Below are 64,309 nucleotides of genomic sequence, written 5' to 3' on the forward strand. Positions count from 1 at the left end.
ATCTAGATTTAGTGATGGTCATGGATATAGTTTAGCACAGCATAATGTGACGGTCCGGCCTTACAGCCTAGCCAGTAGAAAGCGGGTCGTTGCAGAAGATACTAGGGAAGGAATCCCTAAAGGGTCTTTTGGCAAGACCAATATGACCAAGACTTCTAAAAAGTCTAACAAAGTCACAAAAAAGGTCACAAGGGAGGTCATCCCTAAAGTTAATCTAGTAAAGGTGACTAAGGCTCCAAAAAGGCCTAATAAAGTCACAAAAAAGGTTACAAGGGAAGCAATCCCTAGAGTTGACCTAGTAGAAGTGACCAAGGCTTCTAAGAAGCCTAGAAAGGTCCTTAGGAAGGTATCTAGGGAAGTCATCCCTAGTGAGTACCTAGAGCATCCAAGGAGCACCAATAGATTTTGGGTTCCTAGGAGCATATTCTCTACACCCTAGATGGGTTTAGAGAGTGTCAACTCCTTTTTGGAAAGGTAGTTAACCCAACCTTGGGAAAGTTGACACTTGAGAGCATTTTCAAGGATGTTGTTAACCTTCGAAAATGAAAAGGATTATAGGGTTACTCTTTGAAAGAGTGATATATGTGCCAAAATTTGAAGAGTTGAACTCAATATAAATTGGCGTACTGTTACGTTCCGCAAGTGTACGGAAATGTCGCAAGTAATATAAAAGATTATCGTATCCACAGGGATTGTTGATTAAACACTAGTTAACTTCGCACGGCGAATTATCTAGACAATCTAAAGTTGTTAACAAACTCTAAAGAGAATGAAAAGAGAAATGAGAGAAAGAAAAGAGCGTAAATGAATGAAAGGGGAATAGATACTAGGATTTCGGTTTCTTTGTGATGTTATTCAATGTAAATGATCTACCAAATCTTATTCCTCAATTGTCTAACATTTGTAGAAGGTTGTCGGTTCTCTCTTACAATAGACAACCAACTTAGAACTGAAATGTGCACCTAAATGTGATCAATTGAATATGAATCTACGTTGTTCTTACACAGAATTGCACCTATTACTATGCTTCCCTCGGATATCAACATAGGAATTCATAACTTCTCAACCCATTAAGATACAAAGATTAAACAAACAATCTATCCTACCCTCTTGAATAATCCATTTCCCCTTTTCAAGATCTATAGACATTCAAACATTCAATCAAGCATGGTCATTAAGCTAAATCACAACATTCCACACAAGATCAAATAGATACAAACAAGATAATATCATAGAAATAGGAAATTGGCAAATCCACAAGAGTTTTACATCATCATCACATCACAAATACTTCCTACATCCTAGATCTAGAGATCTACTCCATTGAAATATAATTACAATCAAGAGACAAGAAATAAAACAATCTACAACTCAAAACATAAGGAGAAGAGAAGAGAAAGCTTATCCATGTAGCACCGGTCTTATTGGATGCAATCCTTGCTCCGGAGGTGGACGAATCGGCGAAGGATGGAAGATCTAGGGTTCCCCCAAGGGGGAGAACCCTTCCCCAAGCAATGGGGAAGAAGCCCCAAGCCAAAGACCAACCAAAGATGTGAGAAAAGGGGAAGAAAACCCCTTTTATAGGCTTAGCACGGGCGCCACACGACCCCGTGGCACAGCCATGTGAGGCTCACATGGCCTGCACCACTTCCTTCTCTGCCAACCTCACACGGTCGTGTGAGGTTGGCACGGTCGTGGCCTGCTCTGCCACTGCCCCCTTGCATAGCCGTGTAGATCTACACGGCCTGCACTGCCTCCAGTTCTAGTACCCTTACACGGCCGTGTCTGGGACATGACCATATTCTTCTCCTTCTCTGTCAAAGTTACATGGTCGTGTGGATTCACACCACCATGCCATTCTTCTCCTCTGGAAACCTTACACGGCCGTGTGGCTCACACGGCCATGGGCCATGTGCCTCACACGTCCATGTGCAGGTCACACCCCCTTGCATGGCCCTTGCACACCCCCTTGCATGACCCTTGTCATAGCTCTAAATTGCAATGCTTCATTTCAGCGTCTTTTACACCATCAGGATGGGGTTTTAGCTGGTTTAAGTCTTCATCAAAGTTGTAGATCTTGAAGTTATCTACAAATCAGTATAAAGAATAGCCCAAAACTCCAACCGGACACAAAGTTATAGCCATTTTACTTTTGGTCTGCTGTGTAGGAAATCTCACACGGCCTTCACACAGCCGTGTGAGGTTCACACGGCCCCAACATTACCCCTACACGGCCTTGACATGCCCATGTGGTCTCTACACGGCCAGAACTTAGAAGAACTTAGTTTTTGCATGCCCGTGACACTCTGGAAGCTCTAGACTTCATTTAAGCTCCGTTTTTACTCCAAATCACGTCCTATCAATCAAAACAAGCAAAGAGTAGATCTCCGAACAAAATATAATGGAAGTATGACATTACAATGAAATAGGGTGCAATAAACATAGATTATGCTAATGAAATACAAGTAGATGTGCGTTAAAGCATGCATAAAAGTGTATATAATTTACGCACAACACACCCCAGACTTAAACCTTTGCTTGTCCTCAAGCAAAACCTGCAATCTAGATTCATGTGGTTAGATAGTGCATCATAATATCTAGCAAGTCAAACTAATCCTATAAAATGATTTCATTGGTGAGCAAGATACAAAAGTAGTTTGAGTATGACCTAAATAGTAGTCCTCCGTGCTCAGTGCGAAAGTGGCCTAAATTTATCAAGTTTCAATCCCTAAGTCTAGTCAAGTCGTCATAAAATTGTGTTCCTTATGCTTCCGGCGATAGGCACTTGCCTGCCACACGTAAGGTTCGTTCCCCATAAAAATGCATACTATGCATTGTCTACACAAGGTCTCAAAGGAATACTCAGTATCAAGATAAACATAGCATTCATTTCCCCACTAACCTAACTTGGTCTCAAAGGGGTGAATTACTAGCTTCCACTCACGACAACTATTTTTTTATCCCTTATTTTTTTTCTTTTTTATTAATGTTTGCAAAGTATTAAACTTGAACAAACTTTCATTTTTTGGGGATTGATTTTTCCAAATGAGCTTATATGATCTGAGTTTATCCAGTAACCAAAATGTAGTTGAGAGGTCACCATAGAAGCTCAAGTACTAGTCCAATTCTATGAATCATGACTATCTTAGAGTTATCAACCATCAAAAATAGGCATAGTGTATAGAGGTCCTAAAACAAGGCCAATACTTAAACTCTTATAGTAAAACATTGCTCACTTCATGCTATCATAGATAGAAAAAGATAGATCACTAAACATACTAGCACCATAAGTAACCCATAAACCACATAAAATCTAGAATAAACATGCTAGTATTTTACATTAAGGACAAACAATCATGATATGATGAATGATACAACTAGCAAAAATAAAAATTTATTATGCTAAAACTAAACTAAATCAAATGCATCTAATGCATCCCCCCAGACTTAAACTTTTCATTGTCCCAATGAAAACTAAAAATAATGTGGAGAAAATTTATGAAATTTACAGAAGTTACCAAGTGATGAGCTCTAAATGATTGGCATTCATGTTTTAAAAATACTCCTCTATCCAATGCTCACATTCCTCCACAACTTTGAATTCTACAAAAATAAGATAGACAAGAAAATTAAGTAGAGGGTGCATGTTTATTATAAAGAAAGAAATAAAACTAAAAAGAAATAAAAGTAAAATGAAAGCAAGATTGAACTTGGGTTGCCTCCCAAAAAGTGCTTGTTTAAGGTCATTAGCTCGACCACCTCATTATATTCATTTAAATCTCGCTCTTGGAGGGGTAAGATATTTTAGAACCTTCTTACCAAGGGTTCTTATTATAGAGGGAGCTTTCAATAAAGGAGTTAAAAATTTAAGTATCACTCTCTCCATCTTCGTCTTCTTTGAAGTTCTTTCGGGTGGTCGAAAATGGTTCAGTATGAGCTTCCAATTATTGGCCTCTTGAAAACCTACACACCCAAAAGAAAAGCAAACCTCCCACAAGAATGTAATATAAGAAGGAACTAGAACCATATTAATATGAATTGAGTATGTATCAAAAAATGAATCACATCCAATAAAATCAATTATAGGTACCTCTATGAAATTTTCTAAAAGATCACTAAGAATACTAACCTTGCATTGTTGAGAAATACCTGAAAGTTCTAAACAAGTGGATGTGACCTCTTCAGAATTTTGCAATGGTTCTAGCTCTGGTTCGAGTGGTGGTGCCTCTAAAAGTGGTGATTCTTGGGGCTTTACTTCCATTACATAAGTCCCTACACATTTATCATCATCAACCAGTTGTGCAACCAAAGGAAGTGATCCTTGGGACATTTCCTCCATAGTACATGTCCCTACACTTTTATCTACCACATCATCATCATAAGTAGTGAAGAGTCCACTAACATCAATATCATCAATAGAAGAATCAACAACTTTATTAGAAATTTGTAGTAAAAGTTGTAAAGCTAGGATCCCCCGTTGTACCATTATCTCTTCAGAAACTTGTGTTGTGGTCTCCATCTGACTTGGAGCAGGAATATTTGTGTCTTGGGAGTCCTCCAAGTCAATCGGCTCATCTAGTTGTGAATGATGTGGTCTATACAATAAAAAATCATCCTAAAACTCTAAGAAACTTTGATTTACTTGGGAAGTATACTTGTAGTTATAGTCCAAATTTTGTTGATTCATCCAAAAGTGATTATAATGTTGAGGAGGGTCAAAGATCTACTGCTGGAATAATAACTGCTCACTCTGCTCTGAAATTAGCTGGGGTTGAAGGTACTGAATTTGATGATCTTCCCAGTCATAGCCATAAGTATCAGGAACTTGCTCATATGTATCTTGATGTTGAGGTTGAACCAAACACTGAAGTTCCGGAGTTATAGCAGCCTTTTGGAAAAAATGGCAAATAGCAGCTAGATGAGATGTGCTACCACAAACTCTACAAAGAAACTCAAATTGATCATCTTCTGAATCATAATATTCATCAGTGGAAGATCTTGCGCTCATGGGTGTGAAAAATTCTCTTGAAGCCCTGCTTGACATGTTAGTGCTCAAGATATCTAAAAAAATTACAAGAAAAACTAAAAATGCAGAATTAAAGACAAGAAATAAAATGCATAATGAAAAGCAAGAAAGAAAATGCAAAAAGAAAAAAAAAATGTCTAGAGTAACTCATATGCTAATCAACTAATGTTAATCGAAAACAATCCCCGGCAACGGCGCCAAAAACTTGTTACGTTCCGCAAGTATACGGAAATGTCGCAAGTAATTTAAAAGATTATCGTATCCACAGGGACTGTTGATTAAGTACTAGTTAACTTCGCACGGCGAATTATCTAGACAATCTAAAGTTGTTAACAAATTCTAAAGAGAATGAAAAGAGAAATGAGAGAAAGAAAAGAGCGTAAATGAATGAAAGGGGAATAGATACTAGGATTTTGGTTTCTTTGTGATGGTATTCAATGTAAATGATCTACCAAATCTTATTCCTCAATTGTCTAACATTTGTAGAAGGTTGCCGGTTCTCTCTTGCAATAGACAACCGACTTAGGATTGAAATGTACACCTAAATGTGATCAATTGAATATGAATCTACGTTGTCCTTACACAGGATTGCACCTATTACTATGCTTCCCTCGGATATCAACATAGGAATTCATAACTTCTCAACCCATTAAGATACAAAGATTAAACAAACAAACTATCCTACCCTCTTGAATAATCCATTTCCCCTTTTCAAGGTTATCCCTCAAACGTCCTTACACGGGCTTGCACCTGTCACGTGGATCCCTCGAAAAATCGAGTGAGAAATAATCTCTACGAGATCTATAGACATTCAAACATTCAATCAAGCATGGTCATTAAGCCAAATCACAACATTCCACACAAGATCAAATAGGTACAAACAAGACATTATCATAGAAATAGGAAATTGACAAATCCATAAGAGTTTTACATCATCATCACATCACAAATACTTCCTACTTCCTAGATCTAGAGATCTACTCCATTGCAAGATAATTACAATCAAGAGACAAGAAATAAAGCAATCTACAACTCAAAACATAAGGAGAAGAGAAGAGAAAGCTTATCCATGTAGCACCGGTCTTCTTGGATACAATCCTTGCTCCGGAGGTAGACGGATCGGCGAAGGATGGAAGATCTAGGGTTTCCCCAAGGGGGATAACCCTTCCCCAAGCAATAGGGAAGAAGCCCCAATCCAAAGACCAACCAAAGATGTGAGAAAAGGGGAAGAAAACCCCTTTTATAGGCTTGGCACGGGTGCCACACGGTCCCGTGGCACGGTCGTGTGAGTCTCACACGGCCTGCACCACTTCCTTCTCTGCCAACCTCACACGGCCGTGTGAGGTTGGCATGGCCATGGCCTGCTCTGCCACTGCCCCCTTGCATGGCCGTGTAGATCTACACGGCCTGCACTGCCTCCAGTTCTGGTACCCTTACACGCCCATGTCTGGGACATGGCCATAGTCTTCTCCTTCTCTGTCAAAGTTACATGGCCGTGTTGATTTACACGGCCATGCCATTCTTTTCCTCTGGAAATCTTACACGACCGTATGGCTCACACGTCCATGGGCCATGTGCCTCACACGGCCGTGTGCAGGTCACACCCCCTTGCATGGCCCTTGCACACCCCCTTGCATGACCCTTGTCATAGCTCTAAATTGTAATGCTTCATTTCAGCATCTTTTACACCATCAAGATAGGGTTTTCTCTGGTTTAAGTCTTCATCAAAGTTGTAGATCTTGAAGTTATATACAAATCGGTATAAAGAACAGCCCAAAACTCCAACCGAGCACAAAGTTATGGTCATTTTACTTTTGGCCTGCTGTGTAGGAAATCTCACACGGCCTTCACACGGCCGTGTGAGGTTCACACGGCCCCAACATTACCCCTACACGGCCTTGACATGCCCATGTGGTCTCTACACGGCCAAAACTTGGAAGAACTTAGTTTTTGCATGCCCGTGACACTCTGGAAGCTCTAGACTTCATTTAAGTTCCGTTTTTACTCCAAATCATGTCCTATCAATCAAAACAAGCAAAGAGTAGATCTCCGAACAAAATATAATGGAAGTATGACATTACAATGAAATAGGGTGCAATAAACATAGATTATGCTAATGAAATACAAGTAGATGTGCGTCAAAGCATGCATAAAAGTGTATATAATCTAGGCACATCACGTACTTAACAAAAGTATAAGAAAAATTGAGTTAGAATTTTGATACTTTCTTAAGGAATTAAGAGAAAACTCATGCTTTAATCAAATGTGATTAAGCCTTGAAGGGAAAAAAGGTGTCAAGTGTGAGGATTTGAAATTAGGTTAAATTGACACACTTGAAAGAAGCAAAAGAAATGCCAAATTGAGAATTCGGCATTTTCTTATGGATTTAAGGGAAATGTAAACCTTAATCTAAATTGTTACTCTTGGAAAGAGGAACATGTGCCAAAACCTAAGAAAATTGGATTTAATTTAACTTGGCACAATTGGTAAAGCCTTAGGATAATTAAAGGAAAAACTAAGTCCTAATGTAAGATGTTTACTCTTTAGAAGAGTAAAATGTGTCAAACCTTGAGGAATTGGACTTAAATTTAAATTGGCACAAATGCAAAAAGAAATACCAAGTTGGAAATTTGGTATTCTATTGAGGGATTAAGGGAAATTTTAAACCTTAATCAAATTAATTACTCTTTGGAGGAATAAGTTGTGCTAAACCTTGAGGAATCACACCAAAGGTAAGTTGGCACACTTGGAGAAAGGATAAGAAATGTCTAGTTGAGATATTAGTATGTTCTTAAGGAACTAAGAGAAAATTTAAATCTTAAGTCTCAACGTTTAATCCTTAAGAGGAGTAATTTGTGTCAAACAAAAAATTTGAGGATTGAATTTTTAATCTCAATTGGCACAAATAAAAAAGGGTAAAAGAAATGTCAAGTTGGGTTTTGGCATTTCTTCAAGAAATGGGCAATTTAGGATTAAATTTTAAGGTTTAGCATAGGATTAAGGATGCTTAGATAGCCTATCTAGATATAGTTTATTTATGCTAAAATGTCATGTTTGATTGCCTATCATATGTCATGACATCATGCGTTGCATTCATTTTTGTTATGAAAAACATAAAAATACCATGTCATGTCATACATACATCATGTAGCTATAGCATGCTTTTCTTTTGAAAATTGCTTATTTTGATGTATGTCATTAATCATCATACATTATGTCAATTTCCTTGTAATTAAGGACAAAAGGCATTTATTATGAATGAAAGTGCCCCCAACAAGTGGGAACATGTCAAGTGATATCCTAGATGGATAATCATGATTTTCACAATGCCTAGATAGAGATGCATGTTCCCTTAGTTTAGTGCAAAGCCAAATATACATCTCACAAAGAACCATAAGGTGACTTGTATATGTTTTGGTATACATTAGATACAAGTGAGATGTTAGGATGGTGAACAAAACTCAAGATGTTGATTTAGTGCATCTTGTTGAGTTTTAGGTTCATTAAAACACATAGTTATGTGTCTTCCAATCATTGGGAAAGCTAATGTACAAGTAATGTGCATTGAGCCCAAAGAACATGGTTGGATATTGGTTTTGAAAATGATTTTAAAATGCTTTTGGAAAACCTTGGTGAAGACTATCTTTTGATAGTAATCATCATTGGAAAGTTAGTCACAAACTAGAAGAAAACATTGAAATTTTCAAGGGTTTTCAAGTTTATGTCAATTTTTGAAAATAGGAAGTATTTTCATAGAAAACTATTTTTCCTTGATAGTATATACCCTAAGTAGTGTCTACATGAATTTTCGTGATTTTTCAAACTTTGTAGAATTTTTGAGGAGTTTCTGAATTTCGCTGAAATTGGATTTCAGAGAAATCAGAAACTCAATCGATCAGCCGATCGATTGGATTAGATTCAATCGATCAGTCGATCGATTGGGAAGTCAATTCCTACGAACAGAAGGGTATTGAATCGATCAGCCGATCGATTGACCCAGTTTGGATCGATCAGTCGATCGATTCAGAGGGAATTTCTGCGAGCAATAGCTTGCGGAATCGATCAATGGATCAATTGAAGTGATTTCAATCGATTGAGTCCCAACTTCAATCGATTGAGAAATCTGATTTTGGCTGGAAAAGCCTGATTTCAGCACTTCAAGTCACTTTGAGTCCCGTTAACCATTCTAAACCCCTTGGAATATATTTAGGGGGAGTTTTCTTGATGAAAACAAGTATAGATTAGTTAAGATAAATCAAAATGAAGTTTAGGATGGAGTTAGTTTTAATTTCGAATTTTGGAACCTCAAAACTTCAAGTTTTGGTTTTCAAAGGTCATTAATCATTCCTAACCCCTTGGAATACATTTGTATACATTTAGGGGGAGTTTTCATGATGAAAACAAGCATGGTTTGGTTAATGTCGACTTAGGTGAAGTTTAGGTTAAGATTAGTTTCATTATTGAATTTTGAACCTCAAAACTTCAAATTTTGGGTTTCCTAATTATTTAGGAACCCCAAGTCATTGTTGGTGCAATGATGGAAGTTGGACCATGTTTTTAGGGGGAGTTACTCTTTGAAAACATAAAAATCTTTTCAAAGACCTTGGAAGGGGGGTAAACCTTCGTGATGAATTAATACTCAGGGTCAAGTATTGGGGAGCAATGGAAGATTGGTTATCTTCATTGCTGGGATGATAAATGCTCTCTGATGAGCACTATAGAGTAGATTACTGCTCAAGGGGGAGCATTGGATTAATGAAGGGGATCAGACATTCATTGGTAAAGTGAAAAATACTCTTGGATGAACATTAAGAAGAAGATTACTACTCAAGGGGAGCATTGAATCCAATGAATAGGAGTTTCATTGGGAAGTTGATACATGCTCTAGGATGAGCATTGTAAAGTGAAGTAGAGCTCAAGGGGGAGCTTTGGAGACAATGGAGGCTATGAGATCTTCATTGTGGGGTTGTTAATGACATATGAGGTTGTAAACAACGTAGAGGTAACTCTTATGGAGAAGAGTTTGTTTCAATTTTTTATGTGTGACAAAGGGGGAGAATGGAAGGGTAAGTTAGGCCTCCATCCCAAGCAGGAGGAGTTTGCCCTCTAGGAAAGGGAGAGAATGAAGGAAACCTTCATTCATGCTTTGTCATGAAAGGGTTAAGGCTATGGGATTTAGCCTTGGTATAAAGAAGAGATTAAGGTTATGGGATTTAGCCTTAGTGTAAAGAAGAAGTTAAGACTATGGGATTTAGCCTAACTTAGTGGTATTGTCAAACATCAAAAAGAGGGAGATTGTTGGGGCAATTTCCCTAGGGTATGTTTGACCAGTTTGACTAAGCTTGAGCTGAGTCAAACTTGAGTCGGGTTTTGAGTTTTGATGTTTGACAATATATGCAGATTGCTAGAGCAATCATCCGGTTATGGAGATGGTTAAAGGGTTAACCAGGCTAATGAGAATACAAGTCAAGTAGGTCAAAGTTGACAAGAGACTTGACTGGGAAAGTCCTAACTGGAGGTTAGGCGTATGGAAGTCCTAACTAGAGTTTAAGCAGTGGTGGAAGTCCTAACTGGAAGCCAGGCAATTGGAAAGTCCAAGTGTGATCTTGGCAAAGGATGGAAAGTCCAAGTGTGATCTTGGCAAGTGAAAAAGTCCTGGTGAGGAGCCAAGCAATTGGAAAGTCCAAGTGTGATCTTGGCATAGGTTGTAAGTCTAAGCATGTGATCTTGGCAAGGTAAGTCCTAGTGTGACTTGGCGAGGAGAACCTGACAACTAGGATGAGGCTGATAGAAGCTCCAGAAGACAAGATGTGAAGGATAGGGAGGTATCCGAGGGGTGCAAGGCTGATGGAGGAGGTTAGAAGGATAGTTCGAGGTTGGTCAGGAGTAGCCAAATGCTAGGCGTGCAAACCCAATAGGTCACGGTTGACCAAGAGTTGGGTTTGGGAAGCTGGACTTGAGTTTGAGTCAAGTCCAGGGTGTTCAATCGATTGGGCGATCGATTGAACAGGCTCCAATCGATCAGCCGATCGATTGGAGTGTACTGCGATTGTTGGAATAACCCAATCGATCAACTGATCGATTGGGGTCAGGAAATCGCAAGCACAGAAGCTCTCCTAATCGATCGGGCGATCGATTGGGAGCTGCCAATCGATCAGTCGATCGATTGGGCAGCAGAAGCTCTCGCGCGGACGCGAGAGCACAGAAAGGCTCTGAATCAATCGTCCAATCGATTCAGCCAGTCCCAATCGATCGGTCGATCGATTGGGAAGTGACTGTTGCGCAGGTTGCAGGCGATGGACGGCTGGGATTGTTGGGTGCTGATGTGGCAATCGATTGGGGATGGATTGGATCGATTGGGAGCACTATTTAAAGCCTTGGCGGAGCGTTTTCTCCGCAGTTCTTTGCGAGCTTTCTCGTGCGAATTGTGTGCGATTCACCGGCGATTTTCTCCGAGCTTCTCCGCCAGTTCTTGAAGGCTCTTGGGGTGTATTCCCAATGTTCAAGAGACAACAACAAGCAACAAGTAAGCAAGAAGAGAGTGTTTCTATTTGTATTTGTATTTCTTCTTCTTGTGTGAGTTGTTTGTGTGTGTGTGAGTTTGTACAAGGCTTCTTCGCCTTCGGCTGCGACCGAGAAGGAGGGTTTTCATAGTGGAGATAGCGTCGTGTGTGGATCTTTGGATTAGTCACCTCTTCTTGAGGTTGATACCAAGTAAATCCGAGTGTTAGCGTTGTCGTTGTTTTTGTCTTTGTATTCCACTGCATATCATCAAGACACAACCGACGAACGCGCGACGAGCCGCTATTCACCCCCCCCCCCTTCCCTCTAGCGGGCACAAAGGTTCCTATAGGTGTTATATTGGCAGTCTCATATATATATTTGAGTAACGAATATATTTCAATTCTCTATTTGTGAATATATAGCTTGTATCATAACTGTAAGCACATCATCCGAAATTTGATCTTCCCTATATTGATACAATCAAAAATCAATCATATCGTGAACAAAAATTCTATTAATATTATGAATATTTTAAAAAATATAATGGCCGAGTAGAGGAAGTCAATAGATATTAAAATGTGTATCTTCCTAAAATTATACTATAACCTTTTAGGATTTATCCTTTTAGAAACAATTAACTTTTAGATAAAAACACAATTAGGGTTTTGATTTAAAGAGTTAACACTGATAAGATAAAGACATCTAAAAATTGAAAATGTTAATCTTTCTACAAATTGATAATGTTAATCTATAAAAAAAACATCGGTAGAAGAAAACATGCATGTTTGGATTGATCCAAGTGAAAAGCTTCGTTCTTAGTAGGATTTTAGATATCGTCGGTGCTTTGGATTTTTTATGGAATGCTTGGAATTTTGGAGTAGTTTTGTGTCGAGAAGGTTTGGAGCTGCCAAAATAGTGATTTACACTAAATCAAAGAGCAACACTTTAATTTTAAGGATGTTTCGTCCTACTAGAAGATTTGAGCACTGACCCAAAAAAGAGAACAGTATTGAGTTTCACTCGAGCAGTGTAGTCGGAGCTAGCCTGAGGAACATTGCATTTCGTCATTAGGAATTCGATGGTCGGGAGGGGAGGGGAGGGGAGAGGAGTGGAGGGGAAGGTCGTTTGTCTTCGTTGCGTTGTCACGACATATTGCAAATCGTCAGAAACTCATAGTTAGCCATTTGGAAATAGCATTGTGTTTAGGTTTAGGTTTTCGTATTCTCCTTGACAAAGAAGGTGCACCGTTGTTGGCCGTCGAGTTTGGTTTGGATGCATGTCGCAAAGAAAATTTGAAAATGGTTCAGATTTTTCTTTTAGTTCGGATGCTCGCAACGGCCACAAAGGATAATGTAGAGGGTAAAAAAGGCATTAAATACATGATTCGATAATTTACAAAGTCATGTACGAGATTTGGATAATAAACAAATTTACCTATGCAATTCGATAATTGGTTGAATTAAAATTTTACTGAATGATATACTTTGTCCAGGTAAAATGACAAAATTATCCTTCATGGTCCATCCCTTAAGTAAATGCTCAAAACCTAAACACTCTTTTCCTTCTGCGAGTCTTAAATCTCTTGTCCAATGAGTTAAACAAAGTTTATATATATATAGGGATTTGATATCTGCATGCTCATGCTGAGCGACCAGCATGGATGCTTCTCATGTGGGAGGCGCCTCCGCGCATTAGGGTCTCCCACACTGGTCACATATATATATATATATACACACACACACGCCTAGCATGGGCACCCCTCACATGTCGATGCACCTCTGATGATCCGAGACGTCTCGACCAGGTTATGTCAATAAAATTTTACCTTTAAGATTTAGGAATTAGAATATAGTATTAAGCGTAAAAACAATTTGTGTGTGTGTGTGTATAGAGTTTTGATACCTTGAGTGATGTCATGTACACAATGCTCATGTGCGACTAAGTACACAAGGCGTCCGAAAGTGATCCCGGCATGCATATAAGACAATTTCTAAAGTCGTCAATTTGGATTGGGTCTGTCGGGTTGGCCCGTCACGCCAAACATTCTAATCGGGTTTAGTTGAATTTTATCAACCCAAGCTCACCGCAGACCAACCCGCTTAGGCCCGCGACCCGCACGAGTCAGCCCGTGACGTGCTTGAGTTGGCCCTCGAGTTGAGAAACATATGTAAGTCAAGTTTTATGTTAATTTATTATCTTTCTTTATTATAATTTTAAAATAAAAACAGTACTTTTCATCAAGCACGAGTACTCATTTATATCTATTTCTAAATACAAACTTTTTTTCAAATAAAATATTGAAGATATAAAAAAAATTTAATTTTTTATGGGTCTGTGAGTTGGTCCGCCTAACTCGTAACCTATTTAGAATTAGGTTAAGTTTGGGATTTTCTAATCCGTCAAGATGATGAGTCAACCTGTCCTATTAAATAAATAGTCCCCCCATGGGTTGGGGCTGACCTGCCCGACACAAATCAACCTGTATGACAACTCTCATGATTTTTCAATGAGTCACAAACACCAACACATACAAGATGGTGCGAAGCATAACACCTCTCATATAGTTTCTTAAGTTGTGTTTGGTTTAGAGGTTTGGGAATGAGAGAATGGATTTATTCTCAAACCTTTTGTTTGGTTGATGGGAATGGAATCAAAATTTTGGAATGAAATCCAAAAATTTGGGTATGAATGAAACTCACCCTCTCCCTTGGGTTTTGATAGAATGGAAATGAGAATTAAGTTTTGGATGAAAATACTCTTAGTATATTTATTCAATTTTTCTTTCATTTCACTCTCTTCTTATTCTTTATCATCATACTTTCTCTCTCATTATATTTTCTCTCTCCTCATCCTATCATCACATTTCCTTTCTCAATATACTTTCTTTCTCCTCATTCTCTCTCATCACATATTCTCTACCATTTTTTCTCTGTATTCTCTCTCATTACACACATTCTCTCATCATTTTCTCTCTCTCTTCATTCTCTCCTCATTTTTTCATCATATTTTCTCTCTCATCATACTTTCTCTCTCAATATACTTTCTCTCCTCTCATTCTCTCTCATCACATATTCTTTACCATTTTCTCTCTACACTCTCTCTCATCATTTTATCTCTCTTCATTCTCTCCTCATTTTTTTCATCATATTTTCTCTCCCCTCAATCTCTCTTACCATACTCTCTCTATATTTTCTTTCATCACACTTTCTCTCTCTTCATTCTCTTCCATCACACTCTCTCCTTATTTTCTCTCATCACACTTTCCTTCTCTTTATTTTTTCCCATCACACTTTCTCTCTCATCACATTTTCTTATCATACTTTCTCTCCTCAATCTCGTATTTTCTCTCGTCACACTCTCTCTCTTTATTTCTTTCTCATCACTCTTTCTCTCTCAACACACTTTCTCTCTCATCATACTTTTTCTCTTTTCAATCTCTCCTATCACGTTCTCTCTCCTCATTTTCTTTCATCATACTTTCTCTCTCTTCATTTTTTCTCATCACACTTTCTCTCTCATCATATGTTTCTCTCACGTTCAAGTTTCTCTTCCATCTAATTTTTCTCTTATTTTCCTCTAAAGGTAAAAAAAATTAAATTCATTCCGATTGAAAATATTCAACTAACCAAAAATTATTTTTAAGAATGATACCCAAGCTCATACTCATTCCCATTCCACAATATTATGATACCCATTCTCATTTCGATATTTCTAGGAGAGAACCAAACGTCACCTTAATATATTGTCCGACTCATCGTTTGTTACTATCGTGCCCCACCTAGTGAGGCTAGGGATCCAAAATTGATCTGGATACCCTGATTTCTCGGAGCACATATGATGGCGTTTAGTAGGGATGACAATTTTTCCCACGGGTTCGGGGCCCCGAAAGGAAAATCCGAAATGGCGACGGGGATCCCCGATTTATTCAGGGATGAGGACGGGTTCGGGGATTTTTTTCGGGAATGGGGCGGGTATGGGGATATTGCCCTCATCCCCGAATTCACCCCGAAAATAATAATAATAATATTATTATTATTAATATAATAATATTATTTTTAAAAATATTAATAATAATATTGATAATAATATTAATATTAAAAAAATTTAAAATATTAATAATAAAATTATTATTAATACTGATATTAATATTAATATTAATATTAATATTAATAGTAAAATAATAATAATATTAAATTAATTTGGGGATGAAAGCGGAAATGGGGTCGGGGATGGAGATTTGATTCCCGATGATTCGAGTTCAAGGAATCGGGGATTCTTCGAGTCTGAAAAAGTAGGGATGAGGATGACGATGAGGATGAAATTCAGAAACAGAAATGAAAATGACAAATCCATCTCGCTCCGTCTCATTATCATCCCTTTAGTGTAACACATCTCTAGATATATTTATATGAACTAAATTAAAATTAAAAAGGCTACTTTGGGGTGAAATGGTTCGTCCATTTCTGTGCTCTTCCAACTTCCTCCGCCGTGCCTTCTCCGCCGCACCCACCGCTTCCTTCGGCCATCCACCGATGCCCTCGATCGGATCACCGGCGAGGATCCACAGACTAATCTCTGCACAGGCGGATCCCCTACTCGCCAAGGAGATCTTCGACGTCGCCTCCTCCCTCCGGCCCGACCTCCCGCTCCGCCCATCCTCCCTCCACTCCCTCATCCTCAAGCTTGCCAGCGGCGGCCACTTTTCTGCCTCCTCCTCCCTCCTCCGCCGCCTTCCTTCCCCCTCCCCCGCGCTCCTCTCCTCCCTCTTCCTCACATTTTCCCGCCTCGGCCGCCCTGATCTCGCCCTCTACACCTTCCGCCGCCTCGTCTCCTCCCCCTCTCCCTCAACCCCTCCGCGTCCCAAGCTCTTCCGCCGCCTCCTCTCCGCTCTCGCTGCCCACCCGTCCTCACTCCCCTCCGCCCTCTCCCTCCTCAAATCCTCCCCTTCCTTCGGCGTCCCACACTCCGTCCGCGCCCACAATGTCCTCATCCACGCCTTCGCCCGCACCGGCAACGTCGCCGTCGCCTACTCCCTCTTCAACCGCCTCTTCGCCCTCGACCTCGCCCCCGATACCTCCACCTACCGGATCCTGATGCAGGCGCTGTGCCGGAAGAGCCAGGTCAGCACCGCCTGCAACCTGCTCGACGATATGCTCAACAAAGGCTACACCCCCGATGCCCTCACCTACACCACCCTCCTCAACAGCCTCTGCCGCAAGAAGCGCCTCCGTGAGGCCTACAAACTTCTCTGCCGTATGAAGGTCCGTGGCTGCAACCCCGACATCGTCCACTACAACACCCTCATCGTCGGTCTTTGTCGCCAAGGAAGACCACTCGACGCATGCAAGGTGCTCGAGGATATGCCTGACAAGGGATGCTTTCCGAATCTCGTATCCTATTCGACTCTGATCCACGGATTGTGCGCCCAGGGGCAGTACGATCAAGGCCTCGCATACTTGGAGCTCATGCTGAGCAAGGAGCTCGTGCCCCATTTCTCGGTGGCCCATGCGTTGGTCAAGGGGCTCTGCAGCGTGGGGAAGGTGGAGGAGGCTTGCAGGGTCATGGAAGCAACGCTGCGGCATGGAGTGGCTCCCCACGTGGATACATGGGACTTGGTCGTGGCTGGAGTTTGCGACGATGACATGGAGCAGCCGATGGATTATATCAGGAAGGTGGCGAATGAGGAAGAGTGGAGGAAGAACACAAGGATCGTTCAGGTTGGCCGCGGATTGAACGAATACATGGTCAACAAATCAAGCAAAAGTACTAGACACGGAAGTCAAACGAAATAGAGGATCTTTTGATCCAAATAGAGCATGCAAGGCTTCATTCGATGGTGCTGCAACATACAATGTGGAGCAGGAGATGGTTGTTTGTTTCTTCACCTTTTTGCGAACATAAGAATCGAGCTTCAGAAGCATCAAACGTGCTGTTAGTTTGGCATGAATGGACCAGTGTGGTAGAAGTAACTGTGAAGTGAAGGGGGAGTTGAGCTGAGAGTGATGTTTTCATGTCAAGACTCTGTTTTTTCTCATTGTATGCATTTTTGAAACAAAGAAGCTTAAACATCATCAAAATTGGTTCAACTACTTTACAATCCTACATAGCCATCTTATCGTTTAAAGATTAACACAATGTCATCAGCCATGGCATAACACTTTGTTTGTCCAGACATCCAATTGTATCGCTAACAAATTTCAGGTCACTGTAATGTTATGCAATAACACTCTGATGCAGAAAATTTAGCACATAAAAGGGATTTGCAATGATGTCCCACAAACAGGGCCAAGGTTATTGAATCTCAACGCATCACTAAACCAAACTATGGTTGATGTAAAATGAAAGCCTCGAATACCTCTTATTTTTTAACTGAACTGACCTGAATCCTAGTCTGACGCACACAATCTGCAAAGTTTCTCACCGCTTGTGCACATTTTAGAGGATCCTTGACATGCTCCTGGTAGCAGCTCAGGCAAGCAGCTCTCTCAGCTGTGCAGATGGTAGGGTTTTGGTAGGGGAGTTTGAACTCCTTGTCTCGGAGATCTTTTGCTCTCTGATTCAGCTCCTGAATCATCTTGTCTTCCTGTTTTTCCAGTTTCTCCACCGTTTTCTCACTCTCTTGGACGACAGAACGGATAGCTTCTAGTTCTGAGATTGTAGGCGAAATTGGAGGAGGTGGTGGTGGTGATATGAACACAGGGGGGAGGGGCCATCCCCCCATTGGGCTACTTGTCTGAGTGGTGGTCGGAGCAGGCTTGACATTCTTCTCAGTCAGTGGAGGTTCTACTGGGATCTTTGGTTTCGGTTTCTTGACTCTTTTCTTGACTTTGGTTTCACCATTAGCTATTTGGTCGATTAACTTTGAGCTTAACTGTATTGTAAATGATTCCCCCATTCTGAATTCAAGAAAGAGAATTATCATTGCAATCTAGGATAAGAACTTGTATGAACATGAGAAATCAACACAACACGCATAAGAAATTGTTGTTGAAAAACACTACTGTACATAATGGTTCATCTAAGTACCACTATAGGGTCTCAAATCCAACCTAATTATGTGTTAAACATGACTGCAATGTACTTCATGTGTGTTGATCGACAATGTGGTATGCAGTATCATGTTAACAACTACCTATCAAACTTAGGTAAGACATTGAAATCTTAAAATCTACTTGCATAGAAATATTAGTAAAACCTTAAACCAAGGACCAAAACAGGTTAACTTTTATTAGATAAAGGAACAGAAATATGCACGTGATGTGGTGACATGGACTACTGCCTATAGTCACCACCGCTCAGCTTTCTTGTTCATCTTTATAATTGAGATAAGTCCAAGCTGCACGCACGAGGATGGAACATATGCAACTTGTGATGTTGATGAAGTGCAATTGTTTGAAGGCATTAAGTCTGTCTTCTCTATAAGAAAAATGGGCAATTCCAAGCATCGGCATCAAGCATATTGATATCGTCAATGTAAGCGCACAAAAATGGCTCAAGTTGTCAATTATAATAAAAATGTCAATAACAAAATTCACTAGTGAGAATTCCTTTACCAACTTAAACAATCAAGATTAGAAGACTAATACTTGTGTTCCCTTTCATTTGCTTAACTTAAGGAGTAAAATTATACACATGGAAACAAAAGGAAAGCTGGAAATCATCATGTCTATTAGACTTCTAAGTTCCATATCATAATCTATGATTCTTATTATTCTGCTGTGTGAGAATATTGGTCATATTACCTTTCAACAAAGAAACTTACAAGATAATTTTTGCAAACTCATGAAAACTACATTAATGAGTACCTAAATATAACTAGAATAGCAAATGGTTCAACCACAACTGCAAGATCAATGTATCTTCTACTGGCTCAGTTCCAAGCTATGCTGTCCGGAAAAGAGGAGTTCTATAAGGCTATTTATTCCTTGATAGAAGCATTCGGCTGCAACATGTTTTTTGGCACAAGGAAGACCTTCAATAACCAGTTAATTGGCAGGATAATAAATGTGCCGAATTTAATATCAAATTTTACTATGCATTTTAATCTTGTTCATCGCCAACCTCACAACAGCGGAAAAGTGTTAGGGAGCCATGACCAAGCTTAAGAATCACTTAATGGGCCAAAATAACTCTATAATTACCTTTTTCACTTGAATGTCCAGATAAAACCTGGAAATTTTTGGATTCTAACAAAGCCATGACTGATCTATTCAAGATTTCAGGTGGTGCTAAGCTCGCAGGCTCGTAATTGTCATACCTGCTTGTAATTGTCATAAGTAGGGAAAGAGATCGAGGAGAGGGAAATAAAATCCCAAGGAATCAAATGGATCAACTCGCAGCAAGAATCATTATGCACGGAGAACATGCCCTAAATCTATCTAGGGAGAAAAAGTACATCTTCCATCATAACCACATGAATAACAAACAAGAAGGAAACACAGAAAGGCCAAAGTGTATTCAATTGTTATAATGGAAAAAAAAAATCACCAGCTAGAACAGGGAGCACATTGCATCTCCCCTTCGTAATTGACCAGTTCGATCCTCAAGAAAAGTGGAGAATAAGAAAGCGAAAGAGGAAGCACAGAGAGGTCGCTCGATCCGATCGGGAAATTTCACAGCAGAAAGGAGAGGAGGCGAGAAAGAGCAGCGAGAGAGGAAGGTACCTCTTCTAGGACGGGAGGGAGGCCGAAGATAGCCGGCGATCAACGGCTCCGACTAAGGATCGCCACGGTAGAAGCCGGAGTTAGGGCACGCGTGATTGCGTGAAGCTTGCATTTCGCTAGTCAAGCATATATAAAGACCCGACTCGCCGATTCGATGGAACCGTCGTTTACGAGTCGGGCCGAGTTCAGGGTCCATGCAATTCTTCATTTAATCTATTTGATTATAATTTTCTCTTTCTAAAATCTATTTAAATACGTTGATAAATTTATTTATTTATTTATTTATTTATTTTTAAATTTCGTATAAATGTTCAGCCTAAGAAAATTTTCCACCAACCCCTACATAAATCATAAAAGCATTGCAATAAGTCATCAGCAATGAACCCTTAGGATCTTGTCGATTCTGTAAGATTGTCCAACGTTGAATCGGTACTTCATTCGTGAAGGGAAACTCATGGGTTTTTTCTATCCATAAGTACTTCGGTCCACGGCCGCCCATCTCAAGTTTTTCCATTAAATTTAACGTCACTTAACACATGTCCTAACCGGATTGAACCGTTGCACTATGCCCATGGGGCCAATTATATATTATTATTAGATAATAGCATATGTTCAGAGGAGTTGAGTCTAGGGGTATAAATGAACCAAGCGACTTATGAGTTATTCGAAACTCAATTCGATAAAAGCTCATTTTAGCCCATTTAATGAGGCTCATTAAGATAAACAAACCAAACTCAAATTTCACAATATTCGACTCATTAATTCGTGAACATATTTGTTAAGCTCATGAATCAACTTTTAAATAAAAAATATAATAGTTTTGATTATGGGTGTAAATGAATCAAACCACTCATGAATTATTCGAACCTCGATTCGATAAAAGCTCATTTGAACTCGTTTAATTAGCCTCGTTAAGATAAACAAACCAAGCACAAGTTTCACAATATTTGACTCGTTAGCTCGTGAACATGTTCATTAAACTCGTGAACATGTTCGTTAAGCTCGTGAATCAACTTTTAAATAAAAAATATAATAGTTTTGATTATGGGTGTAAATGAATCAAGCCGCTCATGAGCTATTCGAAGCTCGATTCGATAAAAGCTCGTTTGAGCTTTTTAACGAAGTTCGTTAAGAAAAATAAACCAAGCTCAAGGTTCATAATATTCGGCTCGTTAGCTCGTGAACATGTTCGTCAAGCTCATGAATCAACTTTTAAATAAAAAATAATAATTTTGATATTGAATTTATAGATTTTACACTCTATTTATGAAACATATAAATAAATATATTAAATTTATTCTAATTCATATGGATAAATATATTAAATTTTTTTATTAGAATAAAATTATAAATTGTAATAAGAATATTATAATTTCCTTTAAATATATAATTTAATTTTAATAATATTTAAATTTATAATTTATATTTATTAAGCTCGTTTAGGCTCGATAAAAGTTCGAATAACCTCGTGAGTCATGAATATATTCGTTAAATAAAACTCGAGCTCGGCTCGATTATAAATGAGTCAAATTTAAACATTCAAGAATTCGATTCGATTCGGCTTGATTACATCCCTAGTTGAGTCCTACATAGTCTTCCCTTTCTTTTTCTAAATAATTTTGTTCTAATATGCCACATCATATGAATAAAAATTTACTACTTTCTCTTAAAAAAAACTCTCTGTTATTCGCACACCTCATTGTTAATTAGTTATTAGTTTCACTGGATGATTAATTTCAAGAAAAAAAACATAGTTTAGTTTTTACTTAAAAAATCCCAAATCTCATTCCACAGAAATTCAAACTTTTTTTTTCCAGCTTCTTAATTTCAGAAATCTCTCCAAAAACTTTCTATGCTCTCAAGCGTGGGGTGAACATCCTAAAATACCTTTAATGTAATATTTCAAGTTATAATTATAGTAGATGGACTAAAATTAATTATATTCCAATAGATTTTTTTATAAATAAACATAATATGTTGCCTAAGTTTCTATTCATCAAACTTTCAATTTCAGATAGCTATTTCACTTAATTACAACTCCAAATAGAAGAAAATAAATCCCCCCAAAAAACCAAAGAACCAACAAATGTCCTTTAGATTTACTAATTTTATCTTTTCTATTATTTGGCTCCATTTGCATGGCACTCTATCTCCAAGCACTCGACAATTTCACTCATTGTCGGGCGTTCTTTAGGGTTCTTGTTGAGGCATCTGTTCGCCAATTTAGCTATTCTCCGTGCAACATCAAGAGAAAAAACACCTTTCAATTTCGGGTCCATGATCATAATAAACTTCCTGGTATCCACCGGGAACTGTCTCACCCAATCCAACAACTTTCGCTCGTTCGACGGATGAGTTCGCTCAAGTGATCGCCTACCGGTGAGGATTTCGTAGAGGACCACTCCGAAACTCCAAACATCGCTCTTCATTGTGAGATGGCCAGTCTCTATATACTCGGGTGCGGCGTATCCATAAGTGCCCACAACCTATCAAACACAATATCGTCCAGCAGAGTGAAACACTAACTTGCATTCGATAAAAACCCGAAGTTGCATACATACCGCAGTGGTCACGTGAGTGCGGCCTGCCGTGGGGCCCTCCCTCGCCAGCCCAAAATCCGACAGTTTGGGCCGGAACTCCTGATCCAGCAGCACATTCGCCGCTTTGAAATCGCGATAGATCACCTGAACTTCTCCGCCGTGCAGATACGCCAACCCTCGCGCCACGCCCAGGGCGATCTGCAGCCTCAGACGCCATGGGAGGGCAGGGTGAACTCTGCCGAACAGGTGGTCTTCCAAGCTCTTGTTGGGCATGAACTCGTACACCAGGAGCCTCTCGATCCCCCTCTCGCTGTCCTTGGCGCAGTACCCCAGCAATTTCACCAGGTTTGGGTGCTCGAACACTGCGAGGAACTGCACCTCTGCCAGCCATTGCTTGTGCCCCTGCATGCCCTTTTGGTTGAGTTTTTTGATGGCGACGGGAATCCGGCCGCCTTCGCCGTCCGGCGGCAGGAGGAAGCCCTTGTAGACGCTGCCGAACCCGCCCTCGCCGATCTTGTTCATCCTGCTGAAGTCGTTGGTGGCGTTGCGGAGCTCGTCGACGTCGAAAGCCCGGAGCTTGTGCGCATGCTTCTCGTACAAGTCCGGGATGCTCCTCTGCGACGCCGCCGACGCCGACGAGACCGCGGAGTGCTTGCCTTCGCCACCGCCGCCGCCGCCGCTGCTGCTCGTCCCGGTCCTGGTGCTTCCGGAGGAGGCGGAGGGGGCGGCGGCCGAGCTGCCGCTAGAGCTCCTCCCGAAGCAGCTGAGGCACGCCATGGACGCTACAATAACGACTCCACGCGATAAATCCTTAAATAAAACTCGAGGCGAGGAAGAAGACAAAGAAGCGTGGAAGAAAAGGCGGATTTGGATCCGTTCACACGCATCGAGAGGACAACGTTGCTCGATTAAATGAGGAAGAAGCAGAGGACATGACCATCGCTCTTCATGGCTTGTCTGCGATCTTGACTCGGGAAGACGAAGAAAAGTATCATGCGACGTTGGGAACAGTTTTTATTAGACCATCTCCAATTATCTTCAAAACACCAAAACCCATGTGGCAGTATTCACATCACCGCATTTGCTACGGGAGAGAGTTTTTATTTTTATTTTTATTTTTATTATATAATTAATAAAATCAAATGTAATTAATTTATAATTATTATTTTCTCTATCTTTTATATAGGCTATTTAAATGTAATTATTATTTATTATAAATTTAAATTAAGTATATTTAGTAGTCTATTTAAATTTTATTATGTATATTTGTAAAGATTTAATTTATTAAAATTATTATTTTTAATTTATTTAATATAGTTTAATTATAATTAATAAATTATTTTTAAATATAATAATAATCATATAAAAATATTAATAAATTTAAATATAGGTTGGTAATTAAATTATGAATAAGAAAAATAAAATATTTTAAAAAATATTTCTTTTTTTTGTGATATGATGTGGATGAGCTGGAGCTGAGATTGTCTTATAGATGTTATAGTTTTTGCTTCTTGTAATTATATAATTATCAAAATATGCCCTAATTTTTTAATAAAACACCTAATAATTTTCACATTTATAATTATTATCCCTATGTCTTATCTATTTTAATTGGTCATGTCACGATCAACTAAAAAAATACCTCTAAAACTCATGAAGTATTGAATATTCAACTTGAAACAAGAAAATGGTCTAAGCTTGAAGTCTCCTAACACTTGTCTTCTACCGAAATGTGTACACATTGCCATATCCAACTTTGATTAGTAGACAACATTGAGAAACGTATGCAATCGAGTGGAAGTCAAACTTTGACTTTGAATATTTAGAATGGAAAGATAATTATTTGGGGTATGAATAAATGGAAGAAAATTGTATGAACGCAAATGGAAACACATCTATATTCCATAAGTTGGCGACTTCTTGTTCCAAGAGTAAGAAAATGAATAAATTTTCAACAAGTGAATTCACAAACAAATGAGTTAGTCAATTTTACAAACAACTTTCAACACAACATTCCTTAGTTGTAGTTCATCGAGACCAAGTTACCGTTACAATTCTAAGAAACCTCTGACGTTGATTAGTTGTAGTCCGAGTTCGAGTCCAAATCCACAAGATTGTTTGAGTGACTTTTCTCAACAAATGCAAACTTCAAACGATTGGAATTTAACCCACAGCCATAATTGTTCATTTCATTGCTTAAATAGCGGATTTGTAATAAACTTAATGTAACTAAGTAACCGACTATAATATCTGTCGCTTTGGCCGAGTGGTTAAGGCGTGTGCCTGCTAAGTACATGGGGTTTCCCCGCGAGAGTTCGAATCTCTCAGGCGACGGTTTTGCTTTTTATATTAGTGTTTTATTTACTTGTTAAAAAAAAATCCTCTCTCAAACCAAATTTCATATGCTTTATACCCTCCAACAATAAATAAGATACCTAGAGTTCGCAACGCACGAGAACGTTGGCACAGTCGTTTTCTAATTTATTTTGATAGTCCAAATTTTAGTGGGACATGATTAGTCATCTTAGGGTTTTACTTTTTATTAATCTTTATATATATATTTTTTTAAATCCCTTTGTGAAAATAAGATTTCATTAGATATGATGGTTAATAATGACAATAATAGATAAAACTTTTAATTTAATTTTAATCAATTAAATAATTTATTATATTTGACATCTTGATAAAGATAATATTTTTAAATTTATTATATTTATTGTTATAATTTTTAATATGGTATATTATATTTAATTTTTTTATTATTATTTAGATAATTTATATAAAGAATATTATCTAAAATTATTATTTTATATTACTTTACCTTTTCTGTTTCTAACTATTGGAAACTTCTATTTTAAATCAGACATCTATTATTGTTTTTTATTAGTGTAGAATTTTTTTTTCTTGAATAATTATTAATTTTTAAAATAATGATTAACAAGAAAAATATTTTTTATCGTCGATAATCTTCCGGAATGAGGACTAAATAAATAAATAAATAAGTTTGATTTGCGTTATGAATTTGATCAGCCACCTCTGCCGCTGATTCACTTCGAACGCAGCACGCGTGCGATCATCTCCACCTTCGCCCCCGGTCACGTGCCGCCTTCCCACGAGTCGCGTCTCCAGATCACGACAGCACTGCACGTAACCCAACCCCAGTTACTTCTGACCTCACATCCGGTTAATCTAACTCCATCGCTTCTCAGATCACGACACGCGTCCACCTCCATTAAATATCTGGTTTTAGACCAGCCTCCTCTATTTATACCCATCGAAAACACTTGAGCAGACCCAGAAGTGGGAGCGCGATCAGATCGGAGAATATTATCTGAAACCCTAGCTCGATCGCATATGGCCTCGAACCCGCGAGTCTTCTTCGATATGACCGTCGGCGGCGCTCCGGCGGGCAGGATCGTGATGGATCTGTACGCGGACGTGGTGCCACGGACGGCGGAGAACTTCCGGGCGCTGTGCACGGGCGAGAAGGGCGTCGGCCGCTCCGGGAAGCCGCTCCACTACAAGGGCTCGAGCCTCCACCGCGTGATTCCGGGGTTCATGTGCCAGGGCGGCGATTTCACCCGCGGCAACGGCACCGGCGGCGAGTCGATCTACGGCGAGAAGTTCGCGGACGAGAACTTCGTGAAGAAGCACACGGGGCCGGGCGTGCTGTCGATGGCCAACTCTGGCGCCAACACTAACGGTTCGCAGTTCTTCATCTGCACGGCGGAGACGTCGTGGCTGGACGGGAAGCACGTGGTGTTCGGCCGCGTGGTAGAGGGGATGGACGTGGTGAAGGCGATCGAGGCTGTGGGGTCGCAGAGCGGTGCCACCAAGAAGCCCGTCGTCATCGCTGACTGTGGTCAGCTCTGAGGTTGAGACGGCGGCCTTTCGTAGTCGTCGTCGCTCGTGCTTTCTTCTTCGTCGTCGTCGTCGAAATAACTGACGGATCCGTTGTCCGTGGCCGTCGATCTCGAGTCCTTGTCGCCGTCCTCTTTGATTCCGAGTAGTTGCAGAGTAGGTGGTGGTGGTTGTTTGCTGGGGTCGACTTTATTTGTCGCTTCTCCCTAAAAAATTTCTGGGCAATAAAATTTTAGAAATTGCACCACATGACATTAAATTATGATTTTCTTTACTTTTAGGGAGTATTTTTTTTTTTTTGTGGTGGGGCATCCGGCGGGCAGAAGGCTGCAAGTAGCCGCGGCGCGGCCGGGTGTTGTATAGTGGGACGGGTAGAGCCGGTGGGGTCCGCACCGGATCACATGCCATGTTGGAATTATTCGTTTTTGGGCATCCAATGAGCGAGGGCATCTAGCCTGGGAGATGCTCATTAGATGCGCATCAGGTGTGGTTGACCGGTCAACATAGTCTAGAAGAAACCATTCGATATGTATAATGAATTATTGTTAAATGGTATAAAGGATAAGAACTAGCTCTCAGGGAGAGGGAAGTATATGTTTTTTTTTTGTTGTCTAATTTTTAATCAATAAGCCTTTGATTAATTTGTCTTATGCATATGAAAATGAAGATTAATGGATATCTTTTTTGATACATTTTGATTGAAATATAAATGTAATGATACAAAATGTTTTAAATTTAGTTGACCTTAACTTTGGACCAGGAATTAGGTAATGTATGTGATCCGGTGGTAAGGGCGGAGAACTCTCGTTGGCGGAAGGTCAATGACATATGGAAGTCAAAGGTCGAGAGATTCGACCCTAAGACCCGGCCGACCGGGCGAAGCAGGCCGATCGACCGGATGAATCAAGCCGACCGGCTGTGAATCCCCCACGAGTCGAATGAAAGACAATCCGACTAGGGGTCGGGTTTCTGATGCTCAAGGTAAAAAGGTTTCATGGGCCGAACGGGCTGTCCGTTCGACCGGTACACAAGGCAACGTAGGCGAGAGCAGTCTCATCTGAGCATACGACCAAGGTAGAAGTTATATGCTTGCCGAGCGGTCGACCCGCTCGGCCCTGGAAGAGACAGAGAAAGCAAGAGGACAAAGGAGACAGGGGATAACATCATCCTCGAGTTGGCGGCCGAGCCGTACACAGGATCATACGGCGGAAGCTTCTACCGTCACATCCGGGATATGCTCGGACGATTGCAGAATGGCGCCAGTGGTACTTTTCTGACATAGACTTGTTAAGGTATGTTTGGGGAAGCGTGCACACATAGAGAAGCGTGCCCGCGCCTCTCCGGGGTCCTATATAAGGACCCCCAGACGTCGACAAAGGTATGCGCAACTTTCTACTGTAGCCACATTACGCTGCCTCTCTCGTTGCTTGACTTGAGCGTCGGAGGGTCGTCGCCGGGAAACCCCTCCCGGCTCGGCTTCTTTGCAGGTTCATCGGAGAGCTACGCCACCAGTCGGAGACAGCGGAGCGTGCCACGTCCCCAGCGTCCGTCGACTCAGCGATCGGACATGATCAAATTGGCGCCGTCTGTGAGAACACACCTGAATCCGAGTCGAGAAGATGAAAGAAGCTGGACGTCAACTTCTGGTAACGCTCTCTCCGGAAGAGTTCGAAGTACTCGTCCAAGCGCGAGCAGCAAAGATCGTGGAGCAACAACAGAAAACTTAGGCCGAGCGGGCAGCGCAGCAGGCGACATCAGCCTCGGGGGGGCCGAGCGCCGCCTGAAGACAGGCAGGAGCAGCTCTCAATATGGGGGCAAAATAAGGGGTCGACCAGCACTCAGATGGGGGCGCCGCCCACCCCGATACTTTTTCATCGGGCTCTGTTCCAGACGCCCTCGGAAGTAGCGCAGGCCAATCGAGAGAAGGGATCTTCATCGGATGAAGCACCCGTCCGGGACGTCAAAAAAGGAAAAGTGCCCCAAACCGACTCGTCACCCGAGCGGATCAACCGGCAGTTTTCAGACGCCATTCTTCGCGATCCACTGCCAAAGCACTATGTGCCCCCCGCGATCGGGGAGTACAACGGGACAACCGACCCAGACGACCACCTGGGTAAGTTCGACAGCATCGCCACTCTGCATCAATACACAGATGGTGTGAAGTGCCGAGTGTTCTTCACCACACTTTCGGGATCGCCGCATCGGTGGTTTCGGAGATTGCCGGACGGATCCATCACAAGTTTCAAGGAATTTCGAACGGCGTTCCTCCATCATTTTGCAAGCAGCAGGCGCCACCAGAAGACAAGCATCAACCTGTTTGCCATCAAGCAAGGCGCGAGGGAGCCGCTCCGAGCGTACATTCAACGTTTCAACCAAGTGGCCATGGACATTCCAACGGTCACCTCGGGAACAATGATGAACGCGTTCACGCAAGGGCTCGTGGATGGTGACTTCTTCCGCTCGCTCATCCGGAAGCCGGCCAAGGACTACGACCACATGCTGCACAAGGCCAACGAATACATCAATGTGGAGGAAGCCCAGGCGGCAAGAAGAAAAGAAGCCCTGAGTGACCAACTAGTTTCCGCCGAGCGAAAGCTGCCCATCAGTCACCAACCACCCAGAGGACCACGAGCCGAAGCCGTCCGTCCGCATCAACACGCTCGGCCACACGCCGTCCAGCAAGTCGCGGCTGATCGGCCCAAGCCCAGGGGGAAGGTATGGACCCCGATGTTTTGTTCACTCCATCAGTCGGCTACTTACAACACCCGCGACTGTCGGAGCCTTCCTCCCATCGCTCATCCCGCGTCGAGGAGTTATCGCCGCCGATCACCTTCACCAGACCGGCAACATCGACGACGGAGCCCCGTTCAAAGGATAGAAAGGAGATCCCCCGAGCTGCAACATCGTCAGCAGCCCGAGGCTCACCATCGGGCATTACACGAACGACCTCGACCTTCCGCTCGGGAGGAGGAAAATAGGGGCAACGCATCTCGGGGAGAGATCAACATCATCGCCGGAGGCCTGACCGGCGGAGATTCCAACAGAGCCAGAAAGGCACAAGCAAGGCAGCTGAGGATCCACGCGGTCGGCTGCAGCCAGGAGAGGGCGAGCGGACCCGAGATCAGCTTCGGGCCCAGGGACCTCGAAGGAGTCAAAGTCCCACACGATGACGCCCTGATCGTCCGAGCGGTAATAGCTAACTATACTATTCATCGTATTTTCATTGACACAGGCAGCTCGGTCAACATAATATTCAAGAAGGCTTTCGACCAACTATAAATAGACCGAGCTGAACTCCTACCAATGACGACCCCCCTCTACGGGTTCACGGGGAACGAAGTCTTGCCGGTCGGACAGGTCCGGCTAGCTATCTCGTTGGGCGAGGAGGCGCTCAGAAGGACAAGGACCACCACCTTCATCGTGGTCGATGCTCCTTCGGCGTACAACGTGATTTTGGGACGACCGGCTCTCAATGAATTCCGGGCGGTCGTCTCTACCTTCTGCCAGAAGATCAAGTTCCCGGTGGAAGATCAAGTAGGGGAGGTGCGGGGAGATCAACTGGCTGCTCGAAGATGTTATGTGGAGATGGTCCGAGCCGAGGCCAAGACCGCTCGGAAAATACCGCGGGTCGAGGTAAATACTATAACCGAGAAACCACCTTCGTTGGTTTATGAAGAAAAGGAGGAGGTGCAGATTGATTCCTTCCGACCGGAGGCTACCACCTTCATAGCATCCTTTCTGGAGGAGAAACAGAAGGAGAAGCTGATCAAATGCCTACAGTGAAACTGCGACGTCTTCGCTTGGTCGACCCACGAGCTGCCAGGAGTCTCGCCTAGTGTAGCGCAGCATGAACTTCACGTCCGGCCGGACGTGAAAACCGGTGAAGCAAAGGAAGAGGGACTTCAGCGCGGAGCAAAATATAATAATCCGGGTGGAGGTAGAGAAGCTTCTGGAGGCCGGCCACATAAGGGAAGTGCAATTCCCGAGTTGGCTCGCAAATGTGGTTCTGGTCTCCAAACCGGGCAATAAGTGGAGAGTCTGCATCGACTTCCGGGACTTGAACAAGGCATGCCCGAAGGACTTCTACCCTCTGCCCCGGATCAATCAACTGGTGGATTCCACGGCCGGGTGTGAGCTGATATGCATGCTGGATGCATACCAAGGCTACCATCAAGTGTCGCTCGCCTGAGAAGACCAAGAGAAGGTTAGCTTCGTCACGGCGGACGGCACCTACTGCTACAATGTAATGCCGTTCGGGCTGAAGAACGCAGGAGCCACCTACCAGCGTCTAATGAACAAGGTCTTCAGGGAGCAGATCGGACGCAACCTGGAAGTGTACGTGGACGACATACTTATCAAGTCCTTCCGGGCGGCTAATCTCTACGCGGATATGGAGGAGACCTTCCAAACGTTGAGAAGATATGGCGTAAAACTTAACCCTCAGAAGTGCCTGTTCGGAGCAAAAGGCGGGCGCTTCGTGGGTTACATTGTGACAGAGCGGGGCATAGAGGCGAACCCCAGCAAGATAAAAGCATTGCAGGACATGCCGCCTCCCAGAAATCTCCGAGAGGTACAGCGTCTCACCGGTCGGATAACGGCACTGTCAAGGTTTATCTCTAAGACCGCTTATCGGAGCTTGCCATTTTTCAAGATTCTCTGTAAAGCCACCAAGTTTCAATGGGACGAGGAGTGCGATCAGGCCTTCGAGGAATTGAAGACTTACCTGAATTCCTTGCCCGTGTTGGCGAAACCAGCCGTAGGTGAGCCGCTCCGCATTTATTTATCTTCAACTGAGCATGCTGTGGGCTCAGCATTAGTAAGGCCGAGCGGCGAGGAACAGCCAGTGTACTTTTTAAGCCATATCTTAAAGGATGCTGAGTCTCACTATACCGGTCTCGAGAAGTTGGCTTTTGCCTTGGTCCTTGCAGCTCGGAGGTTACGCCCTTACTTTTTGGTGCACACCATTATTGTGATGACGAACAGCCCGCTAGCAAGGGTACTCCTGAACCCTGAAGCATCCGGACGACTCATCAAGTGGACAACGGAACTGAGTGAATTTGACATCCAATACTAACCCCGCTCGGCGATCAAAGCACAGTCCTTGGCAGATTTCTTAACCGAGGTACAGAAGCCCGAGCCCGAAGCTACATGGAAGATATATGTGGACGGGTCGTCCACTCGGCTCAAAAGCGGAATTGAGATCATGCTACTCTCGCCTCAAGGAGAGCGGATGCATTTATCCGTCCGGCTGGACTATCGGGCAATAAATAATGAGGCAGAGTACGAGGCCCTCATAGCCGGATTGTAGGCCGCGCAGCATGTTGGAGCCAGTCGGGTGTTGATCCACTCGGATTCCCAGCTTGTCGCTCAGCAACTCATGGGCGCTTTTGAGATAAACAATGCAAGGCTCAGATTGTACGCGGAGGCCTTTGAAAAACTCAAGACCGGCTTCACCGAGGTTATGGTCCTGAAGATACCCCGAGCAGAGAACTAGGCGGCAGATGAGTTAGCCAAACTCGCTAGCTCGATATCACCGGTCGTCATCCAGCAACCAATCGAGCAAGTATCTCTGGTAGCGCATGTGGACCGGATGGATGGCCTCACCTTCCCGATCGATTGGAGAACAACCATCATGGAGTTTCTGCGCTCGGGCGCCACGCCGTCCAATCGGGAGGAAGCCCAGGTACTGAGGAGGAGAGCCGGCCGGTGCACGCTCATCGGAGATCAACTTTACAAAAAGGCGTTCTCCCGACCTCTGCTGAAGTGTGTCAGTTCGGAAGACGCCAAGTACATTCTCCAGGAAGTGCACCAAGGATCTTGCGGAGGCCATCCGGGCGGCCGGTCCTTGGCTAGGAAGATCCTACTGGCCGGATACTTCTGGCCAATGCTACACGAAGACGCCGCTCGAATCGTCGCAACGTGTCTTTCCTGTCAGAAGTACCACAGCTGTTCCCATAGGCCGACGGAAGAAATGAAAGCGTCCACAGTGTCTTGCCCGTTCGACCAGTGGGGCATGGACATTGTAGGACCCTTCCCTATGGCGACCGGACAACGGAAGTTTCTACTGGTAGCAGTAGATTACTTCTCCAAGTGGGTGGAGGCCGAGCCATTGGCCAAGATAACCGAGCAGATGGTCAAGAAATTCATCTGGCAGCACATCATCTGTCGGTTCAGCATCCCGCGTCGGCTCATGTCGGACAATGGGCGGTAGTTCGTCGGAAAGCAGCTCGAGGAATGGTGCAATGGATATGGCATCGAGCAACACTTCACGTCTGTGGCGTATCCCCAAAGCAATGGTCAAGCCGAAGTAGCCAACCGGGAAATACTCCGAATTCTTCGAGCTCGGCTCGATCACAAGGGAGGAAGCTGGGTGGATGAGCTGCCGAGGGCCCTATGGGCAATCCACACGACCCCTAAGGAAGGAACGGGAGTGACACCGTTCCACCTGGTGTATGGAGGCGAGGTGGTCGTCCCAATCGAAGTCGACGTCAAGTCCGTCTGGATCCAGAACTACGACGAAGATAATTCCGAGCGGAGGCAGCTAGAATTGGACTTGATCGACGAGGAGCGAGCCAAAGCATCCGTCTGACTGATGGCCTACAGGCAGAGAATGAAGCAGAACTACAACCGCCGTGTGATTCCTCGAGCATTCCAGGTGGGCGACTTGGTCTGGAAGAAAGTGAAGCCGGTCGGGGACGTAGGCAAGCTGGAGGCTCCCTGGGCGGGACCCTTCAAGGTCGTCGAGAAGCTCCGATCTGGAGCCTACTACTTGGAGGATGAAGATGGACGGCGGCTGGATAGGCCATGGAGCGCAAACCACCTCCAGCCCTATCGGGCCGGATGAAAGGTGCGCCGATGTAATATATTTTCATGAATATTCTTTTCGGATGTATCTTTTGGCTGCAGGAATGAAAGTTATAAGAACAAAACAAAGTCACGAGTAGTGTACGCCCAGCAGTTATCTGTGTGAAGACACGATGAAGACCTCGTGCCGTTCGGCCGGGCGTATATTATCCGAGCCAAATGCTCGATGATGAAGACTCCGTGCCGTTCGACCGGGCGTATATTAGTCGAGCCAAATGCTCGATGATGAAGACCCCGTGCCGTTCGGCCGGACGTATATTAGCCGAGCCAAATGCTCGATGGTGAAGACCCCGTGTCGTTGGGCCGGGCGTATATTATCCGAGCCAAATGCTCGATGATGAAGACCCCGTGCCATTCGGTCGGGCGTATATTAGCCGAGCCAAATGCTCGATGATGAAGACCCCGTGTCGTTCGGTCGGGTGTATATTAGCCGAGCCAAATGCTCGATGGTGAAGACCCCATGCCGTTCGGCCTGGCGTATATTATCCGAACCAAATGCTCGATGGTGAAGACCCCGTGCCGTTCGGCCGGGCGTATATTATCTGAGTTAAAAGCTCATTTCTGAAGATCGTCGAGCTTCGACGTTAAACCCTAGAGTCGAACCGGCGACTATAAATCCCCCGGCTTGAAGACTGTCGAGCAGCGACGTTAAATCTTAGAGTCAAACCGGCGACTATAAACCCCCCGGTCGGAAGACCGTCGAGCGGCGACATTAAACTCTAGAGTCGAACTGGCGACTATAAACCCCTGACTTGAAGACCGTCGAGCGGCGACGTTAAACTCTAGAGTCGAACCGGCGACTATAAACCCCCCGGTTTGAAGACCGTCGAGCTCCGACGTTTAACCCTAGAGTCGAACCGGCGACTATAAACCCTCCGGCTTGAAGATCGTCGAGCAGCGACGTTAAGTCTTAGAGTTGAACCGGCGACTATAAACCCCCCGGTCGGAAGACCGTCGAGCGGCGACGTTAAACTCTAGAGTCGAACCGGCGACTATAAACCCCCCGGCATGAAGACCGTCAAGCGGCGACATTAAACTCTAGAGTCGAACAGGCGACTATAAACCCCCCGGCTTGAAGACCGTCGAGCGGCGACATTAAACTCTAGAGTCGAACCGGCGACTATAAACCCCCCCGGCTTGAAGACCATCGAGCGGCGACGTTAAACTCTAGAGTCGAACCGACGACTATAAAACCCCCGGCTTGAAGACCGTCGAGCTCCGACGTTAAACCCTAGAGTTGAACTGGCGACTATAAACCCCCCGACCGGAAGACCGTCGAGCTCCGACGTTGAACCCTAGAGTCGAACCGGCGACTATAAACCCCCTGGCCGGAAGACCGTCGAGCAGCGACGTTAAATCTTAGAGTCGCACCGACGACTATAAATCCTCCGGCCTGGAGACCGTCGAGCAGCGACGTTAAATCTTAGAGTCGAACCGGCGACTATAAACCACCCGGCTGGAAGAAGATAAAAAAAGGGGGTCAACCTATGAGTCGAGCGACCGATCGGCCAAGTCACCAAAGGTACTTCGCGAACATCTAACGGGAATTCCATTTAAAGAAGTGGGTGTGTTCAGACGAGCGGCCCGATTATCAAAAATACTTCACGAGGGATTCCTTTGGAGAGCAGGGCGAGAGACGATTAACTGGAAGGAGAGGTAGGGGACGCGAACAGCGATAGTTCGTGATCCGATCGGAAGACATAGGTATGAGCAATTTACCGGAAAAGGAAAAAAGAATAAGCTAACGAAAGGACGACATGTCTTCATTAAAATTCAGGCCATTAAGAGCCGGTCGGAAGGATTACAAAAAACATTACTCAAGAAAATCATAAACAGTCTTCGGGATGGAGGAAAGAAGTGTTGGTTGCTACTCGGAAATCCTAACGGTTCCACTGTACAAAAATTTTGTACAAAGGTCTGAACCTTTCCTAGCTACCATGTGTTCTTTTAAATTAAACTTGGATCGCCTGCAGAACTTAACACGTTTGATCCAAAGTTTAATTTACTTGTTCTTTTAGGTTTAGACTTGGATCTCCTGCGGAACTTAACACGTTCGATCCAAATCACCTAGGTTATTAATTCCATTAAATATTAATTTCCAGAATTTGTTTCCAGGACTGCATGGCGAGGCACATGACCTTCTTGGATATGGGAACAACCACCACCGCCTAGGCAAAGCCTTTTAAGGAAAGCTAATATTTAATTTCCTTAAATAACTTTAGGTCAACCAAAAAGAACAATCAAATCACAAGGAAAAGAAAAACAAAAGAACACAACATCGAAAACAAATTTGAAATACTAGAATCGCATGCCTCTTGTATTTGGTATTTTTACATGAAGATAAAACTAGTATGATGCGGAAATTAAATACTAGTATACCTTTTCTTTTGCAAGCAAAAACCTCTAGGTCTTCTACCGTATTCCTCTTCTAACCTCGGACGTTGTGTGGGCAACGATCTTCCGAGATGAGAAACCACCAAAGCACCTTCTTCTCCTCCTTGCAAGGTTCGGCCAAATCAAGTGCACCTCCAAGGAAGAAGAGAAACCACCACCAATGCTCCAAGGGATGAAAGCTTTCTCTCCTTCTTCTCCAAGCTAGAAACCGGCCACCACTTGATCTCCAAGATGAAGGAAGTTTCAGCCACAAGGATGGAGAGAAGAGAAAGGATGATGCCGGCCACACCAAAGAAGAAAAGAGGGAGAAAATAATAGAGGCTGTTCACCTTGAAGGATCCCAAAACCCCCTCTTTTATAATCCTTAGCTTTGGCAAATAAGGAAATTTAATTACAATAAAATTTCCTTAACTTTCCTTGACATGAATTGATTAAGAAAAATTAAACAAAATTTCCTAATCCTTCATGTCATGGCCGGCCACCTCATGGAGAGCAAACAAGGCAATTTTCAATCAACAATTAAAAATTCCTTATTTGTCTTCGGAAATTTAAAAAAATAAAATTTTCCTTTAAAAAATAAAATTTCCCTTTAAAATCCCTTCATGGTTGATAAAAAGAAATTTCTATAATTTTAATTTTCAACATGTGAATAATTTACAAAGAGAAAAAATAAAATATCTTTCTAATCTACAAATAAGGAAAGAGATTTAATCTCTTTCTTTAATCTTTTGTAGAACCTTATAAAAGAGATATTTTAATTTTTAATCTCTCCAATAAATTATATCTTTCACATACGAAAAATTTAAAATTAAAATTCTTTTCTAATTTAATAGGGCCGGCCACCTAAGCTTGGGTTCAAGCTAGGGCCGGCCACCCATAGACCAAGGTTTGGCCGGCCCTAGCTTGATCCACAAGCTAGCTTGGCCGGCCCCTACACCATGGGTATGAAGGTGGGTATAGGTGAGTATAGTACTCTATAAATAAGAGGCTACGATAGGGACCGAGAGGAGGAATTGGTTTTGGTCTCCCGATAAAATTAAGCATTCCGTGTTCGCCCCGAACACACAACTTAATTTTATCAATAATAATTCATTCCACTAGAGAACTATTATTGAACTACTGCACCAATCCCAAATTACATTTTTGGGCTCCTTCTTATTATGAGTGTGTTAGTCTCCCTGTGTTTAAGATGTCGAATGTCCACTAATTAAGTGAGTTACTGACAACTCATTTAATTAATATCTTAGTCCAAGAATAGTACCACTCAACCTTATCGTCATGTCGGACTAACTCCACCTGCAGGGTTTAACATGACAATCCTTATGAGCTCATCTTGGGGACATTATCAACCTAGATCACTAGGACACAGTTTCCTTCTATAATCAACAACACACACTATAAGTGATATCATTTCCCAACTTATCGGACTTATTGATTTATCAAACTAAATCATACCCATTGATAAATTAAAGAAATAAATATCAAATATATGTGCTTGTTATTATATTAGGATTAAGAGCACACACTTCCATAATAACTGAAGTCTTTGTTCCTTTATAAAGTCAGTATAAAAGGAACAACCTCTGATGGTCCTACTCAATACACTCTAAGTGTACTAGTGTAATTATATAGTTAAGATAAACTAATATCTAATTACACTACGACCTTCCAATGGTTTGTTCCTTTCCATTTTGGTCGTGAGCTACTGTTTATAATTTATAAGGTACTGATAGTATTATCTTCTGTATGTGACACCACATACTATGTTATTTACAATATAAATTAATTGAACAACTACAAATAATGTAGATAATTTGACCAAATGTGATTCTTTATTCAAAATAAATGTTTACAAAATCTTAGGCTTTCAGTATACACTCTAACAAGAAGCGCCACGTAGTCTTCGGCCGGGATGGTTGCGGCGTCGGGAAGCTGACCCTTGGACTTCAGATAGTCCTTCGTGGCAGAAATGGCCAGCTCAAAGGCAGTATACATCCGCTCGCAGACCTTCTCAGAAAATTCGTTCGAGCGGATGTGCTGCTGCTTCAGGGCGGAGACCCGGCCTGGCTCGGCCTCTTGATATTCTTTGAAGGCAGCTTGGAAAGCTTCAAGAGACTTCTGCAAAGTCTTCAGTTTGTCTTTATGTTTGATCGCCTCCCCCGAGCGGCTCGCCTTCTCACCGTCCAGCTGCTCCATCAACTCTTTAACTCGTTGTTCCAGTCCCCGCGCCTCGACGTTTTTCTTCTCTAGATCGGCGATGGCCGTTTTCTTCCGATCGGTGGCTAGGCTTATTTTCCGGTCAAGTGTCTTGACCTGTCGTTCGAGTTCGGCCAGAGTATGGGCCTGGTCGGCCGTCTTCTTTTGCTCAGCCTTCAACATATCTTGGGTCTTCTTGAGCTCTTTCTGCAGCTCGGCATATGAGGGGCCCTGGGAGGACGAGCCACCCGAGCTCTTTAGCCTCTTCTGCTCTTCGTCCACCATGGCCAGCCGATTGGAGACAGCAATCTCCTCCACCCATCTCTGTCATAACTAGGAGTATTGATAGCCGATCGGAAAGAAGGCGTAAAGGACTTCGGAAGAAAACACACTTACCCCAGTGGCCTGCTGCATCTGACTGTTGGCCAGATTGCCGAGCGGAATCATCGTGACACGGGCTCGAGCATCGGCCCACATCTCGACGAGGGGCCCCTTCATGGTGATCATATGCTCAGGCGCGGTCGGCAGATCAGACTCTGGTAAAAGCTCCTCGGTGGGAAGGTGCAAGGTGGCCCTGATGGTGCGGCTCTGACCAGGAGACTTGTGAGCGGATGCGGAGGGAGCAGAGGTTGGGGTGGAGAACTTGGACAAAATAGCCGAGCGCTGGACCCGGCGGGGAGCAGGTGGAAGAGCGCTGACCGGCACAGCCTCAATAGGGTTGGCGGGCAGATTTAACCGAGACGGAGTCCGATCGGAGGATACTGCCTCCACCATTGGAGTTTTCCCACGAGAACCGGATCCCGCCCGTTCGAATACATGAACAGCAGAAGTAGCTGATCGCAACGGTGTCTCCGCCCGACGCCTTTTCTGTCGGAGCGGGTGCTCGTCTTCCCGATCGGAGCCTTCCTCTTGCACGACTGGCTCCCTGTTTGAAGTATTGCCTCCCGTCACCTCCACGGGGGAGGCCTGAGCGACCGACTCCTCCGCGTTAGTCTCACTCTCGCCCTCGTGAGAGCCGACAGGAGTGATGCCCAGTTGCTCCATCTCTTTGGCGGCTGCCGCCTCGAGCGCCTCGACTTTCTTCTTCAAAATCCCGAGCATCACGGACTCCATGACAATGTTCGCTGCAAAGAAAAAAGAAGAAAATCAATTAGCACTCAAAGTATATAAGCAAGTGAAATTCTTACCGAAACTGCTCGGAAGTGGCATGCGGCTCGGACTCAGGCCGAAGATATATAACACGCCTTCAGGCTGAAGCTTGTTGATATCGAGCTTCAGACCGGCAAGCATGTTCGCGACCTAGAGGTAATCTGGTCGGGTCTTAAATCTTTTTAGCTCGGGAGAAGTAGACGGTCCGACCTCCCATTTGGTCCGGAAGGGAGCCCGCTCGGGAAGACGAAAATAAAAATAGTACTCCTTCTAGTGTTTATTGGAGGAGGGGAGTTTATCAAAAAAGACTAGGCCGGGCCGAGCCTGGAATAAATAGGTGCCCAACTCGGACTGCTTGGGATAATAAAAATAGTAAAAAATTTCCGGTCGGAGAGGGATGCGGTGTATCTTGAACAGTACCACTACTCCACACAAAAGTCGAAAAGTATTGGGAACTAGTTGGGCGAGCGGAAGACCAAAGAAGTTACAAACGTCAGCGAAGAAGGGATGAAGAGGAAATCGCAGACCGGCTGTGAATTGGTCGCGGAAAAAACAAATGGCTCCTCTCGGCGGTTTGTGAGGCTGAGCGATTGGTGAGGGTAGAATAAGTTCAAAATCAGACGGAATGTCAAAACCGTCAAGCAAAGCCTCGGCGTCACGCCGATCGAAGCGAGATTCCATGGTAGTATACCAGGGACCTAAAGTGGGTTCTACGGGTCGGGATGAACTGGCCATTATCCGATCGGGCAAGAAAACAAAAGCCGAGAGAATAGAAAATGACACACGACAAGGAGACGATGAAAGGGACAGTGACCAGAAGACGAGAACTCGACAAAAAAGATGAGGAATATAGAGAGGAAAGGAGAAGGAACCTTACGAAGAGGCTGGGGATCGAAGGAAGACGGCGGGAAATCGTTAGAAAACGGTAAAGCAGAATCTCCGGAATGCTGAAGCACCGAAGAAAGGCGGCGGGAAACGCGAAGGTAGAAGTGTGACGGAGGAGGAAGATGACGGCTTTATAAGGTCGGGCCCGATCGGCCTCGACCGTCCGATGCAGGTCACAGGAACTGAGGCCCCCATCGGGCCGTTCATTTCAAACCGCCGATGTCCCATCGGACACATCGCCGAGCCGTACGATGACGCCAGCGAGGTCGCCACGTGGCACCGGATCATAGGGGCGCATTTAATGAGCGCCATTACGGCGCACAGCGCGCGTGCTCGGTCTTAATTGAGAAGATTTGCAAGAATCCCGAGGAGATCTGAAGGGCGTTAGCGAGGACCGTCGACACGACAGCAGAGCTAGCGCTCGGAAGAGGCCGAGCGGCCGTTTGAAGGAACATTCCCGAGTGGCAGGGCGGTATCACTCAGGCCGACCGACTGTCCAGTCAGTCGGACTTAGCGCCTCCTTCGACTAGACTTGAAGGGGAAGTATGTGATCCGGTGGTAAGGGCAGAGGACCCTCGTTGGCGGAAGGTCAATGACACGTGGAAGTCAAAGGTCGAGAGATTCGACCCTAAGACCCGGCCGACCGGGCGAAGCAGGCCGACCGACCGGATGAAGCAAGCCGACCGGCTGTGAATCCCCCACGAGCCGAATGAAAGACAACCCGACTAGGGGTCGGGTTTCCGATGCTCAAGGTAAAAAGGTTTCATGGGCCGAACGGACTGTCCGTTCGGCCGGTACACAAGGCAACACAGGCGGGAGCAGTCTCATCCGAGCATACGACCAAGGCAGAAGTTATATGCTTGCCGAGCGGCCGACCCGCTCGACCCTGGAATAGACAGGGAAAGCAAGAGGACAAAGGAGACAGGGGATAACATCATCTTCGAGACGCTTGCCGCTGACAAGCAGAAGAGTTGGCGGCCGAGCCGTACACAGGATCATACGGTGGAAGCTTCCACCGTCACATCCGGTATATGCTCGGACGATTGCGAAATGGCGCCAGTGGTACTTTTCTGACAGAGGCTTGTTAAGGTATGTTTGGGGAAGCGTGTATGCATAGAGAAGCATGCCCGCGCCTCTCCGGGGTCCTATATAAGGACCCCCAGACGTTGACGAAGGTATGCACAACTTTCTACTGTAGCCACATTACGCTGCGTCTCTCATTACCTGACTTGAGCATCGGAGGGCCGTCGCCGGGAAACCCCTCCCGGCTTGGCTTCTTTGTAGGTTCGTCGGAGAGCTACGCCACCAGTCGGAGACAACGGAGCGTGCCACATCCCCAGTGTCCATCGACTCAGCGCTCGGACAGGATCAGTATGTAATATACCTGATTGATTTTGATATGATTAATTAGGTTAAGTTAGATTTTATGTATTTGATATCTTGTATCTAAGTTAGATTTTATGTATTTGATATCTTGTGTCTAAGTATACAGACACTTATAAATATAAAAAGTCAAGCGGAATACGCAGCGAGCAGGAATGACACGGTAAATGAGTCGACGGGCTCAGTGCATCTTAGGGATGAAGAGCTGCGAAACGGAAGAGTATATCGGCGGACGAGAAGGACGCATGAGGCGTTTCCAAGGGATGAGAAGTCAAGAAGAAGTCTGCTCGAGGAGAAGATCGAAGTTGGGTTCGAATAAGCTCAACTTTGGATGGTTGGAAAATCACTCAAGCGAACGAAATCACAGCCGAACAAGTTAACACGAAGTTGACTTGTCCAGGCGCCCAGAGCACCGTTGCAGCGAAACTCAGACTTGGAGCCACATCAGCAAGACTCCAAGCGTCTAGACCGAGTCCAGGCACCTCGGTACCAATAAGTCCTTATCGATTAGTCGTTGCAGAATGGATCGAGGCGACCAAATCCAAGCGTCCTGACTTGGTCTAGGCGCCCGGAGCTGTGTCGTCAGATAACAGATATATTCGACCGGCAGACTATAAATAGAGACTTGGTCCATATAGTTTAAGTACAACATGTTAGTGCAGCCAACACTAATGATCAAACTTGAGTTTTGATGAATGACAAATAGGTTAAAGTTAGATGTATTACTATTTAACCTTGCTACCGAGTGTGCAGGGTTGACTCACCCAGTCGGATGTTCGATTCCTGACAGGTTGAAGTCCAGATGTGGGATTCTGGCAAGGGTCGGGATGTGTGATTTCGACAAGTCGAGATGTGTAATTCCAGAGCGGAGAAAACTGGATGTGTGATTCTAATAGGTCGGGATGTCTGATTCCGGATGGGTTAAGACTGGATGTGTGATTCCAGTAAGTCAGGATGTTCGATTCCTGAAGTCCGGATGTGTGATTTTGAATGGTAACTCTATACCTGATAATTAGAGGTAAGTCACTGGAGAAGAGTGACTAAGTAAGGGTGCATCCCCGTTTGAAGAGATAGTAGACGTCAATCCAATTTAGGTCTATTTCAGAAACCTAAATTGAGACCTTAAGTAGATTCTGATCGTCTTGCAAGTTATTATTTGGTTTATTGAACTAACACATTTTGCTAGGCAAGAGGAGCACAAAAGGCCTTGGGTGAACAATGCCTAAGGCGCCTTCCATGCTATAGAAGGCGCCTTTTGCACTGTTTATGGCACCTTCCACCCTCTATAAAAGAGCATTCAACCTCTTCCTTTAACATCAACTTCTACACGAGCTCCTACGCGCTTGATTTGGCTTTCCGACTGCTTTGGCTTTCTGCTGCTACCCTGTTGTGACTCTACTATGCTCGACTATCGCCAAGAAGTCGTCCAAACACCGAGCTCAAGTAGACCGTCTACGAAAGTGTTTGGTAACCTAATTTAATTTCTGTAAAGGAAAGTGTAGTCTGTTACACTTTTCCAATTCTTTTGTACTTGATCCCCTCTTCTGGTGGTTCCAGAAGAGACTTTTAGTGAACTATCCATCGATAGGTCCGCGAGACTTGAATCATGGAGTAAGAGTCACCGAAGGCTCCAAACCAAGTAAAATCGCTTGCGTTCGTGTCTTTTATTTTTCTCTTTTTATTTGTATTTCTACTGCACACTTTATTTTCAAAACTGAAAAGAACAAGCTTTTCAAAACCACGTGATTCCCCCACCCTCTCTCACGTGCATCTCGATCCAATAAGTGGTATCAGAACAGGGTCTGCTCTGAATTGGTGCAACCACCAATCAAGCCAAGGGAACGATTTTAATCCTTTGTCGAATTTCTATTTTTTGTAGCTTATTTGAATTGGTAAAATTTACCTCTTCAAATAATTCTTTCTTGCTCGATTTTTACTCAAAATTGGTGCAACACCACTCGAGTTATCGATATATTTCTTTTCTCAAACACTACTAATCAAAGATCAAGTCTTGGTACCTATTCTAGTTTTCTTTTTAGCAATCAAATGACTCAATTTGAGGGATTTATCACCGCTTGTCCTTCTCTCTTCAACGGAAATGAATTTTCATACTGGAAGAAAATGATAGAAGTGCATTTGAAGATGGACATCGAGCAATAATTCACCATCCGACGAGGGTACCAGGCGCTTGTGGATGAAACAACAAAAGTACCACTTGATCTAGAAAGATGGAGTCTAGAAGATAAAAAAAGAAAGTTGATCGACTCCAAAGCATTAAACACGATCCAGTGCAGACTCATAAAAGAAGAACTCAACCGAGTCGATTCACACGAGAACGCAAAGGAACTATAGGACAAGCTCATCTAGCTACACAAAGGAACTCCCAATTCGAAGGTAACGAAACACAACTTGCTTCTTAATTCATTATTCAACATTAAAATGCAAGACGGTGAGACCGCGAATCAGTTCCACGCTCAAATCAAGGTCATCCTCAACGGTCTTCACCTAATCAGACACCAGATAAAAAATTGGGATGTAATAAGGTACGCTCTTAACTCATTCTCTCGAAACGCACTGTGGACATCGATCTTAGATACCTATAAGGTTTTGAGGAACCTCTCTAAATTAAAACTAGACTAATTATTCTATGAATTAGAGTTGCATGAACAAGCTAACGGCCCAAAGGTCGAGAAAGAAATTGTTTTTCTTATAGGTACGTCAAAAGGAACTAAACCCAAAGTTAAAACTAAATTTGAATCAGACGAAGAAGCGAATCGAGAGCAGACGAACCGAAGCAAGCAAGCTACCTCGCACTGATAGCAACCAGAGACGAATTGGATGAAAAAGACTAGTCTGAATGCGAGTCAAGCCACGAATCTTCTGTTGGGACCTTGACACCACTAAGGGGGGGGGGTGTGAATAGCTCATCACCCAAATCATCACTTCCTACGCTTGTTAGTGCACATCATAAATACAAAACAAAACTGACAAATATAAAGTTAAACCTAAAGGCAATAACCAAGACAATCAAACTTCTAACATGTTTATGTAACGTGGTTCAAAGATCACTTATTCTTACTCCACGACTGTCCATAAGGTGGGCAATTCTTATTCGTATGTGGATGATTCCCCGGAGAACTTTCGGCTAGCTTACATAGCTCCTTGTAGGTGGAGAAACCTCACCACAACTCGCACAAGACCACACTAGATCACTTAAGCACTTGGAAACTCTAATTAGAGTTGACCATCACTAATTTTGTCATCTTACTCAAGCATCCCGAGCTCCATTAAATAGAGTTCGAATGGAAACATCCAAATAATATTGCTGCCACCAGTTGACTGTCATATTTACCAGTCGACTAGCCTTCATGGATTTAGACCGTTACAGGTCAATGGCTTAATACCAATCTACTGATAAAAACACTAGTCGATTGCTATAGTAATAGTACAGTTACTACTCACTCATGCACTCGTCTTTACCCACATAACCTAGACCTAGCCTTCTAGCCTCCTCCATCAGCTTTGCATCCCTTGGATGCCTCCCCATCCTTCACTCCTTGCCTTTTAAAGTTTCCATCGACCTTATCATTATTGTCGGATCTTCTTTTGCCAAGAAGCCGCACCTTCGAGACTTCATCCATTGCCAAGTCATACTTGGATTTACATTGCCAAGACTATATGCTTGGACTTACACTGCTAAGACTCACCCTTGGACTTTTCTCCTTTGCCAAGATCACACTTGTGTTGGAGCAATCTAGGTGTCCTAGGTTTTGATGTTTGGGAAAAGGTTTAAGTTATGTTTATTGTTGTATTTGATATGCATTGTGAGTGTGTAGGATACAGGAACAATAAGGAAAGTCTAAGTGTGATCTTGACAAAGGAGGAAAGTCCAAGGATAAGTCTTGGCAGTGTAAGTCCAAGTATGTAGTCTTGGTAACGTAAGTCCAAGTGTGACTTGGCAATGGATGAAATCTTGGAGGTGAGGAGCCTCTTGGAAAAGGAAGACTCGACAATATGGACAAGGCCGAAGAAAGCTCCAGAAGGCAAGACGTGAAGGATGGGAAGACATCCGAGGGACGCGAGGCTGATGAAGGAGGCTAGAAAGCTAGGTCTAGGTTGGTCGGGCGAGGACGAGTGATGAGTGATTGTACTCAGAGCAAAATCCTATGTGTTTAGGATTTATTGTAGCAGTACTGTAGTGACACTGTAGCAGTACTGTTGCGACACTGTAGCAGTACTGTTTGCGACACTGTAGCGACACTATAGTAGTCGTCTGGTTACTATAGCAGTCGATTGGTATACTGTAGCAGTCGACTGGTACATTGTAGCAGTCGATTGGTAGCCGACCGTTAGGTAACTGCCAGCTTCACTTAAAGGACCAGTCGACTGGTGCATACATTAGTCGACTGGTAGCGGGAAAATAACTTATTGTTTTCCTCTCGAGCTCTATTTAATAGAGTTCGGAGTGCTTGGCATGGTTGATGAAATAGAGGTGGTTAACCCCCTATTAGTAGTCTTCCAAAGCCTCCGAGCTTTTCTTGTGATCTAAGAGTGTTTGGATCAAGGTTGTGGTGAGGTTTCTCCACTGAGAATGAGGTTTGAGCTAGCCGGAGGTTTCCGGGGAGTCATCCATCGACGGATCGAGACCATCCACCTTACGGACAGCCGTGGAGTAGGAGCCTTGATCTCCGAACCACGTTAAATGATCGTGTAACTTGGTTTGCATTTCTTGTTTTGTATTTAGATTAGCTTTCTACTTGTTTGTTTGTATTTCCGCTGCACACTATCCATTGTAAGAAGCGACGTTTTGGGTGAGACGTTATTCACCCTCCCTCTAGCGAACGTCAAGGTCCCAACAACTTGGATTCTCCTTGTTGTATATGTATCATACACACTCACAATGCATATCAAATATAATAATAAACCTAACTTAAACTTTTGCCCAAACATCAAAACCTAAGGTACTCAGATTACTCCAACATCTTCATCCGGGTCAGACTGACCCAAGGCAAAATCCTTTATCAGTGTAAATTCTTTTAAAATAATTGTTTGCCTAAATAAAAGATTAATTAAAACCGAAGAACACGCTAAACATCTCTTAAAGGAAAATAATATCCTTAAGGAACAACTAAACATGAACCCAGTGACTAGCCAAGTTCAAGACAAAGGTTCAACTCAAGTTGCAAAACTTGAGAAAGAAAACTCTACCCTGAAAAGTTAAGTCAACGAGCTTAAAGGGCAGTTGGAAAAGTTTACCTCATGATCTAAGTATCTGAATATGATATTTGGATCCCAAAAAGCTATGTACAATAAAATTGGACTTGGATACAAGTCCAACTCTACATTTAAATCATTTTTAACCTTAATTCAAAATTTAAATTAACTAAAGCTTAGGTTCCGAAAGTGTGTCTAACCACGCAAGTAGGAGTCAATCAATACTATATATCAAAAGATAAAATTCACTATATAAATCCAAATAAACTAAATAAATCACTCTCAACCTCAAAAAATAAACCTTTAAAAATAAATTCAAACATAAAATCAGATAAACATAAATTAAAAAAAAATAAAATCAATGTAAACTCAAACTATAACTAAATCTATTATAATTATAAAGCAAATCGACACGAGCCTAAAACTTAAACTCAAAGTCCAATAATTTAGGGGAAGCTCCAAACTAATTGGCACCTCCAAAACAATAATTTTGGCTGGGTAATTAGGACTAGCATAAATAGGGACAAAAGTTTAATTTGATAAACGGTACTGGTGAAGTTTTGGATGATAGTAAGTTAGGGAAGCTCTGCCTATGCATGTCTAGGAAAATATGGCTTCGACCTGGTATATTTGGCTTAGTGGAACTAACTGAAGCTACCCCTTACTAATCCTAACTAGTTAGACCAAAGTTTTGTATTAAGTTCAGTAGATAGGACCATTTAGAAAATTTCTAAGGCATGATTGCTCTAATGATGTCCAGGTGACTCATCATAACTTAGAAGTTTATCCAAATAATGTTTGTCTATTGAACCCAAAGCTAAACTTGAATCTAACACAAGTTAAACCAAACCCTGAAATTCAACTTAACTCATCTCACAAAATCATACGATTTCTTGATTAAAAATATAGATCGACGGAGATGAATAAGATTCAAATTTAAATTAAATTTAAATAAAGATTAAATTAAATTTAAATTAAAATTAAAATTAAAATTAAATTTAAATCAAAATTAGATTTAAATTAAATTTCAATTAAGATTAAAATAAATTCAAATTTAACGTTAAATTAAATTTAAATTTAAATTAAATTTAAATCAAAATTAAATTTAACTTAGAATTATTTTTTTTTAAAAAAATTTGAAACTTAACAATCAAAATTAAACTAAGTTCACACTTGAGCTAAATTTTTATTTATTCATTGTAGGAATCTAAATAAATATTGGATAGTAGTTGATCCCGACACATGACTAGGGATCAAACAATGCTCATAAATCTGACATTCAAAAGACTAGGAATAGTTACCTTTGGAAACAACGATAAACTTAAGGTAATTGGAATAAACATTGAACTAGAATATAACTTTATTATTCATAAAATACTACTTATTGAAAATTTTAAATTCAATCTACTCAGGATTAGTCAATTTTGTGATTCAGAATATAAGATTAGGTTTGCATCCACTGAATATATAATTAAGCGCATAAAAGACCCTACAATAAAATTGAAATGACTTAGGAATAATAACATTTTTACAATTAACTTAGTCAGCTCCTCTCATAAGTATCACTTGACACAGAAAGAGGAAACCTAGCTATGGCATAGGAGAATGTCACACTCTAACTTTAGAAACCTCACCAAACTAAATGACTTAGTTAGAGGACTAACAGAACTACTCAACTTTAACTCAACAATCTGTAATATTTATCAACAAGGAAAACAGACTAAGTCAACCAATAAACCAACTAATCTAACTCAAACTAATTCAACTCTTGAATTACTACATTTAGATTTATTTGACACGCATGGGATTAAGTCCATTAATGAAAATATATACTATCTAGTAATAACTGATGATTACTTAATATTCACTTGGGTAAAATTCTTAAAAAATAAAGATGAAATATTTAGTACTTTTTGTAAACAAATTGAAAATGAAAAAGATTTTAAAATCAAGAGAATCTGGAGTGATAACGGTGGGGGATTTAAAGATCATAAGTTCACTAAATTATGCTTAAAAATGGGTACCACCAAGAATTTTCGTGCCCCAACACACCTCAACAAAATGAAATAGTGGAAAGAAAAAATATAACTCTTCAAGAAACCACTAGAACAATGCTTAATGAATATCAATTACCAAATTATTTTTGGGCAGAAGCTGTTAGTACAACCTGTTATGTACAAAATAGAATAACAATAAATAAGAAACATAATAAAACCTCATTTGAAATTTACTATAATAATTTACCAAATATTAAATACAATAAGGTATTTGAATATTCTGTTTACATATTAAACATAAGAGAATATTTAGGAAAATTTACCTCAAAAGTAGAAAATGGAATCTTCGTAGGGTACTCCTTAACCAGTAGAAGATATAGAGTTTACAATAAAATTACACTAAGAATTGAGGAAACAACCAATGTAAAATTTGACAAAATTACAAACTTTAAATAATCTAACTTAACTCAACCTCAATACCAACCAATTAATTTTATTAGAGCTAGCAATAATCTAGAGGGAGCAAGTGAAAACTAATAGATGAATACAAAGATGAACAAAATCAATCACAAGAAAATAAACAGACACAAACTGAGCCTAGAACAATAAGAGTAAGCTCAGACCACCCAGTTGAACAAATTATAGGTGACCTAGACCTAAGAGTTCAGACTAGATCATCTTTCATAAACCTAAGTCAAATATCCTTAATCTACAAAATTGAACCCAAAATAATAGACGAATCCCTACTTGACCTAGACTGAATTATAGCCATGCAGGAAGAACTGGCCTAATTTGAAAGAAATGAGATCTGTGACTTAGTACCACTACTTGATAATAAAAAGGCAATAGAAGCAAAATAGGTATTTAGAAATAAACTAAGTGAAAATGGAAAAATTGTTAAAACAAGGCTAGACTAGTAGCTAAAGGATTTAGTCAATTAGAGGGACTTGACTATGATGAAACATATGCTCCAATAGCTAGACTTAGATCTATTAGAATGCTACTTAGCTATGCAACCTATAAAAGATTTAAGCTTTATCAAATGGATATTAAATCTGCCTTCTTAAATGGGCTAATAAAATAAGAAGTTTATGTAGGTTAACCACCTGAGTTTAAAGTATAGATTATCCTGACCATGTGTTTAAACTAAAAAAGTTTTGTATGTTCTTAAACAAGCACCTAGGACCTAGTATGAAAGGTTAACCTCCTACTTAATTTCCAGAGGGTGTAACCAAGGTCAAATTGATCCAACTTTATTTGTAAAATCAATCAAACAAGATATCTTTATAGCCCAAGTGTAAAAATTTATTACATTGATGAAACATGAATTTGAAATGAACCTAGTAGGTAAACAAACTTATTTCTTAGGATTACAAATCAAACAAATAAATGAAGGAAATTATGTTTACCAAATAAAATACATCAAAGAATTACTTAAAAAATTTAGAATAAAAATATCAAAGAAATAAAAACATCAATGGCAATTAACACAACCTTAGATAGTGACCCAAGTGGAAAAATCCATCGACCTAAAATATTACAGGAGTGTCATAGGCAGTCTCTTATACTTAACTACAAGTAGATCTTGTTGGTGTAGGCTGCACTAATAATCTAATTTTGACGTATGACAAATAGGTTAAAGTTAGATGCGTTGTTTGTCTAACCTTTCTACTGAGTGTGTAGGAGTTAACTGGTCTAAAGGACCTGACACCAGGCTGAAATCCAGCTAGGTCTATGAGACTCGATAGTTGATGAGAAATTTAGCTAGGTCCGCGAGACCCGATAGCTGGTACAAAGTCCAGATAGGTTCGCGTGACCCGATATTTGGCAGGAAGTCCGATTGGGTCTGTGGGACCTAACAACCGGCTGAAGTCCAGTTGGGTCTGCGGACCTGACAACTGACGGGAAGACTTGGTGGGTCAAACACAGTCAAGTGACTGCAGTTGGTAAGTGGAGGTAAGAAATTGGAGGAAAGATCCAGTGAGGACACATTCTCCATTGAGGGAACTGTAGACGTCGATCCAGCTTAGATCTATTTGGAAAACCTAAGTTGAGACTTTGACTAGATTATGGTCTCAAGGAGATAAGATCTAATTACTAATACTATTTTATTATGTTGTGCTAACTTTATTTTGTAGGGTAAATATATTTTCTATTGCCTAGACTAACTTTTTTACAAGGAAGAAGTTGTTGACGAAAAGGAGGGTCCGAGCACTCGGAAGGGATCCGGGTGCCCGGAGTTGGTTTGGGCGCCCGGACCAGGCTCGTCGGAGCGAGTGTTGTGGGCACCCGTGCAGTTCGGGCGCCCGGACTCGGTCTAGGCGCCCAAACCCAAAAATTCATCCAAAGGCTTATGTGAAGCGTGTTGATTGGCTGAACCACATGATTCAAGCGCCCGGAGGCATCCCAGACGCCTAGAATGGACCTATATAAAGGCCTTTGACCAGAAGCTTAAAAACAACAATGATTACGACTTTCTTATTCAAGGACTGCTCCAAAAAAGCTCCGACAACACTGAAAGGCTGCTTCGAAGCTCGTGAAACGAAAGACTGTATTTTGTTTCCTTTCTATTTGTCGGTAACTTTATTATTTCCAGTTCTTGTACTCAATATTTGTAACACTTTTTGTGAACTGGTAGTGATTACCTAATGAAAGCACTTGACGAGTGCGGGCCTTGGAGTAGGAGTCGTGGAAGGCTCCGAACCAAGTAAAACTTGGCCATGTCTTTTATTCTTTCGTTGCGTACCTATTTTTCATCGTGATTTTTTCGACGAATGCTATTCACCCCCCCTCTAGTGTCTTTCCAATCCTACAAGTGGTATCAGAGCAGATACCGCTCTAAATTGGTGCAACCAACAATCAAGCAATGGGGGCTCCTTTTTAAAAGACAAAAAATATATATCCTTATGAACGACTTCGATGGCGGCATGGTGAAGGATCAATAGAAAGCGATAGGGGGGGTGAATATTGCACGTTAAAAACACTTTCTTTTTGTATCGTAAAAATAAGAGCAGTGTAGTGGAAAATGAAATACACATTTCGGTTACTTGGTTCGGAGCCTAGGTCGACTCATACTCCAAGACCCGCGATCCTTGATTGCATCGTTGGGCAATTCACTAAAACTCTTCTTTCTGAAATCCTTCAGAGAGAAGTAATTCATACATATGCAAAGTATAAGATAGTAACAATCTACTATCTTATTTTAATCTAAGTACAATGCAAGCTAATAAATAATAATTATACCAAACAAAGAATATCGATGAAGTTTGTCGGTGCTGTGTTGGAGCAGTAGCTTGCTTGAAAGTGTGTTACAAAATAGTAGCATGAACATAGCCTTTGCACAGATGTGAATTGATAACTAATAATCAGCCTCTAACCTCGAGGTTCACTTTTATAAGAATTGTCACCGTTCGGTCGACTGATCCTCGGATTCGGTCGACCAAACCCGCTCCTTTCCTTCTTCACTGAGATCCGATCTTCGGAAATTGATGATATTTAATGGTTCGATCAGATCTATGCCACATCATCAAGGTTCGGTCGACCGATCATGCTTTGATCGTTCTGTGCTCTGCTTTGGTCTGAACTAGTCTTTAGTCTGAGTTAGCTTTGTTCGGTCGATGGATCCTCTGGTTTGGTTGACTGATCAAGTCGTTCTCTGTAAAATAAAGTTAGACTCTATATTCCTGCAAAATAGAGGTTAGAACAGTAATATAGTAAGATACATGAGTAGTAATAGATAGTAAGACTGTCTTGATCTCAATTTGGAAACCTTCCCGGTTTCTTCAGTTAGATCAGTGACCTAGGGTTTGCTCCTCTTTGGAACACGTCCTCACTGTCACTCTTCTCTAGTTGCTTACCTCAACCTACCTGCCAAATATTGGTCCTCCAGACCTATTTGGACTTTGCTGCTTAGCATCGGATCGGCCCACCAAGACTTTCCTTTGATCTTCGGTCCTCCAAACCTATCGAGCTTCCCTGCCAAGTGTTGGGTCCTCTCGACTCACTTGGACTTTCTATCTGGCTTCTACGATCTGCTAAGACTTTCTCCAAGTTTAGTAAATAGCCTGCACACTCAGTCAACTTATTAGATCATAACAAGACTTAACTTAAACCTTTGACAACATCAAAACTTAGGTTCAATTCTAGTGCGCCATGCACCAACACATGTCACTGAGGCGATTAACCCAAAACACAAAAGCCAATAGAAAAGTAATAAATTCAATTGTAAAATTATTACCTAATGAAATCACATCTAGAATTGGAGAACATCAAGATGCCTATGAGTTCTAGACTCGGCTAACCAAGCTTCACGAGGAGCCGATGGAGCTAGAGGATCAAGTCAAAAGCGAATCCAGACTCAAGTCCAACTCAACGAAGAAGCTTACTAAATTAGGAGATGCGCTTAAGGTTAGTATAATGTACCAAAATACCCCTATTAGTTGTTGTTTAAATAATCTACATGATACTTTGGATAAATATGAAATTATCCCAAGTATGGTGCATGATAATCTAGATTTACATGATTCAAATTCAGAATTACAAAATAATCTAGATGCTAATAAAGTCAATCAAGACTTCGATCAAACCGGCATCAACCTTGACCTAGTCAAATAGAACATTGACTAAATCAATTCAAATGAATTAATTAATTTAGAAATTTTAAAATTAAATAAAAATTTAGAAATAATTAATTCAAACATTAAAATAAATTTAATTTTAAAATTAAAAATGAGAAAATAGATTTAGATAAAATCAATAAATACCTTAATAAAATATTTGACAATGTAGAAAATTCTATCCAAAACCAAGATAATTTAATTAATAAAAAATTAAATCATAAAGATAACAATATAGATAAAACTAATCTAATAAATTCAACTAATAATATAAACTTAAAAGATAAAATCAAACACTTTGATAAAATCAAAATCAAATTTAGTAAATTCAAAATTAATAATTAATAAAAAGTTAAGTATTAAAGATAAATTTTTAAAGAAATATAATTCAAACAATTTAACCTATTCAAAATTAAAAATTAATAAAACTTAAGCATTAAAAATAATCTCTTAAAGAGAGATAATTCAATTAACTTAATAAAATTATTTTTTTTTTAAAAAAAATAAAATATTAAATACACTCCTTTAAAGTGTAAGCACCCTATGATGATTTTGATGTGATCAACCATGTCAAATTAGGTCATATTGTTATTTCAATGTCTTGTGTCTAAGTGTGCAGGAACTTAGGAGTGCAGGAAGCCGAGCGAAAGACACAGCTAGCGAGAAGGATGACACGGGAGAGAGTCGACGAACTCAGTGCATCCAAGGGACGAGGTGTTGTGGAAGAGTACACTGGCGAATAAGAAGGAGGCACGCAACATTTCCGAGGAATGAGAAGCCGGAGCGGAAAACTGCTCTAGGGCCGGAAATGGGTTTGGATGAGCCCTATTCTGGATAGCCGAAATCTCCCAAGTGAGCGGAGCCGGAGCGGAAGACCTAGAGCCAAATGAGCGGAACCGGAGTGGAAGACCTGATCAAAAAAGTCAACTAAAAGTTGACTTTCTGGTTTGGGCGCCCAGACCAGAGTTTTATCCAAAACTCCACGTGTCGCATTCCGCTACGACGGGGATAAAACTTTATCCCCTCCAGGCATCTGGAACCCTTCCAGTTGTCCCGACCAGAGCTATAAATACAGCACTGGTCTCAGTAGCGAAACACAACACTTGTAAATCATTCCTTTCTTGTTCAACTACTGTTTGTGAGCCATCAACGTTGTAAGAGGCTACTCCACCCAAAAGAGATCTTCATAGTGCGCTTCTCTTGCCTTGGATTAGCAATCATCTAATTGCAACCAACTAATTCTTTTTGCCTCTTTTTCTTTCTCTAATTAATTAGTTTCTTTTTATGCAAGTGTTCGTTAATTAAGCTGTAAAGCTTGAAAAGGATTTGCATTTTATTTTTGCAGGGCTATTCACCCCTCTCTAGTCGGTCGTCAAGGGGCCTACAAGTGGTATCAGAGGAAGGTTCGCTTCAGAAAGACTAACAGCTGACCAAAGCAAAATCAATGGTCGGACCAAGCCTTGCCCCACCAAAGTTTGAGGGGGAGTTCGCATACTGGAAACGCCGAATAGAGATATTTCTAAAAATTGATTTTGAAATTTTTTAATTATTAAATACAGTTTTGTAGTTCCAAAAGATCAACAAGGTGTAAAGAAAAATAAGTATCTTTGGACAAAGAAGGAACAAAGTGATTTCGTCATCAACAGCAGAGCAGAATATCACTTGCTGAGTGTGCTGCCGCCTTAAGAAGTCAACCGTATCGAAAGCTACTCGTCGGCCAAAGACCTCTGGGAGAAATTCCTGGAACTCCATGAAGGCACATCCGAAACGAAGCTCGCATGATGAGATCTTCTTCGAAATCAACTAACAAATGTACGTCTGGAAAAAGGTGAGAAGGTAGCCCAACTACACGCAAAGATCAAGGAACTGATCATCGGACTGGTCAACCTCGGCGAAATAGTAACTAACAGGGACTCAGTACGTTACGCACTCAATACCTTTCCCAGGACTCCAAAATGGACTTCAATAATCGATGCCTACTATATCTCGAAGGACTTGGAGGTAAGTACACTAGAAGAATTATTTTCGACTTTAGAATTACACGAATCCAGATGTGTAGGATCAAGTAAAGAGTTAAGCCAGAACCTGGCACTCAGAGCTACAAAGAAGGACGAACCCGAATCAGACTCAGATCCGAAAAGAGACCAAGAAGCCTACATGGTAAGAAAATTTAGGAAATTTTTTAGATCTAACAAATTTAAAGAAATGTAGAACAGAAAGAATCCGAGAAACAGAAGAAATGTTCGATGCTACCAATGTCAAAAGAAAGGACACATAAAGGAGGACTGCCCGGAACTCAAAAAGAAAAAAGAAAAGAGACCCAAGCAAAACAAGCACAATAATCTCAAGGCCACTTAGGACGAAAGCTCAACATCCGAGTCAAAAATAGAAGCATACGTTGGTCTACCACTTATGACTAGCCACGAAGAACACAACATCTCAGAAGCCAACATCGATGAAGAGGGAGCGACTTCAGATGAATGCAGTGAAGCAGGGGGAGAATCAAGCTTTAGATCTGACATGGTAAGTGAGGTATGCCTCTTACCACTTGATCAACTTGACTTTGATATTAAATTAATGGTAAAATCAATGTGCAAATTGAAAACTAAAAAAGACAAGTTAAAAAATGAAAATTTAGAAATAAAAAGAATGTTAGCAAAATTATACTTAATAGAGGAATTTGATAAATTAAAAATAAAAAAATGCTAAATTAAAGAAATAAATAGAAAAATTAAAAAATTATGCATGCTCATATTCTAGAAATTATCCAGGACTAAATTGGTATTTTCGATACCATAAGGGTCGAATTAGAAAGGTATCACTAAAATATGTTTCTAAAAGATGCTTGATTAGGAAGAAACCTATATTGGGTTCCCAAATCCTACTTAGAATAAATTAAAATATTTTTGAAAGCTAAAATTTGCAGAAAGAAGATTAAATATTTGATTTCTTTAAAAGGATTTGTCTAGAAGTGGTTGTTATTCCAATATCCAAGAAGGTCTAGTGTCTTGCCACAACCTGAAAGTCAATTATTGGAATAAATGTTTAATTAACTAACTGTTAAATAGTTAATTGTTATATATTTTTTTAAAATTATTACATTAAATTTTCTACTTAAGTTAATTTTTTTCTTTATAAATGCCTATTCAACTCTATTAAAATTTTCAGATTTTTTCAAATCTGAAAAATAGATTTTTTTTTAACTTAAACTAGTTAAATAGGGAGGTATATATTTCTCAAAAATATTACATATTTACTAATTTTCAAAAATTGCAATTTAATATTAATGTCTTTAATATTAAAAAACTTACAATTTCATTCAATGCCTTTAATTTAATGTCTCTAATTTAATATCTTATTTACCCTAACTTAACTTGGGTTGATCCACATCAAAAAGAGGGAGATTGTAAGTATCTCATGATGGTTTTGATATGATCAACCAAGTCAAGTTAGGTCCTGTTGTTATTTTGATACCTTGTGTCTAAATGAGCAGGAACTTAGGAGTGCAGGAAGTCGAGCGAAAGACGCAGCTAGCAAGAAGGACGACACGAGAGAGAGCCGACAAGCTCGGTGCGTCCGAGAAACGAGGTGCTACGAAAGAGTAGGCTGGTGGACAAGAAGGAGACGCGCGATGTTTTCGAGGGGGAGAAATCGGAGCGGAAGACTGCTTGAAGGCCGAAAAATAGGTTCAGAGGAGCCCTATTCCGAATGGTCGAAATCACCCAAGTGAGTGGAGCCGGAGCAGAAGACTCGGAGCCAAGCGAGCGGAAACAGAGTGGAAGACCAAGACCAAAAAGTCAACTAAAAGTTGACTTTCTAGTTCGGGCGCCCGAACCAGAGTTTTATCTGAAATTCCTATTGGCCCCCGTGGTTGTTTTGATGTGATCAACCAAGTTTAGGTTAGGTCCTGTTTGTATGATCCCTGTGTCTAAGTGTGCAGGAACTTAGGAGCGCAGGAAGTCGAGCGGAAGACGCAGCTAGCGAGAATGACGACACGGGAAGGGAGCCGACGGGCTCAGTGTGTCCGAAGGACGAGAGAGCTACAGAAGAGTACACCGGTGGGCGTGAAGAACGTGCGCGGCGTTCGAGGGACGTAAAGTTGGGACGCAAGACTGCTCGAGAAGAAGGCCGGGAACTGGGTTCGGGTGAGTCCTATTCCGGATGGCCGAAATCACCCAAGCAAGCCAAACCAGAGCAAGTCAACCGAGAAGTTGACTTGACAAGTGTTCGGTCGACCGAACCCTCTGATCGGTCGACCGAACCCCTTTTCATCAGCAGCCAGCCGTTGGAGACACATCAACAGCCACGTCAGCAACCAATGGCTGATCAGTCGACCGAACCCTCTGATGGTTGACCGAACCTGAGATAAACGAGAAGAGTTAGTCGAACATACTAATCGGGCCAGCTCAGAGAGACCGTTGGCTGATCGGTCGACCGAACACAAGGATCGGTCGACCGAACCCAAGCTCGATCTAAAGAGACTGCACCTAGACGGAAGGCTGGGCAGGTACAATAGATTCGGTCGACCAAACCTGGGGATCGATCGATCGATCCCTCTCGAGTCAAAACCTGATCCCGAAAATCAGGTTATCTAATAAGTCTTGGGACCCCTATATAAAGGGGTCTCGAATAGCTGTTCAGCACAATGAATATAGTATCAACTCTGTAATTTCTGTTCAAGCAACCTCTGTGCTCTTAAAGTGTAAAAGGCTTCTCCGCCTTCAAAGAAGGAGACTCTCTTAGTGCGCCTTTCCACCGCCTTGGATTAACAACCGTCTCGGTTGTAACCAAGTCAAATAGCTGAGTTATCTCTCTTTTCTTTTCTGTTAATTTCTTTAATAGTTAGTGTTGCTTCATCTTAGAGTTGAAAGTTTAAGGAGGGTATAATTTTTTGATTGTAGGCAATTCACCCCCCTCTTGTCGGTTCCCGCTGCACCAACAATTCCATGTGTCGCATTTCGTTGCGATGGGGATAAAATTTTATCCCCCTCTAGGCATCTGAAATCCTTCCAGGCACCCCGACCAGGGTTATAAATACGACCCTGGTCCTAGTAGTGAAACATAACACTTGTAAAACATTCCTTTCTTGCTCTACTACTATTTGTGAGTCATCAACATTGTAAGAGGCTACTCCGCCCAAAGGAGATCTTCATAATGTGCTTCTATTGCCTTGGATTAGCAATCCTCTGATTGCAACCAAGTAATTCTTTTTACCTCTTTTTATTTATCTAATTAATTAGTTTCTTTTTATGCAAGTGTTAGTTAATTAAGCTATAAACTTGAGAAGGGTTTGTGTTTTATCTTTGTAGGGCTATTCACCCCTCTCTAATCGACTGTTAAGAGACCTATATAAAGAAGGACAATTTAACCAACTTAATTAATTCAAAATTAAAAGCATAAATTCAACCTTAACTAAAACTTACTTAAATTAAACTTAACAAATTAAAGAAAGGGTTTCTAAAGCTTGTCTAACCAAGCAAGTAGAACCAAACCAAATCAACATAAATCTAAAACTTAAACAAAAATTCAATAATTCAAGGGGACTCTAAATTAGTTGACACCTCTAAAATAATAGTTTACCCGGGAGGATAATTAGGATTAGATTAAAAAGGGACAAAAGTTTAATTTGACAAATAACACTGGAGAAATTTTGGATGATAGTAGGTTAGGGAAGCTCTGTCTATGCATGTCTAGGAACATATGGCTTCGACCTATGTTGATCGAAGACAGAAACCCCTAGAGTTTTCTACTGGCGACCATGTATTTCTGAGAATCTCACCCACGAAAGGGGTGAAGAGATTTGGCCTCCGAGATAAGCTAGCTCCACGATACATTGGGCCCTTCCAGATCTTGAAGAGGATTGGAGCGGTAGCTTACCGTCTGGCGCTACCACCGGCTCTGGCAGGCATGCACGATGTATTTCATGTGTCCATGCTGAGGAGATATGTGCTCGACCCAACACACGTTCTGTCAGATATATCAGTTCACATTTAGCCTGACGTTACCTACGAGGAGCTTCCGATACGGATTCTGGACTACAAAGAGCGTCAGCTGCGAAACAAAACTATCCGGCTGGTTAAAGTTGGATGACAGTATCATTCTGACGAGGAGGCTACTTGGGAGCTCGATGATACAATTCGAACTTGATACCCTCATCTTTTTACTTTAGGTATGTGGGTTAATTTCCGTTCAGCATTTATATTATCTATCTATTGTTAGTACTTGCTGATGGTAAATAACAAAAATTTGGGGACCAAATTTTTATTAGTGGGGGAGAATGTAAAATACGGTACCCAAATGATAATTTAATAATAAGGTTATTTGAGTAATAATCTTATTAGAATTTTTAGGAATTTTTTGAAATTTTTTAAAAAAAATTTGGAGCTCGTATGACGTATTTTTAGTGGATGAATTTATAAGCTTAGGAAAAGTCTGTTTGGAATACCCAAAATGGGAGTTGATTGAGAAATTTAACCTAGGGTTTAATTAAAATACCTAAGATTATAATATTTTATTTTTCTTATTTTCTCTTATTTTTCTTTTTTTTTTTTATCTCCCGAGCCGATCCCTCTCCTCCTCCCCTCTCGCGACACCGGCTCTCCTTCTCTTCCCCTTTGCTCCTGCGATGTCGAAGCCCTCTCCTCTTCCCAGAGCCCGATCACCTTCCCCTCGCGCGACGCTTCTTCTCCTGCAGGTACAAAACCCATTCTTCTCACCAACGCCGACCCACTTCTCTTCCTCTTTGCGTCGCTCAACACCCAACGGATTGACACCGCCGATCTGTGCCCTAGCTCGCCGAGGCGCCACCTCTGCACAGGTTTGTTCTTTGGCCAGGTGCAAGGATACAAGCCCTAGTTTTGATTCGTCAATCCTCCCTTCCCTGCGTGCTGCCACCGACCACTGTGGCCGACGCTTGATCACCGCTAAGCACCATCTATGGGACAACTCGTCGGCACCCTTTTTTTGATCCAGCCGACTGTTGCCGATCTACCAACGCTAGCATTTTCAAGCACGAGTAAGGAGTATCTGTGCTCTGTCCAGTTTGGTGAGGAGGATCACTATCGGAGCAGTGTTTCCTTGGTGGAATCAAAGAGGAGAACACAAACACCTCATAGCTACGGATCTGTTTCGGGGTAAGGTTGTTGAATTTAGTTTTCCTTTGGAGTATAAAGTTAATTAATGGATTCATAGGTTGGATTGTTAGGTTAGTAAGTGAAGGGAGTGGGAGGGGCAGCAGTAGCTCTCTATTGTCAGCTACGAAACACCCTCAACCATCTCCGGATTTGGGTAAGTGGTAGAAATTGATTTGTGTTAGCGCAATCTAATTTGTTTATGAAAGGACTAGGGTTTTCCCTAACTCATTTTGGGGAGTTTATTTATCTATCTAATTCAAAGGAATTTAGCTAAATAATATATATATATATATATATATATATATATATATATATATATATTTTGATTTGAGACGACGTCTCGACGTGGGATCTATTTCAGATACGATCTCTATTTTTGGCAGGTACCTTGACTTATTCCTTTTGATAATGTCATTTTGATATGCGTAGTAGGTTATAGCTACTAGTAATGATTATGTTTATCTTTACTTTGGTATGTCACTATATGATACCTGTTGCATGCTTTTATCTGTTTTGCATTTATGTTTTATACCCTCTCGATTATTGCCAGGTGCATTTATGTTCATAGAGGTAGTGGCATACCATGCTTTATTGTGTACATGACTAGTTATTTGTCATACCTAACATGTGTACCTAGATCATTTTATTTGATCCATTTACCTTTTGGTACATACTTTATGGAGGTGGACATGGTCAGGATTTGCATGCTTAGTGACATACACCATCTTGCATGATTGCATGCTGAGCGATTGTCGACTCTATTATTGTTGAACACATCGCCAGTTACATGGATCTGCACACATAACCACTCATGGATTAGTGGTATATCAGGCAGAGTGTGTTACGGCAGGTTGCTCTGTCAAGGGCTCCGCTAGTCCACTCATGGGTAGTGTGATTGCAGCGTGGTAGCAGGACAATGATCCCTCCCCTTGACTATGACACAGGGAGATGAGAGCTTAGGCTCCCCTCCCCCACTATGATTTGGGGTAGGAGGATAGGTGTACTCCGACAGCATCTTGCCCACTGGTCACTCAGGAGTAGTGATGACAGAGTGCACAGTTGTCACAACCCTACCCACTCGACCTCACCATCGTGTGAGAGGTGACTGACTGACGTCAGGGGTGACCAGGACATTTTTGCATCATATGTATGGATTGCATCTATTGCTTGTGATTGCTGCATTTTGGATGTTATATTTTTGTGGATGCATATGTTTGACATGCATACAGGAGACATGCTGCTTTTGGTTTGACTACCTTTATATCTAGGTAGAAGATCCTGGTGAGTACAGATTCTCTTGCCTTTTAGTTTTGCATTTCCGGTTATTGTCCAGGAGATTGTACTCCATGATTATTACTGTTGGTTACAATTTACTATGCATGCCAACTTGATACCCACTAAGTTGTTGAACTCATGCCGTTGATTTATTCATATTTCAAGTTGAAGCTGTCAGGAGGTTCCATTCGCTAGTCCCCACCCAGCGTTGTGATTGTTTTCGATCTTTTGTTTTTGTTATGTGTATACATACTTGATGTGTGCGCTTTGCACTCGTGGATTTTATATTGTGATTTGGGTATGTTGCCCATGTTTTCCACTGTGAAAGTTTTTCCACTGTGTTGTGTTTTCCTCGTTGTAGTGGAGTAGGTATTATTATAAACTGCGTGGATTGTTTAGCATATTTTATTGTATATGTTCCGGCCATGTTGGCCGAGGATTGTGAGGCCTTGAGGGCTATGTAGTCAAGTCTCAGATTGTCATCTGTATAGGGGAGATGCTGCTGAAATTTCCTCTGGCAGGGACTCCCTCGGGGTGTGACATCACATCGTCAAAGGATATTAAACTCAACTATGTTGAGTCCAAGTCAAATTTGGATGACATTTTCACTAAACCACTACCAAAATTTGAATTCAATAATCTACGAAGACAAATGAGAATGTGCACGATAGACTAAGACTATTATTCTCAAACATATTTTCAAGTAATTTATAAATTATAGTAAAAATTCTTTACTTATATTTTTCTAAAAATTTTCATTTTCTTAGTATTTCAAAATTAATTTTAGCCTTAGTTTAGATCAAATACATAGAAAGCATGTTCCTATAGATTTAGGAATCGAGCATCTGACAAACACAATAGGTCTAACTTGATTGTGTATGCACAAACTTAGAATGGCGTGAGATGTATAGGCCTATTGCCTGGACTTCAGATGCTTATATCAGTACATCAACATAAGTCTGGGTGAAAAATACCAAAATAACAGTAATCAAGTTAAGTAATTCATCTTAGTCAAACACTAACTAGATATATTTACGTAACTTGACTAACTAAGTAAACACTGCTATCTTCTGACAACCAATTAATAATAAACGATTAGACAGTTAAGGATAATTTCTAAATGAATATGTTTTTTAAATAATATCATATTCAGGGGAAGGATTTTTGAAGGATAATTTCAAAAATATATTTTGAAACTTTTATTTTTTGAATTTGAAGATTGTGTTTGAAAATTATTTTGATTTTTTTTACTTAGAATTTTTATTTTTCTCAAAATAACTTAAAGTATTTTGAAAATATTTCTAAGATAAAAACTCTTGTTTAAAGTATTTTAAAAATATTTCTAAGTTCTTATTTAAAATACTTTAAAAATCGTTCAAAATTCTTAGTTAAAGGATGTTTTAAAAAATTTTCAAATTCTTAGAATTTTTTTTAGCGAAAGTTTATTTTGAAAATAGTTGAAAAAGGCTATTTTGAAAATTATTTTGAAAAGTGCTTTGCAACTCACTCTTCAAATATTTTGAAAAGTCAGTTTGAAAATATCTTGGAAGCTACTGTAAAAATTTTAAAATTTGAAATTATTTTGCAAAAGTTAGCTTTCAAAATATGTTATAAACTTTGAATTAATATTCAAAATTAAGTGATTTTTTTTAAACACTAAACTCCTCCCTACAATAAATCTATAAGTTTTTATCCTTATTTTGAAATGTTTATACTCACTTGTGTGTTTCAATACTTTGGTATACTTACTTACAGATTTTTTGATGAATGTCAAAAAGGGATGGTAAGGATTATATAAGAAAAACTAAAAATTTAAAAACCTTAACCCTAAAATGCTTAAGAGAATGGAACAGAACTTGCTTAATTTTTATTGTTATTCCTTCTGCATTATTTTTCTAACTTTAACTTAAGTTGTCATTGTATCAAAAATGGAGAGATTGTTGGTGTAGTCAGCACCAATGGTCAAACCCGAGTTTTGATGAATGATAAATAGGTTAAAGTTAGATGTGTTGCTATTTAACTTTGCTATCGAGTGTGTAGGGTTGGCTAACCCCAGTCAGATGTTTGATTCCTGACGGGTTGAAGTTTAGATGTGGGATTCTGACAAAGGTCGGGATGTATGATTCTCGAAAAGTAAAGATCGAATATGTGATTTCGGCAAGTCGGGATGTGTAATTCTCGAGTGGAGAAGACCGAATGTGTGATTCTAATAGGTCAGGATGTCTGTTTCCCGATGGATGATGATCGAATGTGCGATTTCGATAAGTCGGGATGTTCGTTTCCCGAAGTTCGGATGTGTGATTTTGAAAGGTAACTCTACACCTCATAAGTAGAGGCAACTCATTAGAGGAGAGTGACTTAGTGAGGACGCGCCTCCGTTCGAAGAGATAGTAGACGTTAGTCTAATTTAGGTTCATTTCGAAAACCTAAATTAAGACATTGACTAGATCCTGGTTTCGGGAAGACAAAATCTAATTACTACTCCTTATTATTACTGTCCTAACACTATCTTGTAGATTATTATTTAGTTTATTGAACTGACACATTTTACGGGGCAAGAGGAGCACAAAACATCTGGGGTGAACAGTGCTCGAGACACCTTCCATGCT

At 41.5% G+C, this 64,309-nt stretch overlaps 5 protein-coding genes and 1 non-coding gene across 7 annotated transcripts; 3 read left to right on the forward strand and 3 right to left on the reverse strand.

Moving 5' to 3' along the window:
* Positions 1 to 15,966: 15,966 nt before the first annotated feature.
* LOC121993134 (pentatricopeptide repeat-containing protein At4g01400, mitochondrial-like) lies at positions 15,967 to 17,616 on the forward strand. Its single transcript, XM_042547811.1, has one exon. It carries the CDS (start codon positions 15,979 to 15,981, stop codon positions 17,320 to 17,322), a length of 1,344 nt encoding a protein of 447 aa, XP_042403745.1. The 5' UTR covers positions 15,967 to 15,978; the 3' UTR covers positions 17,323 to 17,616.
* A 29-nt stretch (positions 17,617 to 17,645) lies between these two features.
* Positions 17,646 to 20,329, reverse strand: LOC121993135. 2 transcript variants are annotated; one of them, XM_042547813.1, is made up of 3 exons: positions 20,194 to 20,314; positions 19,336 to 19,472; positions 17,646 to 18,426 (listed from the first exon to the last, which is right to left on the reverse strand). In XM_042547813.1, exon 3 carries the CDS (start codon positions 18,423 to 18,425, stop codon positions 17,889 to 17,891), a length of 537 nt encoding a protein of 178 aa, XP_042403747.1. In that variant the 5' UTR covers position 18,426; positions 19,336 to 19,472; positions 20,194 to 20,314; the 3' UTR covers positions 17,646 to 17,888. The 2 variants fall into 2 exon arrangements, with proteins under 2 accessions (XP_042403747.1, XP_042403746.1); XM_042547812.1 differs by lacking the exon at positions 19,336 to 19,472 and having other exon boundaries at positions 20,194 to 20,329.
* A 1,984-nt stretch (positions 20,330 to 22,313) lies between these two features.
* On the reverse strand, positions 22,314 to 23,510 carry LOC121990412 (probable serine/threonine-protein kinase PBL19). The gene is made up of 2 exons (XM_042544544.1): positions 22,755 to 23,510; positions 22,314 to 22,679 (listed from the first exon to the last, which is right to left on the reverse strand). The coding sequence occupies exons 1-2, from the start codon at positions 23,508 to 23,510 to the stop codon at positions 22,314 to 22,316; spliced, it is 1,122 nt and encodes a 373-aa protein (XP_042400478.1).
* A 1,475-nt stretch (positions 23,511 to 24,985) lies between these two features.
* On the forward strand, positions 24,986 to 25,067 carry TRNAS-GCU. The gene has a single exon. It is a non-coding gene; the product is annotated as a tRNA-Ser (tRNA).
* A 931-nt stretch (positions 25,068 to 25,998) lies between these two features.
* LOC121993136 (peptidyl-prolyl cis-trans isomerase-like) lies at positions 25,999 to 26,841 on the forward strand. Its single transcript, XM_042547814.1, has one exon. It carries the CDS (start codon positions 26,088 to 26,090, stop codon positions 26,604 to 26,606), a length of 519 nt encoding a protein of 172 aa, XP_042403748.1. The 5' UTR covers positions 25,999 to 26,087; the 3' UTR covers positions 26,607 to 26,841.
* Positions 26,842 to 28,317: 1,476 nt separating this feature from the next.
* Positions 28,318 to 38,333, reverse strand: LOC121991237. Its single transcript, XM_042545247.1, has 2 exons — positions 37,737 to 38,333; positions 28,318 to 28,374 (listed from the first exon to the last, which is right to left on the reverse strand). The coding sequence occupies exons 1-2, from the start codon at positions 38,331 to 38,333 to the stop codon at positions 28,318 to 28,320; spliced, it is 654 nt and encodes a 217-aa protein (XP_042401181.1).
* Positions 38,334 to 64,309: the final 25,976 nt, after the last annotated feature.

The sequence above is a fragment of the Zingiber officinale genome, chromosome 6B (assembly GCF_018446385.1).
Source record: "Zingiber officinale cultivar Zhangliang chromosome 6B, Zo_v1.1, whole genome shotgun sequence".
Taxonomy (NCBI): Eukaryota; Viridiplantae; Streptophyta; class Magnoliopsida; order Zingiberales; family Zingiberaceae; genus Zingiber; species Zingiber officinale.

What these genes read in the sequence shown, in the direction of transcription:
- LOC121993134 (XM_042547811.1), top strand. Translation starts at nt 15,979, where the DNA reads ATGGTTCGTCCATTTCTGTGCTCTTCCAACTTCCTCCGCCGTGCCTTC.
- LOC121991237 (XM_042545247.1), bottom strand. Translation starts at nt 38,333, where the DNA reads ATGGTGGACGAAGAGCAGAAGAGGCTAAAGAGCTCGGGTGGCTCGTCC. An exon ending in AAGACTACGTGGCGCTTCTT is followed by an intron (nt 28,375 to 37,736) that starts GTTAGAGTGTAT and finishes GCCTGTCTTCAG; the next exon opens with GCGGCGCTCGGCCCCCCCGA.
- LOC121990412 (XM_042544544.1), bottom strand. Translation starts at nt 23,510, where the DNA reads ATGGCGTGCCTCAGCTGCTTCGGGAGGAGCTCTAGCGGCAGCTCGGCC. An exon ending in GCACTCACGTGACCACTGCG is followed by an intron (nt 22,680 to 22,754) that starts GTATGTATGCAA and finishes TGTGTTTGATAG; the next exon opens with GTTGTGGGCACTTATGGATA.
- LOC121993135 (XM_042547812.1), bottom strand. Translation starts at nt 18,425, where the DNA reads ATGGGGGAATCATTTACAATACAGTTAAGCTCAAAGTTAATCGACCAA.
- LOC121993136 (XM_042547814.1), top strand. Translation starts at nt 26,088, where the DNA reads ATGGCCTCGAACCCGCGAGTCTTCTTCGATATGACCGTCGGCGGCGCT.